Source organism: Neophocaena asiaeorientalis, unplaced genomic scaffold, assembly GCF_003031525.2.
Source record: "Neophocaena asiaeorientalis asiaeorientalis breed wild unplaced genomic scaffold, Neophocaena_asiaeorientalis_V1.1 scaffold315, whole genome shotgun sequence".
Classification (NCBI taxonomy): domain Eukaryota; kingdom Metazoa; phylum Chordata; class Mammalia; order Artiodactyla; family Phocoenidae; genus Neophocaena; species Neophocaena asiaeorientalis.
In genome coordinates, this window is record NW_020172011.1 from 1,028,656 (window position 1) to 1,089,240 (window position 60,585).

The 60,585-nt window shown below is 38.4% G+C and overlaps 2 protein-coding genes across 3 annotated transcripts; one reads left to right on the forward strand and one right to left on the reverse strand.

Moving 5' to 3' along the window:
* Nucleotides 1-32,615: 32,615 nt before the first annotated feature.
* Nucleotides 32,616-43,283, forward strand: FCER1A (Fc epsilon receptor Ia). Of its 2 annotated transcripts, XM_024751087.1 has the most exons (5): nt 32,616-32,716; nt 33,132-33,152; nt 39,357-39,611; nt 41,114-41,371; nt 42,846-43,283. In XM_024751087.1, exons 1-5 carry the CDS (start codon nt 32,662-32,664, stop codon nt 43,031-43,033), a joined length of 777 nt encoding a protein of 258 aa, XP_024606855.1. In that variant the 5' UTR covers nt 32,616-32,661; the 3' UTR covers nt 43,034-43,283. The 2 variants fall into 2 exon arrangements, with proteins under 2 accessions (XP_024606855.1, XP_024606862.1); XM_024751094.1 differs by lacking the exon at nt 33,132-33,152 and having other exon boundaries at nt 32,632-32,716.
* Nucleotides 43,284-47,989: 4,706 nt separating this feature from the next.
* Nucleotides 47,990-58,761, reverse strand: LOC112403391 (olfactory receptor 10J4-like). Its single transcript, XM_024750823.1, is given in 4 exon segments — nt 47,990-48,880; nt 48,883-49,009; nt 49,297-49,403; nt 58,663-58,761. Coding segments are annotated over 4 exon segments (1,224 nt in total).
* Nucleotides 58,762-60,585: the final 1,824 nt, after the last annotated feature.

Here is a 60,585-nt window from a genome sequence, read left to right on the forward strand (position 1 = left end):
ACAAAAACCAGAAATATACATCAATGGAACAGGATAGAAAGCCTAGAGATAAACCCACACACCTATGGTCAACTAATCTATGAGAAAGGAGGCAAGGATATACAATGGAGAAAAAACTGTCTCTTCAATAAGTGGTGCTGGGAAAACTGGATAACTACATGTAAAAGAATGAAATTAGAACACTCCCTAACACCATACACAAAAATAAACTCAAAATGATTTCAAGACCTAAATGTAAGACTGGACACTATAAAACTCTTAGAGGAAAACATAGGAAGAACACTCTTTGATATAAATCACAGCAAGATCTTCTTTGATCCACCTCCTAGAGTAATGGAAATAACAACAAAAATAAACAAATGGGACCTAATGAAATTTAAAAGGTTTTGCCAAGCAAAGGAAACTACAAACAAGACAAAAAGACAGCCCACAGAACGGGAGAAAATATTTGCAAATGAATCAATGGACAAAGGATTACTCTCCAAAATATATAAACAGCTCATGCAACTCAATATTAAAAAAACAAACAACCCAATCCAAAAATGGCCAGAAGAGCTAAATAGACATTTCTCCAAAGAAGATATACAGATGGCCAAGAAGCACATGAAAAGCTGCTCAACATCACTAATTATTAGAGAAATGCAAATCAAAACTACAATGAGGTATCAACTCACACCAATTTGAATGGGCATCATCAGAAAATCTACAAACAACAAATGCTGGAGAAGGTGTGGAGAAAAGCGAATCCTCTTGCACCTTTGGTGGGAATGTAAATTGATACAGCTATTATGGAGAATAGTATGCAGGTTCCTTTAAAAACTAAAAGTAGAACTACCATATAATCCAGCAATCCCACTACTGGGCATATACCCAGAGAAAAGTATAGTTCAAGAAGACACATGCACCCCAATGTTATCCTCTTGCACCTTTGGTGGGAATGTAAATTGATACAGCTATTATGGAGAATAGTATGCAGGTTCCTTTAAAAACTAAAAGTAGAACTACCATATAATCCAGCAATCCCACTACTGGGCATATACCCAGAGAAAAGTATAGTTCAAGAAGACACATGCACCCCAATGTTCATTGCAGCACTATTTACAATAGCCAGGTCATGGAAGCAACCTAAATGCCCATTGATAGATGAATGGATAAAGATGTGGTACATATATACAATGGAATATTACTCACCCATAGAAAGGAATGAAATTGGGTCATTTGTAGGGACGTGGCTGGATCTAGAGACTGTCATACAGAGTGAAGTAAGTCAGAAAGAGAAAAACAAGTACTGTTTATTAACGCATATATGTGGAACCTAGAAAAATGTTACAGATGAACTGGTTTGCAGGGCAGAAATTGAGACACGGATGTAGAGAACAAACGTATGGACACCAAATGGTGGAAAGTGGTTGTGTGGGGTGGTGGTCGTGTGATGAATTGGGAGATTGGGATTGACATATATACACTAATATATATAAAATGGATAACTAATAAAAACCTGCTGTATAAAAAAATAAAATTCAAAACAAAAAAAAGAAAAACACAATCAGGAAACAATTTCATGTATGAGGATTTATGCAAAAGAATGAATAGGGATGGGATAAGGTAGAAGGAAGGAAGGCTATGTCAAGTGTGGAAAAAGGTTCCTGGTGTTTTAGAACATTGGTGTTAGGGGAAAACTGAGGCTAAAGAAATAGGAAATCCATAGTTAAATTTGGAAATAATTTTCTCATGGATTACAGTTTCAGATTTTTTTTACCTAAAACAAATTTTCCAACTATGCCCTCAACTCTTGTACTTCTGTTTAAGGCACAGTTTTATCATCTTCTCAAACATCTTCCCTGCTAAATTGCCAAAGAAGACAATGCTCTCTCCTCCAACAAGACATAAGTTTTTGCTTTCTCTCTGTTCCACTTGTTTGCACCGTTCATGAACGCTTTTCACAAATCATTGAATAACTTCCAATCTGACTGCTCCTGTCTCCCACACACATACACATTATGTTTTAACAAGCCACATTCCTCTATTTTTTTTTCAGTACTTACCTCAAGTCTCCTCTTGTCCAGAAAGTCTCAGGACTAAATACAACTGATCAATCCAAGCTCTCTATAGTGTAGTTCAATTGCTTAGTGCTGCCCTGTAACTGGTCTCATGGATGGTGTGTATTTCTGTGTGTTTTCCACCTTGTGCTTAGATTTGGATTTTCACAGGTAGTTTGACTCTGAACACTCTTCTCTGATTCCTTCAGAATTATAAACAGGTATCTTCGGGGGAACCAGTTTGCACATCTCTCTCTATTCCCTACTGGGGAGTTACTGAAGATCAGAATGTTCTCATTAATAAAAAAAGTTTAATAATAACAACAACAATAATAGTCCCTCATGACACTTTTTAGTTTATAAAGAGTTTTTATCTATATTATTTAACAGCATAACTGTCCCATATATTAGGTAAGAATTATCTCCATTTTGCAGATGGGGAACTTAAAGACATCTAGGATTAGGTGATTTGTCCAAAATTATTAAGTTCTTGATCCACTTTTTAAATTTTAAAGCCAGTGTAATTTGTTCTGCACCACAACTGCCTGAGAAGCATCATGACTACAAAGCTGATGAGGAAGAATAAACTTTGTTTGTTTTGCTTTGCTTTTATTAAAAATAATTAATGCATTTTCCTCATTCTGGGAATGAGATTATATTAGGAAAAACTTGGAAAAACTGAAAAACATTGTGAAAACTGGAAAAATTTGGACCTGTCTAAATAAGTATATGAAATACTAGCATATTAGTGACAATGCATGTTCATTTTCCTTGGCTTGATATTTCCACTTCCAAGTATTTATTTTAAGGAAATAATCAGAGATATGTATCAGGGTATATATATAAGAAAATTTTACGATATTATTTATAATAATGAATACCAAAAATAATGTAAATGGATACAGGAATGATTAAATAAATTATAACATATCCATCTGTTGGCAACTATGCAGCCATTATATGTCTAAAAGGGCTGATATGGAAAAATACATTAGATAGATAGTACATAGATAGATAAATAGATCATAATTTGGTAAAAATAAAGAAAAGGAAAAAACGAATTAACAAAGAAAGGAAACACATTCAATGGCACACATGCCTTTGAAAAAGCCTGGAAGTAAATATACCAAAATGCTAAAAATATTTTTTTCTGGGTAATGAATTATCTTAAATTAATTTTCTTTTTATGCTTTCTATATATTCAAGATTTTCTTCTTAATTATTCTCTTCTAAACACAAAAACAAAACTGTTAAATTCTTTTCCAAAATGGAACTTTCTAACGAGGCTGCAGAGGATTGAGGAGAAAAGGTGAAAGTAGTGGGTTAATTTATCTTGGAGAAGAAAAAGTTGACAATATAATGTACAACTAACTTAAAGTCTCCAAACAGGCATTTAATAGAAATTTGAGTACCCAAGGGCCAGATTCAGAGGAAATTATCTTCAGTTTTTAAAGAAAGATGGTAGTTGGTAAAAAGAAAAACTTTCTGAAGAGTGGCTGGAAATAGAATGTGGCTAGGGCTTCCCTGGTGGCGCAGTGGTTGAGAGTCTGCCTGTCGATGCGGGGGACACGGGTTTGTGTCCCGGTCCAGAAAGATCCCACATGCCGCAGAGCAGCTAGATTCGTGAGCCATGGCCGCTGAGCCTGCACGTCCGGAGGCTGTGCTCCGCAACAGGAGAGGCCACAACAGTGAGAGGCCTGCGTACCACAAAAATGAATGTGGCTAGTGAGGCCTCACCTTGGGTGCATAAGATGAATTAGATTTAAAGCAGTATTTTAAAAAATGAATGCAACAATCCAAGATGAACAAAATATTAAAATTTTAAATAAAGACAGAACCATTTCTGACTAGTACTATAGTGGAATGCAAGTAGTTGAATGAGGGCAGATGTTGCAAAGCAGGAAAATATAAAATATTTTCAAAATATAGGGAAAATGTAGCACAAAATATGTGTTCCTTTTCCTCTGAGATGTGGTGACGGGCTAGTCTTTAACCACTTCTGTTTAACTGATATTCATGATGTATTACTGAACAAGACAAAATTCATAGCTTATGTAACTGGAAAAATCAATCCTAACTATATGAAGGAGAATTTAAAAAAAAGAAAAAGGCTAGGCTATAGAATAGAAAAGATTGAATGAAGCTTGTGCATTCCTGCAATTCCATCTCCTCCCCCATCACTCCCTCAGGAAAACGGGGACTCCGTAAGATGACAAAGAACTGATGAGTGATAACACTAGGATGGTAAGAGCATGATAACTGAAACAAAATGGCAGCCTCCTTCTGTGGAATTCACATCAATGAAAAAAAGCAACACTTTACACCACTTTCTGTTTCCTTGGATTCTGGATCTTTAGCCAAAAATATCTCTCCATGCTAAAAAAAGTAAAAGTGTTTCCTCCTACACGCATCATTTTCTGCTTAGACCTGACAACCACTCCTAGGCAAGGGGTTAATCTTATTCATTTCATTATCCAAGCTTTTGCTTCCAATTGGAAGCAAGGTGGAAAAATTCATGTTTGTGTTAGCTTTACGTCCTTTAAATATAACTGAATCATAGGACCTTAGAGTTAGGAGGTAATTTTAAAAGCACAGCACTCTCCAAAAATAGCCCCCAAACTCTGCTTCAGTGCTTCCAATGATTGGAAATTCATTACCTTACAAGTTAGCATCCCTTTGTTTTTTTTTAAAGAAACTAAGTTTACTTAAAAAAAAAAAACAAAAAAAAAAAAACTAGGCTTGAATACTTTCCATAATGGTACTGTAAGTCTATCTCACTCTTTTCATTTTTAATGGTGCATACTGTCTCATTACATAGATCCATATACAATCATCAATTCTATTTTTGAGTGGCCCTAGTTTTTAGAAAATGTTACTTCCTATTGACTCAATATCTCTCTCCCTGCAACTTGCCATATCCCCACATTATCCTACCTTCTATTTCCTTTTCAGCCTGATAATATTTAAAATATTTCGAGATCATTATAATGTCTCAGCTAAATTTCATGTCCTTGAATCCATTATCACAGCAAGATGAGCATGAATAAATATATTAACGAACATGAGAATCAATACAACCAAAAAATACTGCAAACCATAGAGGGAAAACAGTAATGTTTTGGAAAATACCATAGCATTCCATTTTCATTTTGTTCTGCCAACAGCCACTCGCTGTGTCTGACCTTAGCAATAAGAAAGAGGAGCCACTTTCCAGAGAGTGATCTTTAAAAGACATTGAAGGCTGACTCTATCCAGAGGAAGCAGGTGAAAACACCATGTATTCAAGAGGCATTTAAAAGGAAAGCTAAAACCCACAAAGCAAGAAAAACTCAGCTCTTCTAGTATCAGAGAGAACCTCAAATTATCGCTATATTCCTTAGGCTGGGGGCATTTGTTCCTTTGGCTTGGGAAGTGGCCCAGGAAAAACAATGCAGTCTGTTAAACTCCAAATTTCAGGAGCTTTGGATATTTATTTTTCCCAAGAGGAGCAAATCCCTGTACCCCAAGTCTCCTGGGACCATGTGTTTCAAAATCCCTCCAGGGTACTTAGAAGGTAAGGATGAGAGAACCCTAGAGCTTATCCCAAGGACTTTGTCAGGAACTTGGGTAGTAGATGAAAGAGATGCTTTCATTTGCTTACTCACTTCGGGGGATTTTGGAGGTTTCACAAACTAATACTTCATTGAGTTTTAGCCAAGTAAACCATAGATATACTGGATAAGTTTACAAAGAGAAGTCCTTAAATTTTGTTTTTTCAGGATTAGAGAGGAGCCAACCTCCTCAAAGTTATTCAAATAAGATCAGAGCAAGCAGAGTGTTTATAGGAGCCAGGGCTTCTCTTGTCCAGTTTCAGCCTACAGCCTATTTCCTTATGTCTCACTGAAATACGTCTCAGCCTAATTCTCCCATTTAGAGAGATCCATCTCCCGTGTTTGGAAAGGACAGAAGATACTTTCAGACCCATCCCTTGTGCTCCCTTTGGTTCATTCTCAGCTTATTCTGGAGAGAGTATGAAACAGCAGTAGCTTTCCACTCCAGTAAGCTGAGTTTCTGGCTCAGCAAGACCTCTCCATCAAGATGGTCTCTGTACCCTTGGGAGATGTTTGAGAAACCATTTTAGCTCTACCATGTAAAAGGGAATGGCCATAAGGATATTGAACTTTGACTAATAATTTTCTTTCTAAAATTATTCTATTTTCCCTCTGATTAAAAAAAGTAATACATGTTCATTATAGAAAAAAGAGGAAAGGAAAAATTAGACACAAATCATTTCTGATCTCCAACTTAGAAATATCAATACTATATACATTTTGATGACTGGTTTTCTGATCATTTTTCTATGCATTCATATGTTTGTATCTGTTTACACACATACACTTATGTTTATGGCAAAAATGGGATGGTTTTTATTTTTGTAGCCCTTTCTCCTTTTTAGCAACATGAGGGTATGTTAAACAAATTTCTTTATATCCAGTCTGTTTTTTCTCTTAGCAACATATTGTGAACCTTTCCCATATCAATAAAATTTTTCTACATTATTCTTCTTAAATAGGTGTCTTGCCTTCTATCATAGAAGTGCCCCATATTATAGTATTGTTTCAAGATTCACATGATCGTTGTGCTTTACAAGTGGTTGGTACATCTTTAAAGTGTTTTTAAAGTAGATCAGAGTTTCTCAACAGAAGCACTGTTGACATTTTGGGCCTAATAATTCTTTGTTGTGTATGTGGAAGGTGAGAGGGGAGTGAGGAGGGAGATTGCTGCGTGTGTTACAAGATGTTTAGCAGCACCCCTGGCCTCTAACTACTAGGTGCTAGTAGCATCATTTCCTCTCCCCCCACTACATTAGAGAAAACCAGAAATGTCTCTAAATATTGCTAAATATCCCCCAGGGGCAAAATCATTCTCATTTGAGCATCTTTGGTCTAGAGCATTCTGCCATTCTCCCCACCCTCACCCGCCCATCTTTTTTTTTATCATTTCATTGATATGTTTAAAAACCAGGTCAAAGTTTCATCTTCTGGATATCTACTTACTCATTGTACCATTAAATTTGTTCTTCTATATCCTGTGTTTCCTGCAGATTGGAAGTCAGTTCCAAAGACTTAATTAGATGCAAGTTCAAGTTATTAAACTATATTAAATATATATATATACTATAAACTATATTATACTATATTAAACCATATATATAACTATGTTAAACTATACAATACATATATATTAAAATTTTGCATTACTTCAAGTAGGATTATCAGGTTTAACACATACATATACAAGACACCTATCTAAATTTGAATACTAAATAACTAACAAATAACGTTTTAAGGATAAGGATATCCCAAATATTGTACGGGTCATACTTATATTAAAAATTATTGTTTATCTGAAAATCAAAATTTACTGAGCATCCCATATTTTATCTGTCAACCCTCATCAGGAGGCCCATATTGTTTGATTATACTCTCAGCAATGCTAAATTGATCAGTGTTTCAGGAGAAACAGCCTAATGCTCCATTCAAATTGATCCCATCAATCTTTATCATTTCATCTTTTAACGACTTTTGGCTAAATCAGTTTTTTATTAGGTGATGCAAACAATGCTTTTCTAATCGTCATTTCTTCTACAGAATTTTTTTTTTTTGGTATGAAAGTTTATCATCAATTAGGGCAAGAGTAAAATATATTGAATAGAATTGAGTATAACTGGAATTCAAACTGGGTTCTCAATTTCTGAGTCTAGTGTGCATTCCATTCCAACGAGTGAAAAAAGACTATTCACTTTTGATTGGTTGATGATATGTGACTACAAATAGTCATAATCCAGCAAACCTATATCTTATAATTAGCAGAGATGTAAGATGGTAGGAATACAGCAGGGGGTGGGAGTGGTGCCTGCAGTCATTCAGAAATGATTCTCTAAGCAGGAAAAAATAAAGTTCTAGAAATGAGGGGTAAATGATGGCATCCAGAGGAAAAGAGTGTGACTCACAATTAAAGAATCTGTGCCACTTTTTCATTTTCCTTTCATTCTGGCAACACATTCTGAGTAACACATTTCAAAATAATCCATAAAGCCAAGTACATAGTCATGGATGTGCCATAGAGAGTCAAATTGCTTGTAGTTTCTGAAAGTTGTTTGTTCACAAACACTGTAAAGGTAGGTCAAAGGAAGACCCTCTTTCTTCAGCTATGTGACATGTGACATGATCAGAATTAGGCAGCACCAGGAATTTCATCTCCTTCTTCATTTATTGACTTTATTATACTGAATTTCAAGTTAATTAAATTTATAGTTAAATATCCTGTGGTTAGAATACAGAAAGAGGATTAGAAGACCCTATCTTGCACATATTATACATATCTCAATACGTATAATATTGAGACATCAGTCATAAAAGAAAACGTACTCATTGTACCATTAAATTTGTTCTTCTATATGACTGGTAGGACATCAGTCATAAAAGAAAATATTCTATGATACTAATTACCATAGGAATTCATTGAAGAGTATGAAAAAGAGATGCAAAGATTGGTGATTCCCATGAAAGATAAACAATTGGAGATAAAGAGTCTTCAAGGATGTCTTTAGTACGCTTTTTTTAAACATCTTTATTGTAGTATAATTGCTTTACAATGTTGTGCAAGTTTCTGCTGTAAAACAAAGTAAACCAGTTATATGTATACATATATCCCCATACCCCATCCCTCTTGAGCCTCCTTCCCACCCTCCCTATCACACCCCACTAGATGGTAACAAAACACTGAGCTGATCTCCCTGTGCTAGGCAGCTGCTTCCCACTAGCTATCTATTTTATATTCCGTAGTGTATATATGTCAATCCTACTCTTTCACTTTGTCCCAGCTCACCCTTCCCCCTCCCTGTGTCTTCAAGTCCATTCTCTACCTCTGTGTCTTTATTCCTGTCCTGCCCCTAGGTTCATTAGAACCATTTTTTTTTTGATTCCTTATATATGTGTTAGCATACGGTATTTGTTTTTCTCTTTCTGACTTACTTCACTCTGTATGACAGACTCTACGTCTATCCACCTCACTACAAATAATTAAATTTCGTTTCTTTTTATGGCCGAGTAATATTCCATTGTATATATGTGCCACATCTTCTTTATCCATTCATCTGTCGATGGACACTTAGGTTGCGTCCATGTCCTGGCTATTGTAAATAGTGCTGGAGTGAATGTTGTGGTACATGTCTCTTTTTGAATTATGGTTTTCTCAGGGTATATGCCCAGTACTGAGATTGCTGGGTTGTATGGTAGTTCTATTTTTAGTTTTTAAAGGAACCACCATACTATTCTCCAGAGTAGCTGTATCAATTTACATTCCCACCAACAGTGCAAGAGGGTTCCCCTTTCTCCACACCCTCTCTAGTATTTATTGTTTGTAGATTTTTTGATGGTGGCCATTCTGACTGGTGTGAAGTGATACCTCATTGTGGTTTTGATTTGCGTTTCTCTAATGATTAGTGATGTTGAGCATCCTTTCATGTGTTTGTTGGCAATCTGTATATCTTCTTTGGAGAAATGTCTGTTTAGGTCTTCTGCCCATTTTTGGATTGGGTTGTTTGTTTTTTTGATATTGAGCTGCATGAGCTACTGGTATACTTTGGAGATTAATCCTTTGTCAGTTGCTTTATTTGCAAATATTTTCTCCCATTCTGAGGGTTGTCTTTTCATCTTGTTTATGGTTTCCTTTGTTGTGTAAAAGCTTTTAAGTTTCATTAGGTCCCACTGGTTTATTTTTGTTTTATTTCCATGTCTCTAGGAGGTGGGTCACAAAGAATCTTGCCGTGATAGATGTCAGAGTGTTCTGCCTATGTTTTCCTCTAAGAGTTTTAAAATGTCTCATCTTACATGTAGGTCTTTAATCCATTTGGAGTTTATTTTTGTGTATGGTGTTAGGAAGTCTTCTAATTTCATTCTTTTACATATCCAGGTTTCCCCACACCACTTATTGAACAAGCTGTCTTTTCTCCATTGTATATTATTGCCTCCTTTGTCAAAGATAAGGTGACCAGAGGTGCATGGGTTTGTCTCTGGGCTTTCTATCCTGTTCCATTGATCTATATTTCTGTTTTTGTGTCATTACCATACTATCTTGATTACTGTAGCTTTGTAGTACAGTCTGAAGTCAGGGAGCCTCATTCATCCAGCTCCATTTTTCTTTCTCCAGATTGCTTTGGTTACTCAGGGTCTTTTTTGTTTCCATACAAATTGTAAAATTTCTGGTTCTAGTCCTGTGAAAAATGCCATTGGTAGCTTGATAGGGATTGTACCGAATCTGTAGATTGCTTTGGGTAGTATAATCATTTCACAATGTTGATTCTTCCAATCCAAGAGCATGGTATATCTCTCTATCTGCTTGTATCATCTTTAATTTCTTTCATCAGTGTCTTACAGTTTTCTGCATACAGGTGTTTTGTCTCCTTAGGAAGGTTTATTCCTAGGTATTTTATTATTTTTGTTTCAGTGGTAAATGGGTGTTTCCTTAATTTCTCTTTCAGATTTTTCATTGTTAGTGTATAGGAATGCAAGAGATCTTTGTGCATTAATTTTGTATCCTGCCACTATACCAAATTCATTGATTAGCTCTAATAGTTTTCTGGTAGCATCTGTAGGATTCTCTATGTATAGTATCATGTCATCTGCAAACAGTGACAGTTTTACTTCTTTTTTTCTGTTTTGGATTCCTTTTATTTCATTTTCTTTTCTGATTTCTGTGGATAAAAATTCCAAAACTATGTTGAATAACAGTGGTGAGAGTGGGCAACCTTGTCTTGTTCCTGATCTCAGAGGAAATGGTTTCAGTTTTTCACCATTGAGAACAATGTTGGCTGTGGGTTTGTCATATATGGGCTTTATTATGTTGAAGTAGGTTCCCTCTATGCCCACTTTATGGAGAGTTTTTATCATAAGTCGTTGTTGACTTTTGTCAAAAGTTTTTTCTGCATCTATTGAGATGATCATATGGTTTTTATCCTTCAATTTGTTAATATGGTGTATCACATTGATTGATTTGAGTATATTGAAGAATCCTTGCATTCCTGGGATAAACCCGACTTTATCATGGTGTATGATCCTTTTAATGTGATGTTGGATTCTGTTTGCTAGTATTTTGTTGAGGATTTTTGCATCTATGTTCATCAGTGATATTGGTCTGTAGTTTTCTGTTTTTGTAACGTCTTTCTCTGGTTTTGGTATCAGGGTGATGGAGGCCTCGTAGATTGAGTTTGGGAGTGTTCCTCTCTCTGCTATATTTTGGAAGAATTTGAGAAGGATAGGTGTTAGCTCCTCTCTAAATGTTTGATGGAATTCACCTGTGAAACCACCTAGTCCTGGGCTTTTGTTTATTGGAAGATTTTTAATCACAGTTTCAATTTCAGTGTTGTGATTGGTCTGTTCATATTTTTTATTTCTTCCTGGTTCAGTGTTGAAAGTTTGTACTTTTCTAAGAATTTGTCCATTTCTTTCAGGTTGTCCATTTTTTGGCATATTGTTGTTTGTGGTAGTCTCTCATGATCCTTTGTATTTCTGCAGTGTCTGTTGTTATTTTCTTTTTCATTTCTAATTCTGTTTATTTGAGTCTTCTCCCTTCTTGATGAGTCTGGCTAAAGTTTTATCACTTTTGTTTATCTTAAAGAACCAGCTTTTAGTTTTATTGATCTTTGCTATTGTTTCCTTCATTTCTTTTTCATTTATTTCTGATCTGATCTTTGTGATTTCTTTCCTTCTGCTAACTTTGGGGGGGTTTTGTTCTTCCTTCTCTAATTGCTTTAGGTGTAAGGTTAGGTTGTTTATTCGAGATGTTTCTTGTTTCTTAAGGAAGGATTTTATTGCTATAAACTTCCCTCTTAGAACTGCTTTTGCTGTATCCCATAGGTTTTGGGTCATTGTGTTTTCATTGCCATCTGTTTCTAGGTATCTTTTGATTTCTTCTGTGATTTCTTCAGTGATCTCTTGGTTATTTAGTAGCATATTGTTTAGCCCCCATGTGTTTGTATTTTTTACAGATTTTTCCTGTAATTGATATCTAGTCTCATAACGTTGCACTCGTGAAAGATACTTGATATGATGTCAATTTTCTTAAATTTACCGAGGCTTGATTTGTGACCCAAGATACGATGTATCCTGGAGAACATTCCATGAGCACTCAAGAAGAAACTGTATTCTGTTGTTTTTGGATGGAATGTCCTATAAATATCAATTAAGTCTATCTGATCTAATGTGTCTTTTAAAGCTAGTGTTTCCTTATTTATTTTAATTTTGTATAATCTGTCCATTGTTGAAAGTGGGGTGCTAAAGTCCCCTACTATTATTGTGCTACTGTCAATTTGTCCTTTTATGGCTGTTAGCATTTACCTTATGTGTTGAGGTGCTCCTATGTTGGGTGAATAAATATTTATAATTGTTATATCTTCTTCTTGGATTGATCCCTTGATCATTATGTAGTGTCCTTCTTTGTCTCTTGTAGTAGTTTTTTATTTTAAAGTCTATTTTATCTGATATGAGTATTGTTACTCCAGCTTTCTTTTGATTTCCTTTTGCATGGAATATCTTTTTCCATCCCCTCACTTTCAGTCTGTATGTGTCCCTAGATCTGAAGCTGGTTTCTTGTAGACAGCATATACATGGGTACTGTTTTTGTATCCATTCAGCCAGTCTATGTCTTTTGGTTGGAACATTTAATCCATTTACATTTAAGGTAGTTATCGATATGTATGTTCCTATTACCATTTTCTTAATTGGTTTGGGTTTGTTATTGTAAATATTTTCCTTCTCTTGTGTTTCCTGCCTAGAGAAGTTCCTTTAGCATTTGATGTAAAGCTGGTTTGGTGGTGCCGAATTCTCTTAGCTTTTGCTTTTCTGTAAAGATTTTAATTTCTCCATCGAATCTGAATGAGATCCTTGCTGGGTAGTGTAGTGTTGGTTGTAGGTTTTTCCCTTTCATCACTTTAAATATGTCCTGCCACCCGCTTCTGGCTTGCAGAGTTTCTGCTGAAAGATCAGCTGTTAACCTTATGGGGTTTCCCTTGTATGTTATTTGTTGCTTTTCCCTTGCTGCTTTTAATATTTAATTTTTGATAGTTTGATTAATATGTGTCTTGCCATGTCACTCCTTGGATTTATCATGTATGGGACTTTCTGCACTTCCTCGACTTGATTGACTATTTCTTTTCCCATGTGAGGGAAGTTTTCAACTATAATCTCTTCAAATATTCTATCAGACACTTTTCTTCTCTTCTTCTGGGATCCCTATAATTCAAATGTTGGTGTGCTTAATGTCGCAGAAGCCTCTGAGACTGTCCTCAATTGCTTTCATTGTTTTTTCTTTATTTTGCTCTACAGCAGTTATTTCTACTATTTTATCTTCCAGGTCACTTATCTGTTCTTCTGCCTCAGTTATTCTGATATCGATTCCTTCTAGAGTATTTTTCAGTTCATTTTTTGTGTGGTTCATCGTTTTTTGTTTGCTCTTTAGTTCTTCTAGGTCTTTGTTAAATGTTTCTTGTATTTTCTCCATTCTATTTGAGATTTTGGATCATATTTACTATCATTACTCTGAATTCTTTTTCAGGTTGACTAACTATTCCCTCTTCATTTGTTTGGTCTGGTGGGTTTTTACCTTGTTCCTTTATCTGATGCATATTTCTCCATTTTTTCATTTTGTTTAACTTACTGTGTTTGGGTTCTCCTTTTTGCAAGCTGCTGGTTTGTAGTTCCCATTATTTTTGGTGTCTTCCCCCAATAGGCGAGGTTGGTTCAGTGGCTTGTGTAGGCTTCCTGGTAGAGAGGACTGGTGTGTGTGTTCTCGTAGGTGGCACCGTAACCTGTCCTTCTGGTGGGCAGGGCCGTGTCCAGTGGTGTGTTTTGGAGTGTCTGTGAACTTAGTATGACTTCAGGCAGCCTCTCTGCTAATGGGTGGGTTTGTGTTCCTATCTTGCTAGTTGTTTGTCTTGGGGCATCCAGCACTGGAGCTTGCTGGCTGTTGTGTGGAGCTGGGTCTTAGTGTTGAGAGGAATATCTCTGGGAGAGCTCTAGCTGATTGATATTACTTGGGGCCAGGAGGTTTCTGGTGGTCGGGTATCCTAGACTCAGCCCTCCCACCTCAAAGGCTCAGGCCCAACACCTGGCTGGACCACCAAGACCCTGCCAGCCACACAGCCCAGAAGAAAAGGAAGAGAGAAGAAAAAGGAAAACAAAAAAATGAACAGACAGTACCCTAGGACAAATGGTAAAAGCAAACCTATACAGACAAAATCACACAAAGAAACATACACATACACACTTACAAAAAGAGAAAAAGGAAATATATATATATATAAAAGGAAGAGAGCAAACAAACCAATAAACAAATCCCCCAATGATAATAAGCACTAAATACTATACTAAGATAAACATAAAACCAGAGACAAATTAGGTGCAGAAGGCAAACCCTAAGTCTACAGTTGCTCCCAAAGTCCACCGCCTCAATTTTGGGAACATTCATTGCCTGTTCAGGTATTCTTCAGATGCAGGGTTTATCAAGTAGATTGTGGGGATTTAATCTGCTGCTTCTGAGGCTGCTGGGAGAAATTTCCCTTTCTCTTCTTTGTTTGCACAGCTCCTGGGGTTCAGCTTTGGTTTTGGCCCTGCCTCTGCATGTAGGTCTCCCTCAGGCATCTGTTCCCCACCCAGACAGAAGGGGGTTAAAGCAGCTGCTGATTATGGCTCTCTTGCTCACTCAGGCTGAGGGGAGGGGTATGGTAGTCATAATTGGAATGCAGGGTGAGCCTGAGGTGGCAGAGGCTGGCATAATGTTGCAACAGCCTGAGGTGTGCTGGGTGTTCTCCCGGGGAAGTTGTCTCTGGATCTTGGGAGCCTGGCAGTGGTGTGCTGCACAAGCTCCCAGGGGTGTGTAGATAGTGACCAGCACTTCCACACAGGATTCTTGGTGGCAGCAGCAGTAGCCTTAGTGTTTCATGCCCATCTCTGCGATCCGAGCTAATAGCCATGGCTCACTGCTGTCTCTGAAGGTCGCTTAGGCAGTGCTCTGCCTTCTGTGGGCACACTGGGAAGAAATCCCCTCCCCTTGTGCACCCTGAAACAAAGGTCATTTACCTCTCTGGCAGGTCCAGACATTTTCCTGGATTCTGTCCTGGCTAGCTGTGGCATGCTTGCCCCCTTCAGGCTGTCTTCACACAGCCAACACCAGTCCTTTCCCTGGGGTCTTACCTCCAAAGCCTGAGTCTCAGCTCCCAACCCCGACCCGCCTGGGTGGTTGAGTAGACAAGCCTCTCAGACAGGTGAGTGCTGGTCAGTACCTATCCTTTGTGCAGGATTTGCTCTGCTTTGCCCTCTGCCACCCCTGTTGCTGTGCTCTCCTGTGTGGCTCCAAAGCTTCCACCCACCCCGTCTCCATCAGTGAAGGGGCTAGCTAGTGTGTGGAAACTTTTCCTCATTCACAGCTCCCTCCCAGAGGTACGGGTCCCATCCGTATTATTTTGTGTCTGTTTTTTCTTTTTTCTTTTGCCCTAACTAGGGAAGTGGGGATTTTCTTGCCTTTTGGGAAGCCTGAGGTCTTCTGCCAGCATTCAGTAGGTGTTCTGTAGGAGTTGTTCCACATTTAGATGTATTTTTGAATTATTTATGGGGAGGAAGGTGATCTCCACATCTTACTCCTCTGCGACCTTAAAGGTCCCCTTTAGTACTCTTCAAGAGATGATTTTTTTAAAGCAATTATCTCTAAGAAAGGAGAGGAAGATTTATCAGGTTGCAACATCACAATAGAAATAATCAATGAGTTAATTGCTCATTTATATCTCTAATATGTATTTATGGAAAATCTAAACATGCTCTGCATCATGCTAAGCACCAGGTAAAGAGCAATCAATCAAACACGTATAGTATGTGATAAGTAACAAGACAAGAAAATATAAAATTCTTATATACTGTGATGCATGCTTTGATAAGAATAGAGTAATATGGGCACAATAAGTAACATTCTGACATGAACTTTATTTTTTTTTATTTTAATTTTTTTTTTCCCACGCTGTGCTGCTTGTGGGACTTTAGTTCCCCAACCAGGGATTGAACCTGTGTCCTTGGCAGTAAAATCTCAGAGTCCTAACCACTAGACCACCAGGGAATTCCCATAACATGCATTTTAATATACTAAATTACTTATATCCACAAGCAAAAGCCACATGGAGATGACTGGTCTGGAATATTCACCATCAAAAATGAATGGGAAGATGGCGGAAGAGTAAGACACGGAGATCGCCTTCCTCCCCACGGATACACCAGAAATACATCTACACGTGGAACAACTCCTACAGAACACCTACTGAAGTCTGGCAGAAGACCTCAGACCTCCCAAAAGGCAAGAAACTCCCCACATACCTGGGTAGGGCAAAAGAAAAAAAGAAAAAACAGAGACAAAAGAATAAGGATGGCACCTGCACCAGTGGGAGGGAGCTGTGAAGGAGGAAAAGTTTCCACACACTAGGAAACCCCTTTGCGGGTGGAGACTGTGGGAGGCGGAGGGGGGAGCTTCAAGACCGCGGAGGAGTGCACAGCGACGGGTGCAGAGGGCAAAGCGGGGAGATTCCCGCACAGAAGATCAGTGCCGACCGGCACTCACCAGCCCGAGAGGCTCGTCTGCTCACCCGCCGGGGCGGGCAGGGCTGCGAGCTGAGGCTCGGGTTTCGGTTTCAGACGGAGCACAGGGAGAGGACTGGGGTTGGCGGCTTGAACATAGCCTGAAGGGGTTAGTGCACCACGGCTAGCCGGGAGGGAGTCCGGGAAAAGTCTGCACCTGCCGAAGAGACAAGAGACTTTTTCTTCCCTCTTTGTTTCCTGGTGCACGAGGAGAGGGGCTTAAGAGCGCTGCTTAAAGGAACTCCAGAGACGGGCGCCAGCCACGGCTAAAAGCGCGAACCCCAGAGACGGGCGCGAGCCGCATGTATGTGTATAGCTGGTTCACTTTGTTATGGAGCAGAGGCTGACACACCATTGTGAAGCAATTATACCCCAATAAAGATGTTAAAAAAAAAATGAATGAATTAGCATTTTGAGTTATCTTGTGAGTTTGAATAATATCTCAGAGACTGGTCAGCTTTAGTGAGCTGACCACTGAGATCTGGGGCTTGCATGGCTGAGACAGACCCTGGATGGTGGGGGCTACACCAACTACTACACCAACGTTTTTTATCATTACCAGATTCACTGGGCTGCTCTTGGTTCTTCTCCTGCTTGTTAACTCTGATGCATTCAACAGTGCTAATCACTCTCCATCTCGAAATTTTCTCCAGCCTTGATTTAGTGATACCACTACTATCTCGTGGTGTTTCTACTACAGAGAAGCTTACCAGGGATGGTCATTTAGCATGTGGTATGCATTTGTCAATCTGTTTTACAGAGGGGACGGTGAATGCCATTTAATCTAGTCAGTCAGTGAACTTGAGGTTGTTAAGAGAGATTCTACTGCACTGTTATTTCAGTATGTGATTAACCTAAATATCTAAATTAACCACCCACTCACTCAACCACATCACTGATTTAATTATCTGCCTTGTTACTACTTGGTATATTTTTGTTCATTTCTTTATTCATTTCATTATTGTCTTTCTCCCCACATTGGATTATTAGTCCTTAAGAGCATTTAGTCTCTCATCCTTTCTTCAGTCCTAAACCTTCAGTCAAAATAAACAAACAGACAAACAAACAAAACCCCATAATTTAGCTCTGTATTTGCCACTCACTGATTAATAGCTCAGATAGAAAATTTGCACAAGCCATGCTCTGGTGTTCAGGTTTCTCAATCTTTAAAATAAAGGAATTTAAATTGATTATTTCTAAAGTCCTTTCCTATTTTATTTTATGTTTAACTTTTTGTTTTATATTGGAGTATAATTGATTAACAATTTTGTGATAGTTTCAGGTGTATAGCAAAGTGATTCAGTTATACCTATACATGTATCTATTCTTTTCCAAATTCTTTTCCCATTTAAGTTGTTACATAGTCCTTACTTATTTTAAATTTTGATATTTTCCTCTACTTTCGGACTTAGGATAAAAACTGATAAGGAACTGAAAATATCTTCTCTTCCCCAAGTCACTTCTAACAAATGTCCCGTGGTTATCATCAATTTCACAACCTTTTCAGTATTCTGCTTTCAATTCCTTTCTTTCTTTGACTTCCACTTTCAAATCTACCACCACCTCCTGTTGCTTACTATATATCCTGAACTATCAACCTAGCAGACCAGATGGGAGAATGAAGGACTCATCAACCAGGCAGCAGGAGTCACTGTTCTCTGGGAACCACCACAGGTCCACACCATTCCAGGAACTTATCTTCTTGAATTCCTACGATCCTAATTGCAAAAAAATTGCTCAGATGTTAGACCTGAAGAAGACCTTAGAATTCATGTATTCCAACCTTTCCATTTCATAGACACAACTTTTAAAAAAAATATTTATTTATTTATTTATTTGGCTACCCTGGATCTTAGTTGCGGCTCATAGGACCTTTTAGTTGCAGCATGCATGTGGGCTCTAGTTCCCTGACCAGGGATCAAACTCGGGGCCCCCTGCATTGGGAGTGTGGAGTCTTAACCGCTGGACCACCAGGGAAGTCCCTACACAACTGTTTTGAAAGAAGTCTCAATTTGTGTGGTATAAACAGGAAATTGGTTTTTTTTGTTTGTTTGTTTTTTTCGATAACTCCTACTGTGGCCTCATTCCTGTTGGGCAGCAGACTCCCTTAATGACATCTTAAACCAATTTCATAAACTTTTTTTTTTGGCCACACCACACGGCATGTGAGATCTTAGTTCCCCAACCAGGGATCAAACCCATGCCCCATGTCGTGGAAGCGTGGAGCATTAACCATTGGACCACCAGAGAAGTACCTCATAAACTTTAATTACTTTGTGTTATTAAAACTGTCTCATTAGAGTTATTAAACACAATCCTGTTATTTCCAAAAAATTATATTTTATTTGAAATTCTCTCCAGTCTCCATCATCCCCTATCCTTCCACCTTCCTGCAAGCATAGAGTAGGTTTATGGCTCCAGTGGCTTGATATGTGTTGGGGGATGAAGTGTAGTCACCACATACCCCTTTCTCTTCCCAACATCAGCCACTTCCTTCCTGGGAGGTGAGAAGAGAGAATGGAGAATAAAAAGCAATATCCACAGTGTATTAGCTGTCAGCTCCTTGTTTTGTTGTCACTGCTATTCCTGAAGTGAATATCACCTTATAAGTGGAGGTACAGTTGTGGTAATTTACTCTTTTCTTTAGTTGCCAAGATTTCTTTAGCATTGTTGATTGTTCTTTCTCATTTCTCAGTTATCCAAAAGTAGGTGCTTTTGCAGGAGTACCTCTAGGCTTTTCAGAGGAACCTATGTTCCATTTTTTGAACAGTTCCAGCCTATCCATCTAAGGCTCATTTACTTCAGCTCTGATTGCAGGCAGCCCACTCCACAGTCTCTTCTTATTGGAGTGCCCATCACCCAAAAAGTGACTCTTTGGGGGAAGATAGGCAAGATGGCATGCCCCTACCACTTGCTGTTTTGCTCACCTAACCCATGGGATATTTGCTTAGCCTTGCCACACAGAATGCTGACAAAATACAAGGTAACTCCTAGCATGCAACCCCTCAGATCCATCACTCCTTTCTGGACTTTTCCTGTAAGCTCTAGCAGCATTAGATACTCTTCCAGAATAAGGCTTCATAAACCTTAAGGCAAAAGATGGCCATGAGTTCTCAAGTTATTGGAGGTGGAGGAAATGATCTGATAATCCCAAATGTTGTGGGAAAGGTGTTGGGGCACCCCACTGAATGCCTTCCTTTCCCATTTTTAAGAACCTAGCTATTCAAACCTCTGAGCTTCAAATCCTGGCTCTGTCATTCACTAGTTGTATGATCTCTCTACTTCATGGAAAACAAGAATGCTAAGGGTACCTACTTCATAGGTATTAAATACTTGTGAGTATTAAATGGCATAAAGCACTCTGATATAGAGTAACTGTTAACAATTATTATTGTTGCTGCTACACGTTTATTATCTTTATTGGACCACCAGGGAAGTCCCGACACAACTGTTTTGAAAGAAGTATAATTCTTCTTTCAACTGTTTTGAAAGAAGTACATTATAATTTTTCCTTTATTTTTTCTGCCTATGGAAATCAAGATTCTGATAAAGTCAAATGTGGTTAGAAGACCTCCCTTTTATGCATCTTTTACCCTACACAGTACTCAGTATATTGCTATGCATGTAGCAGCTGCTGAACAAGTCAAGAAACACACTACAGTTTCTGTGATACAATGGATGATTCCGAAATGCAAATATTCCACATACTATTGGTAAACCAATATATGTTAATATAATGTGGAAGTGAGTTCATACAAGATTTTTCTGAGCATGTTAATGTTCTTTTATTATGAAGGAATAGTAGATGAACACTGATCTTACTAGAACAATGGAACTCAGCAAGGAATAGGGTACCCTACACAATAACCTTTAACTTTAAGCTTTTCTTCTTGGCTTAGTTTTACCACATGTCTGTCTTGAGAGAGTTTTTAAATGGCTTTCTCTGGCTTGTGTGCATTTTCTCCTTGTGACCTTCTTCTATCAACCTACCTTTATCTCTGAAGAAGATCAAACCTTATGTCTATTATTGATTTTATTCATTTAATTAGAAATTTAACATATCTTTTTTTAATAGACTTTATGTTTTGGAACAGTGTTAGATTTATGGAAAAATTGACAACATAGTACAGAGAGTTCCCATACACCACACACCCAGTTCCCCCTATTAGTAGCACCTTACATGAGTATAACATTATCTTTTTAGCCATTTAATTTATTCAGTAGAAACCCTAATGTTTTTGTTAGTGCTCTGGTTATAGGTTTTGCATGATCTGCCACAATATTTTTTTTCCCAAAAGACTTGTTATTTTTAGTATGTTTTTTCAGAATGCAAGGACTTTTTAAAATCAATGCATCTGATGTTATAGCAAAAACACCTGTGTTATGTTCAAGAACTGTTGAGTTGAATGAGTGAAAATCATTTCTCCCTTTTTGCCTATTCAAGGACTTAACTCTTTTAACTATTTAACCTTGTCTTCCCTCATTCTCTGTCTCTGCTTACTACATTATTTCTATCTGCTAACAAATATGATCTAGCATCTCCTATAAAATACAAACCCTCTCTTGACCCACATCTTCCTATATTACCATCCCACCTCAAAACTCAGAACTAACTGTCTACACATGCTACCTCTACTTTCTCACTTCCTATTTACTTTTCTACCTACTTCAGCCTGACTTCCACACATACTAATCCACTGAAACTGCCATTGCTAAGGTCCCCAAAATGTCCATATTGCTAAGTCCAAAGAATAATTTTACTCTCTTATCTTACTTCACCTCTCAATAAGATTCAATATAATCAACCATTTCCACTAGAACCGTACTATCTTTTCAGCTTCAGTATTCCTCCTACATTACTGGCTGTTTCCTCTAGTCTCTTTTCTAGATCTTCCCCTTCTACCCATCCTCTAAATATTGGAATTCCTTATGGCTCTGTCATGAGACCTTCTCTGTTTTCTAGCTGCTCTTCCTCTCTCTTTAGCTGACCTCATCTTATTCCAGTGGCTTTAAACATATGCCAATGACTTACAAATTTATGTTTCTAGTCCAGACATTTCTTCTGGTCTCCCAACTCTTGTATCTGCCCATTTAGCATAAACACTTAGATATCACAAAGACACTTCAAACTACAACATCTCCAAATTAAAGACTTGATTTTCCTTCCTAAATCTGGAGCTTCCTCAGACCTTCCCATGTAGTAAATTGTATCACCACCTACCCAGTGATTAGAGCCAGAAACTTAGGAATCGTATTTCATGTTTTCCTCACCCTCTAATCTATCAGCAAGTCCTGATAATACTATCTCCAATATACATCTCATGCCAATCAACTTGTCTTTATTTCCACTGCTCCTTCTCTAGGCCAATCTGTCATTGCATTTTACTGTCTCCTAATCATCTCCCAATAGCCACTCAAAAAATATTTATCACACGTAGCTACAGTGTGAATATGTATGTATGTGTGTATATATACATATACATGAAAACCCATCTAACCATTTAAAGCAAGAAAATGCATAAGCATTTGTGTATGTGTGTGTGTATACATGTGTGTGTCTGTGTATTCCCTTGCTTAAAACAGTTTGGAGGCTTTTCACTACCCTTCAAGTAAAATCCTGACACTCTACCTTGTTTTACTAGGCCCTCGCCAACTGGCCCCTATATACGTATCTAATTTCATTTTATGCCATAGTCTCCCTTTGTTTCCTACTGTGCTTCAGTTCTACTTGTCTTCTCTTAATTCCTAGCATTCTCTAAAGTCTTTCTTGTTATGGGGACTTTGAATTTCTCACTGCTTGAAATAGTCTTACTCCAGCTTTTTCTCGGTCACTTCTATCTTATGCTTTAAGTCATTTTTGTTGAAAGGCCTTCCTTAACCATCCTATCTAAAATGTTACTCTTGTGATTCTGTATAGCAATATTATTTACTTTTTGTAAACTTTATTTGTTTACTTGTTTATTGTCTATCTTCTCCAACAGAAACTTTACTCCATGAGGGAAAAGAGCTTGTCTATCTAATTCTCTTTTGTATTATCAGCAAATAACAGAATGCTTAGCCATAAATATTTCTTGAACAAATAAAGAAGTGAATGTATACGATGGCTAATGTTCTTGTGCTAAAACAAAATTATTTTGTGTTGGGTTTAATGGTAGAATGATCAACTATCAGCTCTGTATCTATATTTAAGTCATTCCTATATTTGGCCATAATAATTCAAGTTCAGGGATTGCCTGTTTGGAAAAGTATATTGTACAAATGATATTAATAGACTTGAAGACTTAAGTTTGTTCACTCTGAGAAATCGGGGCATATAATTAACCAAAACTCTACCAGCAATCTATGTTCAAATGCTGACTTTTATGAGGTGGGCTTTGATAATTCCATGTAGTTCTCTTTTTCTCATAAATATAAGATTAGCACTCTGACATTACTGAAAATATATAGTAAATTGGTATAAATCCAAGTTAGAAATTGGAAATATTAAAATTATTTATTTCATATTTACCATTATACTTTCCTTCTAATTAACTGTTGTCCTATGGGTCTTATGAAGAGACGATTTTCTTTATGTGTATTTCTGCGATGTGACTATGGTATTAGCTGTGATAAAGAGGACTGTTTTGTGTTCTGCAGCTTATTCTGTTGTGGGCCTTATGTTGATTCACTCTTCTCTCCACTTTTCTCTAATTGAACCCTTTTCATGGGTACAGCATGACTTAATTTGACAGTCACTTGATGTAGTTTTAAATTGTAAAAAAAAAAATAGTGCAAACGTAGGTCCTGAAATCAAGTGACAATTTCTGGTTATGAAATGGTCATGTGGATGATCCATAACATAGTTATATTAATTTGTTTAGATTGTCACTAATGAAAAATGTACATATTTTCTTGTTTAAAAGAATTTCAAATCTCTGATTGCGAGATATACTGGCCTATAGGAATGGCCACTAGAAGGTACTAAATTTTCTGACATTGCACCTATTTCCAATATTTAGTCCAATGTTCACATCACATGTTAGACTATACATTTTAATTTTTGGTCAGACACTCAATATTCATATGTTTTCTTGAACTTCTATGATAATCTTGCTTGTTTTGAAGGAAAGGAAAAGTTCACTGGGAACTGTCTATGTTTAAGTCCCCTATTTCACCTTCTGGCCCTTTTCTCTTCTTCAAAATCTAGACCAGTGGTATTCAAATCCTACCAGACCCCATTTTATGGTCTATATTTTCTAACACTTTCTTTGCTATGCTGATAAGAAATTATGAACTCACCTAGCAGAGTTGGAGTTATGGTGAAGCTAATGAAAGTTAAACTTCATGACCCCTCTTTTGCATGGGCCCCTCCAAGATCCTGGAAGAGGTCAAATATTTTTATAAAATTTGCAAAAGTAAGATATTTTAGCCACGTTTGGATAAGACCACTGTTTTTTCCCCATCAGACTTCCCTCTGTCATGCTTCCTTTTTAACTGGCAGCATGAGAGTAGCTACAGAAAGCTTTTGGGATCTAGCCAAGATGAACTTGAGTTAAGGATTTGTTTAGTTCTGGTTTAGTGTAATAGATGTACACGGTTCACAGTCACTTCCAGGTACGGGAAGGTATTGCAAGTCACCCTGGTGTAGAAATGGCTTCCAAGAAAACGCCACCAAGAGCCAGCTCTCCTGACTTTAGGACACAAAGATGGAGGGGCAAAGGTCACACTGAAGCATGAATGCATCCCCCAGTACTCAGCACTGGAAATTTGTGGGCAGTGAAGGAAGACAAGGTTGAAATATCTGGAGTCAGTGTTCCTGGATTCTTCCCATGTATACACAATATTAAACTTTTGTTTGATTTTCTCCTGTTAATTTGTCTCATGTCAATTTAATTCTTAGATCAGCCTGAAGAATCTAGAAGGGTAGAGGAAAGCTTTTTCCTTCCCAACACTCTATAAAAAGTGATATTACAATATAACCGTCTAATGAAGAAGAGATCAGTGTATGTAGTAAAGATATATAGAAAAAGAAAATTATTTCTGGATTTTATAATGTTCATGTCATTTTCCAGCTTTTACATTTAGCAGTTTGTTGTAGTTTGCTTTCTTTTTCTAAATAAGTAGTCATTCTAATACTTAATATTTTATTCATAATTTTCTATTCAACTTTTTAAGGAAGACACCCCAAATTGTGGAAGTTTCAGGCACCTGAAACTGGATTCATCGCTCCTAACTACACACACATATAGATTTTAAAATCAGTATAGGGGCTTCCCTGGCAGTGCAGTGGTTGAGAGTCCACCTGCCGATGCAGGGGACACGGGTTTGTGCCCCGGTCCGGGAGAATCCCACATGCCGCAGAGTGGCTGGGCCCGTGAGCCATGGCTGCTGAGCCTGCGCGTCCGGAGCCTGTGCTCCACAATGGGAGAGGCCACAACAGTGAGAGGCCCACGTACCGCAAAAAAACAAACAAACAAAAAAAATCAATATAATTCCTAGTCTTAATATAAAAAAGAAATAAACTGAATTGACTTTATAGTAAGAAAATATATCCATGATGAATATGACAGCTATAAATGTAGCCTAACATGATAGTGAGGCATTGGTGATACTGATACCAAGGCTGTTACCACAGAGTCATACCCCTGCCCCTCCCTCCAAGAAACCAATTACTGTTATCTAAGTTTCAGGAGGAAGCTGTACAGAGCAAAACAAGAACTGGTTAGAACCAACTAGGCCCAAGATGGCAGAAGATTTGACTTCTAGTAGTCCTTAAACCTCATTATATGCTCATTGTAATACATTAGCATATGCTAAATGATACACCACAGGTGCCATGACAGTTGACAATTGCCATGACAACAACTGGAAAAGCCCATACAAGGACTGAACAGGAGTGTTGCATCAGTTTCAGGTCCAAACCATACCCCTGTGCTTGGATAACTCATGAATATTCCTCTCACTCTTTCCGATTTCCCTCCCTTTTACCTCGACCCTCCTATATATTTGGTGTCTTTGCCAGAACTGGGTTGAGAAGTTGATTTGCAAAAAGTTCCTGCATCTTCATTCTTTGGCCATTGAATAAAGTTTGTGCTGTTCCAGCCTCAGCATCAGTTTTCTTGTTGGCTGCACAAATCCAAGCAGAAAAAGAACCTCCCTGGCTGAGACAAGGGGTCTTGGCCCAGGCCAGGACCCTGCTGGGGTCTAGCTGACTAATTTGGTAACAACACAATGATCAGGAACAGTGTAGCTGTTGGTGATCTGATTTTGGCAAACAGTGAAAAATTCAAGGATGCTGTTCCAGGAAAAACAAATGTGAGCAGATAGGGTAGGGGTTCCCCATAGAAAGAGAATGGGGCATGGCTTTCTTGACATAAGAGAAGCCATTTTTGGCCTAAGTCATCTTGTGAACTAAGCTTGGCCACAATGCTTGCCCATGAACAGATCTCAGTAATCAGGAAGTGAGGGAATGAAGAAATAAAGGAAAAGCAGTCAAGAAACAATAGTACAGCTATAAAACAGAGCCCTAGCTCCTCCTCAAGGGATATACATGACACTCTGATACAGTCTTTGAGTTCTGCAGGAACTAAGGTCCCCACCAAGGTGGAGGATGGAATGATGATGTTGACCCTTGTGACTTCAATCAACTAAAGCTTGGACTTGACCTTGACCTCAATTCTATGCTGATTCTCCTCTGCTCGAGCCCCTTCACGAATATGCATGTACCTTAGCTTAAAACTTCCCAATTTTTGCTGTTCCGGGAGACACTGCTTTGGGAAATAAACCCCGTGTTCTCCTTTTTGCTGCAAGTAATAATAAATCCTTCTTTCTCCCAATCTGTTGGCTTGGTTGTATCTTTTGGCTCAACACCCACCAAGAGGCAAACCCAGTTTTCAAGTGACACAAAGAATAATCTTCCCTCAGTGTACACAATAGTTTCTTTCCTGTAAAATCCAGTATATATGAAAAAAATGTAAAAATACTTTGCATAATTTGTCAGTCAGATGCAAGGCTCAAATAATTATAAAATATCTGGCTGGACATTCAAAAACATTGCAAAGGCAGAACAAGTTCTTGATTATGCAAGCCTGTCCTGGGTATTACAGGACACTGGGCTGCCTTCTAAATGCTAAAAATGTATCCTGCACACCCATCACTGAGACAAGCAACAAGCAACTCCTCCCAGCTTCCGAAAGTTACTTACTAAAATGCAAATATCCTTGGCTGGGCTAAGACCTCTTGTCCTTATCTGCTAACAGCCTAAAAGGGATTCCTTTAAGAATCCCTTTAAGAGAAAGTTGTTTCCATTTTTAACTGTGTAATTCTGTAAGGAAGCTTAAAATAAATCTAGCCTGCACTGCACATGGCTTGAGGGCTGACTCGGCAAGACTGGGGTTTCTCTGTCTAGACTCACACCTGGAAATGATCTCAGGACCCCCACAGAGCAACTCCTCCCCTCCAGCCCCCCAGCCTGTGAGTGCAGTTAGGGTCTGCTTGAAGCACAATTGCTCCTGTGTGATCTGGGCTGCACCCTCTGAGGACGGTTTTTGCCTTCTGGACCGGTAACCTTTCCAAATCTTTTTCCTATGGACAGGAGTCTCTTTCTCTGCTGCGCTCAAGTCCAAAGGCTGCTAACAAAATGATCATAATAACAGTAATAAATATCATATACAGCATTTACTATCTGCCAGCCTCTCTTCTAAATCTTTCACTATATTAACTCATTTAATACTCTCAACAAGTGCTGTTATTATCTCCATTTTACCAGAGAGGATGTTGAGTCACAGAAAGACTGAGTCACTTGACGAGAGCCACAAAGCCAATACGTGATCCGAGCTGAGAATAAAACTCCAATGCCTGCTCAGAGCCTGGACGCCTAATCAGTCTTACACTTAATCCCTTTAAAATATACCTGGATAATAATTTTTTTTCTTTTAATTTTTAAAATTTAATATAATAGTCCGGCATTAAAAAAGCAAATTTTTTTTAAACGCCATCATTCTCCCTAGGAATCTTCCTCAGCAGGCTTATAATTCTCTTCTCTCTACTCTGAAGAAACGATCAGCTCACTTAACGTCTGTTATCTGTTGGAAGGCAGGAAGGCAAGCCAGAGGCCCTCTGGCTGGAACACAGTATTTATAAGGCAAAGGTCCGGGTCAATCTGCCTGAGTGCCCCTTATGGTTCAGACTGTTTCCTAACTGCAAGGCCCTGCAGAGATACCTCAATTGGAAGGTGAATAACTGGTTTCACATCTCAAAGACAGGCAGCTTGATACCCCAGCTGCCCACAATATACTCTATAAAACAGTAGGAATTAGGCTCAGTCAGTGGTCCAGCCTGGAGGAATTTTAGGAGACCTACTCAAGGATTTTCTCTGTATTTTATAGGTTTAGAGGATACCTCAGAATTGTATCACTAGTTAGGAAATCTTTTCCCAGTCTATTGCATTTTTATGTTCACTCAGTACATGACCATGAACCTGACCCAGACCCTTTGACCTCTAGGCTTCCACTGATGACCTTTAATTGGCTATCTCGTAGACCTGTCTATAACCAATCTGTAGAATATTGTCTAAAAGTAGTCTGTAAGATATTAGCTCTATCTATATCAATTTGTAATACCCAAATAGTATGATCACTTTTGAATTTGCGTTATAGCATATTTTGTTATTAAAAATCAGGTGTCAGGGGACTTCCCTAGTGGTCCAGTGGTTAAGAATCCACCTTCCAGTGCAGGGGACGCGGGTTCGATCCCTGGTTGGGGAACTGAGATCTCACATACCGCAGGGCAACTAAGGCCGCATGCCGCAACAGGAGAGAAGCCTGCGTGCCACATCGAAAGGTCCTGCGTGCCACAACTAAGACCCAAAGCAGCCAAAAATAAATAAATTAATACTTTTTTTGAAATAAAAAGATAAAATAAAATAAAATCAGGTGTCAGAAGTATATTTTACAACTAGTCTCCATTCAAATCCTTATTTCTGTGAAAAATTCCACCGATTCTCCCTTCCACGATAGACAGAAGTTAGTCTCTAAAAATGGAAGGGAAAGTATCAACCTTGGGATTATTTCCTGAAGTCTCATTTTTCTTTTTCTGGGGGAAGAATCTCTGTCCACACCTAAAGTTTTAGCTTGCATAACCCCTGTCTCCATCTCTTCCTGAGTGCATTTACTTTGGGAGTCCTAGGAGCTTCTATTTATTTCTTGATGATCTACCCAAAGCAGGTAACCATTCAAATCAAGACATTTTAAAAGTATTAAAGCTACTGACATTATTGTGAAAATTCACCAGGCAGTCAGCACCAGCTATTCAGAGCTCTTTCCTGAGCAGACTCCTATTCAAGGTGGCAGGAGCTGGTGTCCTCCTCACCCTAAGAATCCAGAGTAAAAAGGCAAGAATCTCTCTCTCTTCTCTCTTCTTTTTTAGGTACATCAATGAAATATACATAACTAGTATGTCCACAGTGCTCAGAGCATTGTGGCTGTGGATTGAAATGCCATTTCCAAAAATAAGAAAAAATCGTAGGACTGCATTTTCTACAATTTCTAGAGGTAGGATTAGATCAATGATTCTCCATTTGTGGGTGGGTTATGGATCCTTGGAATCCATGAAATTTTTGCATGGGGACTATGAACCCATGTCGACTTTAAGGACAATGTGTAGATTGGATGAATAAGGATACATATTATATAGAAGTGATCATGAGTGTAGACTCTTCAGCCAGATTCCCATTGTAACTTTTCGACTTAGCAGGTGCGTGTTCTTGGACAAGTCACTTAACCTCTCTGTGCTTTAGTTTCCTCATTCTTTAACCACATAACATTGGTAGGAGGAGCCAAGTAGATAAGGCATGTTGCATACTTAGCCTTGTACCCAGTCCTCAGAAAGAAATCAGTATTTATCGGGTACATACACACAGAGAGCTGTTTTGCTGTTTCATCATTTCATATCCAATTTTATATCGACCTTGCCTGATACTGGAAAACAGAGAGGAAAAAGCCAGTAGATTAGCTTTTCTTCTGCTTCCCAGTTTTGGAAGGCACAAAGGCTCAGACACACTATGGACTGATCCCTCCTTTGCCATCATGTCCCAAATCATCAAAGTTCCTGGCAAAAGCCTTTTACTCTGGACACGTCACAGTGGATAGGCCCTATAGTTCATGCATGGCCAACTGAGTTTCATTTCCCCACTGCTACAAAGTGAAGAATAGATTAAGGTTTCTGAGAACCAGTAACAGGTCAAAATTTGGGGATAGAGATGCTGTTTATGAGTGTTGAACACATGAGTACCCGGGTTCAAAGCTTGTAGTAAGAAGTGAGGTTAAGACACAATCTATTGATCCCAGTGAGCACATGTTCCTGACATTGACAGGCAGGATACAAGAATCAACAGCACATTCCACCCAGACAGTGGATATAAAATTTGGAGAACTTTTTCTTTTTTTTTTTTTAATAAGATAAAGGATGTGTGGAATTCAACTGGCACATCAACCAGTTATGGCAGAGTAGAGTAGTACTATGGTTTAATCTTAAGTGTTGTCCTTTCTGAATTCTCATTTTGTTCCTTTGGGTACCTGGGCTTGTATACTATGGGAATTAGGGTATAGTTTATTCTTTCTGAGGTTGATATTGTAGATTTTGTTGTTGTTGTTGTTGTAGAGGTTGATGAATGCATGGTTTGTTTTGTTTTTTGAGCTTTAGTGAACTACTTTATTTTTTTTAGTGAACTACTTTTGTTGAATCTGCTGATGTTTGCCATCACTGCTACCAAAATACTACCTTCATTTCACTACTGGACACTGAAGCAAAAAAGTCTTTAGGATGGTGGAGGAAATGAAAGTGTCTCAACTCCAAAGCTTATACTCTCCGAACTTGGAACCAGTATGTCTTGATGAATTTCATTCAAGCAGGGAATAACTGAAGGAGGAAGCTGTAAAATAGATTATTTGAGTCGCAGTAAAGTGATCGTCTCTGAAGGACAATTTTATTGTAGAATCGCTGTCCCAGGGAAAAAGAATATCTGATAACTCCCCTGGACAAACTCAACAAAGTGGTGAAATAGCTTCTGTCTTTGTCTCTTCCAGGATCTTGATATATTCAAATACATACTGCCTTCTGACAGTGCCTCAAAAATTGCATATTCCCCATTTCTTTCTCCTCCCCGTTCCACCCGCCCCCACCGGCAAACAACTTTTTCCATTCTCTTCTCTCTTATCATGCTCCCTTCTTCGTGACTACGGAGAGGAGTGAGATTGCTTACGTAAGTTATACTGGCGTTAAGATACTGGTTATCAAATCAAGCATCCTGTGTATTTGCTGATTGCCTTGACCCTGTTGAAATGCATGTTTCTCCTGAGTCTTTAATACATAATGATAATGAAGGAGGGCAAAGGTAGATTTACTGAGCAGCTTTTACATACCAGATGCTGTGTAATGCATTTTACACATTTATTATCTTATTAAACCTCATAATAAAGACATGACCTGGATACCATTATTGTCCCTATTTTACAGGTAAACCTTAATCACATAAACACTAGGAGTATTTGAATTCAGATCTTTAAATACTTATGCTTTCCAAAATAAATGGCTGCTTTCTTTAAAGATCTGTCAGTAAAACATCGCATGACCTGGGACCAGTCACAATCTTTCTTATATGAAACTTTCTATTTATGAATCCGTAGCCCCATATTCTCTAATTTCATAGAAGCTGGAAGCTTTGGTTAGATCTTTACATGCAGTGACTTTATGTTTAATTCATTAGACCTAATTCAAGAGTCTGTGAGGAAAAGCATAGCATGATAGAATGGGGCCTTGCTTACTTTGTACTGCCTTTGCCTACTTCAGAGTTCTGCCAAGGACCAAACAATAATACTGCATATGAAAAAGCTTTGTAAAGGGCAAACCATTGTAGATATTTATGGGGTTATTATCTCCAGTATCACTATCAATACCAAATCCTGGAAGAAGGTGACCAACTCTGACCTAGATTTAAAAAACAGAAGAATTAGGCAAAGGGGTCCTGGAGGGAGGAGAACAGATGCGGATTTAGGGGAGAAAGGGTGATCGTGCTGGAGATTAGAAAGATAAAAAGGGAAAAATGGTGGGAAAGAAAATAAAATAAATTATATGACCGAGATCCCTGTAAGTTAAGGCTTAATGTCTGCCTTCCTGTGTTGTGAGCCCCATCAGGACCCCATGGGAGAGAAGGAGTCTCTGAAAATATCTCTAATTTGTCTGGTTGGATAGTGGATCATCAGGGAAGCAGATGAAAATTTGTGACTTTGTGAACTAATGTATCAGCAGGAAATTAGGTAATAAGAGGACTGGTAGCTCTGCAGAACCACAACAGAATTTCAGCAATTGTTGGCCATACTTGTAGACATGCATAAACAATATATCATCACGATTAAGATCTTTACTCTGGGATTAGATTTTTTAAATATTTTGAGTCCCAAATTAGCCATTTACTAGGGAATACCCTAAGACAAGCTACTTCATCTCTCTAAGTTCCAATTTTCTTATCTATAAAATGTCAATAAAAATGGTACCTCCTTCATAGGTTTATTGTGAGAAATGAATGAAATACCAGATGTATTTATCATAGTGCCTGGCATATATTAGGTGTTGAATAATTAACTGTTGTTGTTTTATTCTGCTCTCCCTGGCACCCCACTTTTCTAAGTTGCAAATGACATAGCTATACATTGACAGTGCCCGTGTGCCTAGCTCTATGCCTCTTTACCACTAGATTCCAGATGTGTACACGGAAGTGGGATGGAGGGTGCAGTATGCGGGTAAATACAAAATTGCCCTATTAGGCACCACTCTGAATATTATCTCCAGAGAAGGAAGCAAACCTAGGTGCAGCTGATGAGTTAATGATATATGAAACAGAGAACATTTCCTTCTCCTTTTTAGTTTCAAGCTTACTCTAAGGCCCTAGGTCTCTCCAGGCCAGTTGGCACCTGGCAGCCACAGAGGAAATGCCTACTGCCATGGGAACCCCTGCCCTGCTGTGGATAGCTCTGCTGCTCTCCTGTAAGTAGAGATCAGTTACTGGCCCCTGAAGGGGCCAAAATGGATTAGGAGAGCAGCTGGAGTGGGAAAGTTGATCATTTTACTGGTGACTTTTTCTAGGCTATGTGTAAACTGTGGGGAATTTCCCAGGGATTCTGTAGGGAAGGCAAGCTGGATAGCAGAGGAAGTGGGGCTGAACACCATCTAAGGGGGAAGCTGGACTGAAAGTCTGGTCCTTGCTATCATGCTGGCATCTCCCAGAGAGCAAGGGAGGAAAGACAGAAGCTCCTTCCTTCCCTGAGTCAGATTCCTGGAAAGATGGTTGGCCCTTAAAACTTCGTGGATGTAAACCTCATCACCACTTCCAGATCCCAGTCTTTAGGTGTCCAGAAGGCTGGGGATAGACACTAATGTATCCTCTCTGGACTTTTTGCAGCTCCAGATGGCATATCAGCAGGTGAGACCTCTGTCCTTTTTCCTTCAACATTTCAATGTGTCTGGGACTTGCCCTCCCTTCACTCTTTCTCTTCATCCCATCATCTATTTTCTAATGATTATTAATCTGCTCTTCCCTGTCCAACCCACTTCCACCTTGCATAACCTTCCTTTATCCCCCCATTCAAAAGTTTCCCATATGCCACTTCATTCTCTCAAGTCACCCTTTCCTCTTTAATGCCAACAATCATGTCTGTTGAGCATCTAAGTGTCTCAGCCACTCCTCCAGCCACTATCATGTAAACTCGTTCTTTTTAAAAAAATTTTTATACAGCAGTTTCTTATTAGTTATTTATTTTATACATATTAGTGTATATATGTCAATCCCAATCTCTCAATTCATCCTGCAACACCCGATCCCTGCTTTCCCCCCTTTGTGTCCATACATTTGTTCTCTACATCTGTGTCTCTATTTCCGCCTTGCAAACCAGTTCATCTGTACCATTTTTCTAGATTCCATATATATGCGTTAATATACGATATTTGTTTTTCTCTTTCTGACTTACTCACTCTGTATGACAGTCTCTAGATCCATCCACATCTCTACAAATGGCCCAACTTCGCTCCTTTTTATGGCTGAGTAATATTCCATTGTATATATGTACCACATCTTCTTTATCCATTCATCTGTCGATGGGCATTTAGGTTGCTTCCATGACCTGGCTATTGTAAATAGTGCTTCAATGAACACTGGGGCGCATGTGTCTTTTTGAATTATGGTTTTCTCGGGGTATATGCCCAGCAGTGGGATTGCTGGGTCATATGGTAATTCTATTTTTAGTTATTTAAGGACCTCCATACTGTTCCCCATAGTGGCTGTATCAATTTACATTCCCACCAACAGTGCAAGAGGGTTCCCTTTTCTCCACACCCTCTCCAGCATTTGTTGTTTGTAGATTTTCTGATGATGCTCATTCTAACTGGTGTGAGTTGATAACTCACTGTAGTTTTGATTTGCATTTCTCTAATAATTAGTGATGTTGAGCAGCTTTTCATGTGCCTCTTGGCCATCTGTATGTCTTCTTTGGAGAAATGTCTATTTAGCTCTTCTGCCCATTTTTTTTGATTGGGTTGTATTTTTTATTACTGAGCTGCATGAGCTGTTTGTATATTTTGGAGATTAATCCTTTGTCTGTTGATTCATTTGCAAATATTTTCTCCCATTCTGAGGGTTGTCTTTTTGTCTTGTTTATAGTTTCCTTTGCTGTGCAAAAGCTTTTAAGTTTAATTAGGTCCCATTTATTCATTTTTGCTTTTATTTCTGTTACTCTAGGATGTGAATCAAAAAAGATCTTGCTATGATTTATGTCGAAGAGTGTCCTTCCTATGTTTTCCTCTAAGAGTTTTATAGTGTCTGGTCTTACATATAGGTCTTTAATCCATTTTGAATTTATTTTGTGTATGGTGTTAGAGAGTGTTCTAATTTCATTCTTTTACATGTAGCTGTCCAGTTCTCCCAGCACAAATTATTAAAGAGACTGTCTTTTCACCATTGTATATCCTTGCCTCTTTTGTCATAGATTAGTTGACCATAGGTGCGTGGGTTTGTCTCAGGGCTTTCTATCCTGTTCCATTGATCTATATTTCTGTTTTGTGCCAGTACCATATTGTCTCAATTACTGTAGCTTTGTAGTATAGTCTGAAGTCCGAGAGTCTGATTCCTCCAGCTCCGTTTTTATTTCTCAGGATTGCTTTGGCTATTCAGGGTCTTTTGTGTCTCCATACAAATTTTAAGATTTTTTTGTTTTAGTTCTGTAAAAAATGCCATTGGTAATTTGATAGGGATTGCATTGGATCTGTAGATCGCTTTGAGTAGTATAGTCATTTTCACAATATTTATTCTTCCAATCCAAGAACATAGTATATCTCTCCATCTGTTTCTATCATCTATGATTTCTTTCATCAGTGTCTTATAGTTTTATGCATACAGGTCTTTCTGAACTGATATTTCATTGTTAGTGGATAGGACTGCAAGAGACTTCTGCTCATTAATTTTGTACCCTGAAACTTTACCAAATTCATTGATTAGCTCTAGTTATTTTCTAGATCTTTAGGGTTATCTATGTAGGGTATTGTGTTATCCACAAACAATGACAGTTTTACTTCTTTTCCAATTTGGATTCCTTTTACTTCTTCTTCTTCTCTGATTGCCATGGCTAGGACTTCCAAAACTATGTTGAATAAGAGTAGCAAGAGTGGATATCCTTGTCTCATTCCTGATCTTAGAGGAAATGCTGTCACTTTTTTCAACATTGAGAATGATGTTTGCTGTGGGTTTGTTGTATATGGCCTTTATTATGTTGAGGTTGTTTCCCCCTATGCCCACTTTCTGGAGAGTTTTTATCATAAATCGGTGTTGAATTATGTCAAAAGCTTTTTCTGCATCTATTGAGGTGATCATGTTTTTTATTATTCAATTTGTTAATATGGTGTATCACATTGATTGATTTGCATATACTTTAGAATCCTTGCATCCCTGGGATAAGTCCCACTTGATCATGGTGTATGATCTTTTTTACTGTGTTGTTGGATTCTGTTTGCTAGTATTTTGTTGAGGATTTTTGCATCTATATTCATCAGTGATATTCGTCTGTAATTTTCTTTTTTTGTAGTATCTTTGTCTGGTTTTGGCATCAGGGTGATGGTGGCCTTGTTGAATGAGTTTGGGAGTGTTCCTTCCTCTGCAATTTTTTGGAAGAGTTTGAGGAAGATGGGTGTTAGCTTTTCTCTAAATGTTTGATTGAATTCACCTGTGAATCCATCTGGTCCTGAACTTTTGTTTGTTGGAAGATTTTCACAGTTTCAATTTCATTACTTGTGATTGGCCTGTTCATATTTTCTATTTCTTCCTGGTTCCATCTTGGAAGGTTTTACCTTTCTAATAATTTGTCCATTTCTTCTAGGCTGTCCATTGTTTTGGCATAGAGTTGCTTGTAGTAGTATCTTATGATGCTTTGTATTTCTGCAGTGTCTGTTGTAAGTTCGCCTTTTCATTTCTAATTTTATTGATTTGAGTCCTCGCCCTCTTTTACTTGATGAGTCTAGCTAAAGGTTTATCAATTTTGTTTGTCTTCTCAAAGAATCAGCTTTTAGTTTTATTGATCTTTGCTATTGTTTTCTTTCCATTCCATTTATTTCTGCTCTGACTTTATGATTTCTTTCCTTCTGCTAACTTTAGGGTTTTGTTTTTTCTTTCCTTAGATCCTTTAGGTGTAAGGTTAGATTGTTCATTTGAGATTTTTCTTGTTTCTTGAGGTAGGATTGTATTACTATAAACTTCCCTCTTAGAACTGCTTTGCTGCATCCCATAGGTTTTGGATCGTCATGTTTTCATTGTCATTTCTCTCTAGGTATTTTTTGATTTCCTCTTTGATTTATTCAGTGATCTCTTGGTAACATATTGTTTAGCCTCCATGTATTTGTGTTTTTTACATTTCTTCCCCTGTAATTCATTTCTAATCTCATAGCATGGTGGTTGGAAAAGATGCTTGATATGATTTCAATGTTCTTAAGTTTACCAAGGTTTGATTGTGACCCAAGAGGTGATCTATCCTGGAGAATGTGCTGTGTGCACTTGAGAAGAAACTGTAATCTGCTCTTTTAGGATGGAGTGTCCTATAAATGTCAATTAAATCTATCTGGCCTATTGTGTCATTTTAAGCTTGTGTTTCCTTATTAATTTTCTGTTTGGATAATCTGTTCATTGGTGTGAGGTGTTAAAGTCCTCCACTATTTGTGTTACTGTTGACTTCCTCTTTTATAGATGTTAGCATTTGTCTTATTTATTGAGGTGCTCCTATGTTGTGTGCATATATAATTGTTATATCTTCGGTTGATCCCTTGATCATTATGTAGTGTCCTTCCTTGTCTCTTGTTAATATTCTTTATTTTAAAGTCTATTTTATCTGATATAAGTATTGCTACTCCAGCTTTCTTATGACTTCCATTTGCTTGGATTATCTTTTTCCATCTCCTCACTTTCAGTCTGTATGTGTCCCTAGGTCTGAAGTGGGTCTCCTGTAGACAGCATATATATGGGTCTCATTTTTGTATCCATTTAGCAAGCCTATGTCTTTTGGTTGGAGCATTTAATCCATTCACGTTTAAGGTAATTATCGATATGTATGTTCCTATGACCACATTCTTATTTGTTTTGGGTTTGTTTTTGTAGGTCCTTTACTTCTCTTGTGTTTCCCACTTAGAGAATTTCCTTTAGCATTTGTTTTAGAGCTCGTTTGGTGATGATGAATTCTCTTAGCTTTTGCTTGTCTGTAAAGCTTTTGATTTCTCCATCGGATCTGAATGAGATCCTTGTTGGGTAGAGTAATCTTGGTTATAGATTCTTCTCTTTCATCACTTTAAATATATCATGGCACTCGCTTCTGGCTTGTAGAGATTCTGTTGAGAAATCAGCTGTTAACCTTATGGAAGTTCTCTTGTATGTTATTTGTCATTTTTCCCTTGTTGCTTTTAATAATTTTTCTTCTTCTTTAATTTTTGTCAATTTGATTACTCTATGTCTTGGTGTGTTTCTCCTTGTGTTCATCCTGCCCGGGACTCTCTGTGTTTCCTGGACTTGGGTGGCTATTTCCTTTCCCATGTTAGCGAAGTTTTCAACTATAATCTCTTCAAATATTTTCTTGGGTCCTTTTTCTCCCTGTTCTCCTTCTGGGACCCCTATAATGAGGATGTTGGTGCATTTAATGTTGTCCTGGAAGTCTCTTAGGCTGTCTTCACTTATTTTCATTCTTTTTTCTTTATTCTGTTCCACAGCAGTGAATTCCACCATTCTGTCTTCGGGTCACTTATCCATTCTTCTGCCTCAGTTATTCTGCTATTGATTCCTTCTAGTGTATTTTTCATTTCAGTTATTATATTGTTGATCTCTGTTTGGTTGTTCTTTAATTCTTCTAGGTCTTTGTTAAACATTTCTTGTATGTTCTCGATCTTTGCCTCCATTCTTTTTCTGAGGTCCTGGATCATCTTCACCATCATTATTCTGAATTCTTTTTCTGGAATGTTGCCTATCTCCACTTCATTTAGTTGTTTTTCTGGGGTTTTATATTGTTCCTTCATCTGGTAAATAGTCTTCTGTCTTTTCATTTTGTCTCTTTCTGTAAATGTGGTTTTTGTTCCACAGGCTGCAGGATTGTTGTTTTTCTTGCTTCTGCTCTGCTTGTGTTGGAGGGTCTCCTGCAGGGGGCTCGAGGTGGGGTGGATAGTGGCTGTGGCTCACCACAGGGACAAGGGCACTGGCAGCAGAAGTTCTGGGATGCACTCCTTGGCATGAGCCCTCCCAGTGTCCACCATTAACCCCACCAAAGAGCCTGTAGTTCTCATTCAATTCTTACACCATCATCACTGTTATTATTATTGCCATTTTATAATTGAGGATGCTGAAACTCAGATTAAGTCATTTTCTGGAGGTTACACAGCTAACAAAGGACTGGATTGTAACATAAGTCCCTTGAATACAAGTCTTTCAGCAGCGTCATCTCTTCCTCATCACCACCTGGCTGCTTCCAAAGTTTCTGTTCAAATTTGTACCATAACTCTTTGTTCCTGAAAGCCTTTTAAGACTGATCCTCTTGGCGCTTCTCACTACCATCCAGAATTGACATATATTTTTAATTCCAAATTCACTCACAGTTAAATAGTCATAAAAATTTAGAGCTGGGAGAGATCATGTATTTCATCTAGTCCAATACCTTAATTCATCCATTATTCACTCATTCATCAACTCAATAAATATTTAATGAACACTTACTTGTAATAGTCATTGTGCTGAGTTATGGTTGAACATCACAGACATAATCTCTGCCTGAAGAGACTGCAGTCCTCATTTACAGACATTGGAACTGAAATTTAGAGAATTAGAGGGAGTTATCCTACATTACATAGTAAATTTGCTTGTTTGTTTTTGAATATGCTGCATTTGTGTCTTATGTTTCTCCCTAGGTTGGGAACTCTGTGGAGCCACAACACCCTTTTCTCCTTCCTTTAATCCTAGGAATCAGGACAGTTTCTTATCACCAATGGTATAATTAAGGGTAGACTGACCATTGATTGTCTGACTATTGGTATGTCTGTACTTTGGAGTCTGTACAGTTTTCAATGATATTTTTCCCCCTTCTATATCTCTTTCCACAATCTGCTCTTCTGAAAGCCATCTGGAAATCTAAGGTATCCTTGAATCCCCCATGGAACAAAATATTTAGAGGAGAGAATGTGACTCTTACATGTAGAGGGAACAATTCTCGTGAAGATGACTCCACTTTGTGGACCCACAACAATAACTCTTTGGAAGCAAAAACTTCACGTTGGGACATCATAAATGCAAGCATCCAGGACAGTGGGGAATATAGATGCCAAAGCAAAGGATTTTTCATGAGTGAACCTGTGTACCTAGATGTCATCAGTGGTAAGTTCCAGGGTTATGGAAATATCAGTTCTCTCATGTGAGGAATGGCCTATCTGAAGATGGGGAGAAAGCAAGTTATTCCAAGGTTTAGGGCACCAAGGTGGGACTCAGGGTCTCTCACCAGACCTGTCCATCTCTCTTCTTCTACCTCTACTCCTTCTGTCAGCCATTCTGCTTTCTTTCAAGATTCTGGCAATCTCCCAGTGTTACTCCTCTATTCTATTTCACTTCTGACTATCTTTTCTACATAGGTGCAGATGCATGTTTTATGGTCAAATGGCATGTTGGATATGTGAACATTGCAAATAGCTGTATATGTTAAATAGGATCAAAAGATTGATTTAAAGATTTGCTCTGCAATTTCCATGTATCACAACCTGAATTTTAAGTTGAACTCTTCATTTTGAAAGACCTCTCTGTACATTCCTCATGTCCTCTGCTTTTACTTAAGAACAAATCTTATGTTTGCTTCATCTTTATTACTGTCAACAATTAGTGCAGCATGCTCAGGCACATGTGGGTTAGTCCGTAAATGTTTAATGAACAAAGCAATGATTTCATTTGCATGGCTAGCTCATTGTTATATTTTGCTTTATATTTTTAAATAAAAAATATTTTAAAGCATAAACATACTTTGTATTTTTCTGGAGTAAAAAGAGATGTTTCAACAGCTGTGTACAAATTCCAAATAGAAACTAAAGCAGTGTAAAACATCTTCTTTATTTCTTTGGAGTAGGCTCTAGAAAAGTCCTCAAGGATCGTTCCTAAATAAAATATGCTTGTGCAACCTAGCCACATTTCCATTGAAAAGTCTCCTTTGGTGAATGCTTTTCAATTCTTAAAATGACATTAGCCATGCAACCTGACTCTTATATTTTACTGACTCATTATTGACAAACGTTTGTTGAGAACCTACCAACTCCTAGGTATTGTATTAGGCACTGGAGATACGATGTAAGGAACAGGCATTCCCCAGACCTCTGAAGTGTAGAGCCCAATGAGGAAAATGACATCCAATCAGTACTTACACAAATAACTAATTAAAAGTGTGATACATGTTCTGAAGAAGTCAGGGGCTAACCGTGACTAATAGAACTGGGAAGCACCTATAAGGTTAGAGAGGACAAAACAGACACTCTCCTAGGCTAAGACCCCCCAGGCATAGTGGGTTTATTTCCCCCTTAGTGACTAAATGCAACAATGGAGCTGAGTGTGATAATGGGTTTCAGGCCTTCTATGGGTGGGCTCAATAGAAAGGTCAGCGATGTTGTGGTCCCAGAATTACTTTTCTGGAGAGAGGATTTATCAATAGAGGAGACAGGCTATAAGCATTATTTTTTGTTTCTTTTTTATTGACCTTATGAGCCAAGAAATGGGTTAATGATAAAGGTTTCTGACACACACTCTCTGCATGACCTCTTTTATCTACTTTTATTTTATTTTTATTTATTATTAATTTTATCTATCATTGTTAAATAAATGACATAAAAAACGCTCTTCAGACTGGCTGCTCCTTCAGGCCTCTGCTGAGATGGTGTTGGAGGGCGAGCCCCTCTTCCTCAGGTGCCACGGCTGGAGGAATCTGAATGTCTACAAGGTGACTTACTTCAAGAATGACAAAGCCCTTAAATACTGGTATGAGAACCACAACATCTCCATTACCAACGCCACAACAGGGGACAGTGGCACCTATTACTGCATGGGCATAATTCAGCAGATACTCTATACTTCTAATCACCTCAGCATTAAAATAAAAAAAGGTAAGTTGGTGAAGTAAAAGGAAGGAGTTCATAGCAGGGGAAAGGAGAAAGAGCATTTGAGCCTAAAGTGATAGCAGCTGTAGAATGGGGGCAGCTGTGATTCCTTGGAAAGTCTATTAGACTTGCAATGAGGGGACCAGGGGTAGAGTGTATCCCTCAGTCTGTCTTAGATTCCTTACTTGTTCAATGGCAACAGTGATACCTGCTCACATGGAATTTTTATAAATATTAAATGTAATATTTGTGAAATGGATTGTTAAATACTAGCCAAGCAAAGTCATCTGTTGCTCCTGGGGAGAAATTTATATTTAACAAATTGAAAGAGAGTTTCAAAGTTGAAGGAACAAAAGCTATAAAGAGCTTGAAGAGTCTATTCTAGCCTAGGAGGGATGGGAAAGGAAACCAACAAGTCAATAGGCTGTGTGCCTGTGAATTAGGAGATGAGAGAGAGGGCTTGATGAGGAAAGAATAGGCAGGTGGGCTACCTCTCTAGCCAATGAAAAAGGCTGCTCTCTCCAAACTTCATATAAAAAAGTGAGCCTTTGAAATATTTGCCTTGCAATGAAGAAATCAGACTTTCGCTTGGTGGACTTTGCTCATGCTAATATCTTAAAAAGCATGAGACCAGAAGCCAGAATTAAGCTCTAATGGTTGCTCTCTGTTAACTAATTTGAGACCTCTTATTTTATTGTTGCTGGGCTTCTAGTACCCTTATCTGTAAAATAAAGGATTTGGACTAGACTCCACTAGAATCACTTGGGAAATTAAAAAAAAAATTGATATCTGTATATCATCCCTTGAGATTCTGATTTAATTGGTTTGGAATGAGGCCTGGGCATCAGTATTTAAAATTTCTTTCAGGTAATGGTAATATGCAGCCAGGGTTGAGAGCCATCAGTCTAAGTGATCTGTAAGTAATTTCTGGCTGTAATATTCTAGGGTTCTATAATTCTAGAGTAATCACAAAAAAATCAGTACTTTGCAAATAGAGTAACAGAATCACAAAACAGTGGAATTGGAAGGCAACTTAAATATGATCGAGTCTAATATCTTCATTTCACCCAACAAACATGCAATAAATGATGACTGATTGATTGATTGATTGAGAAATAAGGCACTGGTGACCCCCTGCCCTCGTTCTGTCTCCTTTCCACCTCTGAATCATATGTGGATGTTGGTCTTGTCAGCTCCAAAGAAGTGGCCATCTTTCCTATGACCTTTCCCCTTGGGCATAATGGCTAGACAAACCATTAGACAGGGGCTGTGGGGGAAATACTTAGGACTCCCTAGGGCTCCAGGGAGCACCGACTGAGGAACCCAAACTCATGAGTGTTTTCTCTCTGCTCCTGGATGGCATATCATGCTAGAAAATGAAAGACCATGTTGGGTCCTTCTCTGAGGGAGGATGACACCCTTAAACTCATTTTTCAGTTCCTAATATGAGTTATGTTTCTTGTTGTTGATTCCACTCCAGCTTCCCGAAGCAAATATTTCTGGCTACAATTTCTTATCCCATTGTTGGTGAAGATTCTGTTTGTTGTGGACACAGCGTTGTTTATCTCGACCCAGCAGCAACTCACAGTTCTCTTGAAGATTAAGAGAACCAGGAAAGGCAACAAATTTATGGACCCACAGCCCAGACCAGAACCCCCAAAGAGCTGATGTTACTGCTCAAGAAACATCTGCAATAGCAATTTCTTTCTGGCATTAGCAATTGCTTCTTAATGGTTAAACACAGCTCACAAGGTACCAAGTGCTCAAGGCTTTACAGAACTGTTTCATTAAACCAATCAAAACTGGTCAAGTGGCATGTAATAGTAAGTGCTCAATAACCATCATTTAAATAAGTAAAAGAATGAATAGATTCATTTATTAGTATTAAAAGTGACGTACAACTTGAATAAAAGAAGTATGAAACCACATAACATGATGTTCCTAAGTATTTGAGCCTTGCTAATTTCTTTTCTGCTTCTAGAGGCAAGAACCATGAAGGCCTAGATTAGAAATGTTCTCTCTTCTAATGTTATCTCCATTGTAAGTCTGAGCTAGGAATGAGAAGACATGGTAGGATGCTGATGAAGTTGATCGTTTTTATGCTCTCTCTTCAACTTACTATCATATGAACTTCTAGTTCTTGGCAGAACCTGGGGCAGCCTTGAGCCATAGGTCTCTGGGGATGAAGCTCAGTCTAAGATTTCCCTGTGATTGTTTCACTCCCCTAATATTTCCCCAACTTAAATCTTGTATACCCTCTTATAGCACCTGAATTAAACATCTTAGTGAAATTCTAGCAAATAATAATCATAACTCTCACTCTGAAAACAGTCCAGGACTGAATAAGATCTCAGACAAAGACACAGTCTTTGCTTCCCCACCCACACCCCACCTCTGCTTATGGAGACAGTTATAGTGGGGGCCTGGGGAAAGCATTAGGGAGGAGAGGCAACATACTATCAGTGCTGACCAAGAGTTCACAACAGGCAACGGAGGATCAGAGCACCTTTAGTTTACCTGTGTTTTCGAACAATTAATAACGTAACATAAGGATGAAGTGAACTAGGGGGAAAATTTGTAAATATCCATGAGACTGACAAGGCCCATTTTCTCCGAAGGATGTATGGGGCCATAAAGCAGAGAATAATTATTAAAGCTTTTAAAAATATATATAGGTATTTGGTGTTGAGGTGAGGGAAATTTTCCCCTTGACCTCTCTTGAGTTTTTGTGGCTGAACTAATAATAAAATTTACACAAGACAAATTAGCAAGAGAAAAAGAAATACTTTTTAATTCATGTGCACAGAGGTCTCATAGAAATGGGACCTAAAATGTGGTCAAAGCAGGCAGCTTTTATACTTTTTAGACAAAAAAATGATACATTTGAGAGGAATTGACAGGACAACGAAGCTTAGGATTGGTGTGCTCAATCCGTGAAGAATCTAAACAGAGTTTGGGCTTGAGGTGGTAAATAAAATAAGTAACAAGTTTGTTTATATAGGCTTCTAAGCCCCGAATTCCCTCTCTCTGGCAGTAAGGGTGTCCTTCTACCTCCAGATGCAAGGAGTATACCTCTCATGTGCGAGATTTATTTCCTACTTTCAGGAAGACAGAAATATATATGGAGGGCTTCCCTGGTGGCACAGTGGTTGAGATTCCATCTGCCGATACAGGGGACGCGGGTTCGTGCCCTGGTCTGGGAGGATCCCACATGCCGCGGAGCGGCTGGGCCCATAAGCCATGGCCGCTGGGCCTGCGCATCTGGAGCCTGTGCTCCGCAATGGGAAAGGCCACAAAAGTGAGAGGCCCGCGTTCCGCAAAAAAAAAAAAAAAAAAGAAAAGAAATATATTTGGAAAAGAATATGAAAAAATATGAGGATATATCCTTTTTCATATTCTTTTCCATTATGGTTTATCACAGGATATTGAATATAGTTTCCTGTGCTATACAGCAGGACCTTGTTGTTTATCCATTCTATATATAATAGTTTGCAACTGCTAATCCCAAACCCCCAATCCATCCATCCCTGATTCTTAAGTAACTTTAATTCAAAATAATCAATATGTCATTGTGGCACATTTAGGGGCAGCCCACCCTGATCCCCAACACTGGTATGAACCTCCTTAACACTGTCTCTTTTTTTAAAATCATTTCAGAGAGTTAGGAAATGACCAGATTCTCAGGGAATGGCCTTGGCACTTGGCTTTGTGTAAAGAAGCCTGGTGAGTGGAGAAGAGATTTTTCCTGCAACCATAGGCCAGGAAAAGTCCCTACAGGAAGCTCCTTGGTGTCGTTCCTGGACACTTCCCTACCTTTAAGGAAAGACAGGAGGTCTGTTAGAAGTTATAACCTTGAGACCACAGTCTTACAGAACATTCATTAACAACATCTTGTCTCACAGTGTTTAACACACAGCTATGCATCAGGCTAAAGAGCAAGTTACTTCCTCCTTTATTTGGTCTGAGGCCAAGTGACCCGGAGTTAAGAATTGAGAGAGACTGAAGGCTTTATAAGCTTCAGATACATCTTCTGAGGGATTTTCTGAGTCTCTGAGTGACTTTTATCTCTATTTTCACTTTTTCACTTTACCTCCAATTCACTTTTACCTCCATTTTCATCCTCACTCCCAGCTTGCAAGGGCTATGGACAGAGCATAAACCTGGAAATTTGAGCTGTTGTTAACCAGCTGTGTGACTGGGGCAAGTTCTTGCCAGTCTCTGAGATTCCATTTCTTCTTTGTAACAAGGGGCATTTGGACTAGGTGGTCTCTAAGCTCCATTTGAGCCCATTTTGTCCTTCATTACGTGGGAACCCAGTTCTATGAGGTGACTCTCCAGCACAAAGGCTCAGAACGCATTCCCAAAAAAGCTCCAGTGTGAATTTCTCCTTCATCCTCTACACACTGGTCTCTCCCTTCATTGTGCTCTCCCATGTATCTAAATTTCAGGTTCATACCAGACTTATGTCTTCCATTTATTTCCACCTTTTTTCTTCCTGATATTCATACATCTGTTCCATAGGGAATGTGGAACACACAGTGAGGTCTTGAGTATTTTGTGGACCCCCAAAATATGGCATTTATAAAGGTGCTTTTTTATTTCAATATACATAAAGTCTATCTGTGCCAGGGAGGAAGTATGGAGGTTATACAAATGATTAGAATAGAAATAATTCACCCCAGCTCCACCCTTGGGGCTTCCTCTGTTACCTCCAATATCTTACCAGATTGGTCTAGGCCAGTCCATAGAGCAAATATCTTTCCCATGATTGCTGTTCCAAATTGTCTGCTACAAAATGTCACAAACTCCTAATAATTAGGATTGGTTTTTGAAAATCAAGTTGGTAGCTCCCTACTAGTGGCCAATGGAAGACAAATTTCCTTGGCTACCTCAAGAGTGGAAACTCGGACAAAAGATACACCTTGTATTTTGGGAAATTGAGTACTTGAAGAAAAGCTCTGCTATTTCTCTCTTCTCATTAAATGGGAAATGGGACAACAAGAGAATCTCCTTGAAGTCAGAGATGGGAGCTTTATGCTGAGAATGGCAGAGGTACTCGCCAGCCTGGGTGCCCAGAGAAACCCAGAGAGTATTATTGTCTCCCTGCCTTAAGTTGTCTACCCAGCCCTGGACAGTTAGTTACCAAGCCCAAGTCCCTATCGGGTGCCTTATCAGAAACTGACACTGGTCATCAGACCTTTACCTAACAGCTTTATCTAGACTAAGCAGAACACAATGTAAAAAAAAATTTTTTTAACTGTTTTTTGGCAATTCTTGGCTATCCTAACAGAAATAAACTGACTCTATCATTTCTAGAAATCTGTTCACAAAGGCAAAGATATCTTTTATCTCTGGTCAGATAGCACATGCCAGTGTTTCTTGGCAAAGCAAGACATGTTAACTTGACTTAGAAGATTTGTTAATTTCCACTGCCTTGTCCTAGCCTCAGCACCCAGCTAACTTCATGACACTCTTACAAGTGATATCTTGCCTCTGCAGTGTCACTCCATGGGATCAGCTGGATTCTAGAGACAGCAAGAACTGGGTTTGAAACTCAGGTTATACCTGTTCTTCAGTATAGAAGGCCAGAGTGAAGCGGAAGGATGAGGGAGAGAGGACCAGGGCATACACCTTCACCTTCTGTGATGCTCAAACATGAAATGCTGTTTTTTACCTCAGGTTTTAAGTTGGGAGTATCTAAGAAGAAATTTCTGAAGATTAACCTCTGACAGCTTAGAAACTTACTGGAAATTTTTTTCATTAAGTCAAGCTTTAGACTTCTGCTCATTAATAAATAATTTCAGAAGTTGTAGTTAAAGTGCTTACATTTATAACACTATTTCAAAGATTTAAGTCTACCCTGCAAAAGGAACTATGATTTTGCTTGGCTTCTTCCAGCCTCCATTCTCTTTCACTCCTGCACTGGAGATGTGAAAAGCATTGAATTGTTCAGCATGCTCTCCTTTCCAAATTGGAGTTTTCTCACCTAAGCATCTTTGGACTATGGACAACCCACCTCTGTGTTCTAGTAGCTGGTGATTTTTTGCCTTCCCACATTTGTACTCCTCATTTCCAGGAATGGTCAGTTAGGGCAGTTCTATCCACTTGGAGAGTGTTTTTTTTTTTTTGGCCTTCTGAAGAGTCCTCAGGCTGTGATGAGATACTAGTAAGCAGCAAAAACAGATGACAAGAAAGCCTTCAACGTCCACAGAAAAGGACATGCATGTGTCTCCACACTTATCTGTTAAAATTTTGCATAAATTACTCATACACCCTTAACAACAACAACAGAGGTTTTTCTGAGGTGGTTTCCAAACACTTTGTTCATTAGCTTTCTAGAAACTTGCTGGATTTTGTGCTTTACCAGAGTTGTATAACCCAATATATTCTCAGGGCATATGTAGATGTGTGCATGGGTGTATAACATAGGTATGAGTGACCTAGGCAGGTAAATCTTTCCTCTATATTCTTAAGTGTATGCCAAGTCATTTTCTATCTTCTCTAAAGGAGGTCACAGAGAACCATGACTAGCTCAAATGGAAGTCCCTAATTTTAGCACCCAATTCAATTTAGTCTATTCTTCTTGATCCCATACTTAAAGGTATTATTGATACAGCATTAAAATTAATACATATTTACAAAATGAAAGAAAAGGCCTTCAACGACCTCCTCACTAAGAGGAGAGGGGCTTTTGCCCCTGGTTCTGCACAGAGCATCTTTGACCTCCTTGTTCCTCAGGCTGTACACGATGGGGTTCAGCAGAGGAGTGATGACAGTGTAGGTCATTGAGATGAGTCTGTCCAGCCCCAGGAAACTCTGGGACTTAGGCTTCAGGTAAATGATGGAGGCACAGCCATAGTGGATGACGACCATTGTGAGGTGGGAGGCGCAGGTGTCAAAGGCCTTCTTCTGACCCTCAGCTGAAGCAATCTTGAGGATGGTGGAGATGATGAGGACATAGGAGATGAAGACCAGGCCCATGGGTAGAACAAGGACAAAAACACTGACAACAAAGTTGATAGTCTCGTTGACAGTGGTGTCTGTGCAGGCCAGCTTCAGCAGGGGTCTCATGTCACAGAAGAAGTGAGAGATGACAAAGGCATCACAGAAGGGCAGGCCAAAAACAGATGTTACCTGTACAATGGCCATACCCAGGCCAATTCCCAGGGACCCAGATGCCAACTGGATACAGGACTCTTTACCCATGATGACTGAATACTGTAGTGGGTTGCAGATGGCCACATAGCAATCATACCCCATGGCTGTGAGCAGGAAGCAGTTATTGATACTAAAGGTGAGACAGAAGAAGAGCTGAGTGGCACAGCCTTGGATAGAAATGGGATGATGAAGACTCAGGAGGCTAGAAAGCATACAGGGAATGATGGCCACAGTGTAGCAGGTCTCAGAGATGGACAGCATGCTCAGGAAAAAGTACATGGGAGTATAGAGGTGATGGTCCAGGTGAATAACAATCACAATAATGGCATTGCCAAAGAGAGTCAGCAGGTACAAAGTTGCAGGTACAAAGTTAGAAAGACGACAAAGAAACCAAGCCTGTGCTACCACCCAAAGCTGGGGCAACCTTCAAAAAGGAACTCAGTCACAGCAGTGGAGTTTGGCTTTAGCACTGAGGGAGGTCTAGGTCTAAAAGAGCTGGGCAAAGGAAAGAAATGTGTGATGATAATAATGAAAGACAGTAGACTGGACCAAGGCCTTCAGTAAAAGGTATGTCCATCCTCTGAACAATGCCCAAGACCTCAAGTGTCATCAGTGTTCAGCTGTTGGTCACTTGCTCAGAGCCATCACCTTCCCCCCACCCTCTTCTTTATTGCTATGGAAGTGTTACCCCAGGACCCTGGGGTTGATGGCAGAGATAGATCTGAGAAGGAAAATACAGACACATCAAAAGATAGATTTGTAGAAATAATTACCTAGCCATTGAAGAGGTGAGTCCAGGTCCAGGAAGAAGCCCAGCTCTATAGTTCCTCCTCCAACACTCTTGATTTAGCCCTCTAAACATCCAGTGAGGAACAGTGACCTAAGTGAAAGACAAAAGATACCTGAGGCTGATAACCTTTCAACACTGTCAAATGTCCCATGAAGGTCCTAGAGTGGCTTCTCCTCCCCAGAACCCTAGGTCCCAGGCTTCACTTCCCTAAGCCCTGCGCTAAAGTCTACTGTGATCATGAAAGACTCAAAAAGGGAGCACTTCTAGATATTCTAAGGCCATGCAGGTATTTAGCTTATTTCCTTGAATTCTAGCCAAAGGCAAGAGAGAGGCTGGAATAAGTATGAGGATATCCCTTCATGTCGCTTCAAGTAGGGAATGGTTTTCCTAGTGTGAGAGCAAAGATAAAGCTCATTTAATCAGTGAAGGGCCAGATGTTCTATTTTTCACTTTAATTTTACATAGTCCAAGTTGTGATGAGGATAGAATTGAGCTTATTCCACGTGAGCTCAGAATTGGAGACTATACTGGAACAGAGTTAACCTTGCCCTTAAACCCATATCTACTCCTGATTACCCACCATGTTTAACCATTACCTCCATTCAGGAAGCTGAGAACCATCCTAACTATCTCCCTTCCCTTTTCCATCCTGAAGACAGTGCCTCCCGAAATTCTGTCCACTCTGTCCCTTCTTCTCCATGCTTTCTACCAACACCCAACTTTCGACTACCATCATCATTCTCTATGATGACTGCAATGGTCTCCTAACTAATTCCCCTCATTTCAGTTGACCTTAGTCCAAGTCTTCCTTCCGAATGTTGTCATAACATTCTTTTTTTTCCCTCTTTTTTCCTTTAACATCTTTATTGGACTATAATTGCTTTACAATGTTGTATTAGTTTCTGCTGTATAACAAAGTGAATCAGCTATGTGCATACGTATATCCCCATATCCCCTCCCTCTTGTGTCTCCCTCCCACCCTCCTTGGTGGTTTCAAAGCACTGAGCTGATCTCCCTGTGCTATGCTGCTGCTTCCCACTAGCTATCTATTTTACATTTGGTAGTGTATATAAGTCAATGTTACTCTCCCACTTCGTCCCAGTTTCCCCTTCCCCTTCCCTGTGTCCTCAAGTCCATTCTCTACATCTGTGTCTTTATTCCTGTTTTGCCCCTAGGTTCATCAGTCAGAAAGAGAAAAACAAATACCGTATGCTAACATAACATTCTTTGAAAAAAAAAGTCTACTAATGGAGACTTCTTGCATAAATTCCTTCAGTAGCCCCTCTACATTTTAAGCATAATATTTAAACTCATTTATAAATTGAATATAGTAATACTCCACAGAGTTGCCATAAGTGTTACATGGGTTAATGTCTTTGAAGAGTTTGACATGCACTTGATACATAGGAAGCCCTTAATAAATAGTAGTTTTATTTGTACTTCTTCTTCTTCTTTTTTTTTCTTTTGGTCACGATGCACAGATCTTAGTTCCCCAACCAAGAATTGAACCTGGGCCCCTGGCAGTGAAAGTGCTGAGTCCTAACCACTGGACCACCAGGGAATTCCCTAGTACTTCTTTTTGTTTTCACATATGAACCAGTTTAAATATTTAAGAGATGCAGTAGGAGATAGACAGGCTTCAGCCTAGCATTCTAGGATGTGTAAAGAAGCCTGTGATTATCCTAGCCTTGATTTTATAAATTTTATCATTTCCCTTCCAATTGTTCATATGGACTTTTTCATACACTTTAAAAATCTTTCCTGAGGTAAACTGATCAGAACAATGCACTGCTACATGTACTATATCAACACAGGTATGAATCAGGTAGAATAAGACTTTCATTTTTGCTTCTAATCCCCTTCTTGAAGATGCCCAACATTTTACTTCTCCCTTAGATCACAGTAGCCCACCCAGATAATATATCTAAGACTAACCTTCAGTGACTTCTAGATTGCATTTTTGGATTATAAGTAATAGTTTGGAATCCACCACTATAAAATCACAGTTTTCATTATACTTGCACACTTGATTTGAAAGTCATCCAGGTTATTCTTTTTTTTAAAAAAAAAAAATGGAGTTAGCATAGTATCCTCAGTCCCTTCTAGTCCTGTGACTGATTTTTTTTTTAATTAATTAATTTATTTTTGGCTGTGTTGGGCCTTTGTCACTGCATGCAGTCTCTCTCTAGTGTTAAGTGGGGGCCACTCTTTGTTGTGGTGCATGGGTTTGTCATTGCAGTGGCTTCTCTTGTTGTGGAGCATGGGCAGTAGGCATGTGGGTTTCAGCAGCTGTGGCACACGGGCCCTAGAGTGCAGTCTCAGTAGTTGTGGTGCACGTGCTTAGTTGCTCCACAGCATGTGGGATCTTCCCGGACCAGGGCTCAAACCCGTGTTCCCTGCAATGGTAGGCAGATCCTCAACCACTGTGCCACCAGGGAAGCCCCCATCCATGTTATTCTTATAACTTAATTCCACTTTCTTGGCCAGAAGATCTTACTCATGCTGGTAGACTACAATATTTCTGTTTCCCTCCTCCTCCAGACCATTAATCAGCACTAACTGTTGACACCCTAAAAAACCATACCCCAGCACCATAATGTGGGAGACTCTAACAGATAGGACAATCAGTAAAGGGGTGCAGAGTGGAATGGGGAAATGAAAAACATTGGCAGGCATAGGATTACTCATCTAGGGTGTAGGAAGAAAACATGAGAGACCAAAAAATAGGGAGAGTACAGATGGACAGAAACCTCAAAATTCAGATAATGTCTTTGACTTTGGAATTTTTACTACCTTTTATTTCTTTCAAATAAATGACACCCCCCAAAAAAAAAGTGAAACAAAGCCTTCCCCTGACTTAATCATGGATGAATATACTATTTATATTTTTCCTCCAGTGAAGAGAGCTTATTTATCTCATCATTCTCTGGTTTTCTTGTTTGTTTGTTTCCTGTGAATAGTAAAGTTTTGCTTCAAATCCAAACAAAACCATTTTTTCAATAGTTCAATGTGTTGAATAGTCACAAAGTGTAAGTACTGTGCTAATACTAGGACAACAAAGATGACCAAGGAATAGTCCTTGTCCTCATGGAGCTTAGATATTGGAACAGCCTTCTGTAAAGGACCCAATTACAGGCCTTTGAAGTCTTATGTCCCTCTTTTCTATGTTAGTTTACAGATCCGCATTTCCAAAATCATAGAATTCACAATATTCTCTAGGAGAGATCATGTTCCTCCTTGTATAGACATCACTGGCTGTGTGATAACTGAATATATACTATAATAAACATTCTGGCATATCAAGAAGTGAAACTCACCAAGTGACCTATTTCTTGGGTATTCTAGAGAGCTGTATTCATTCCTGAGGGTCATAGTCCCCACTCTGGGAATTTGACTGCCTGCAAATTAGATATGGATTTTTACGAATAGTTATAGAATGTTTCCTAGATCATTATCAGTGCCTTTCCTGATAATTATTTAAAACCTATCAGTTATTTAAATTTAGACCACATTGTAAAAATTTGCTATTTTAGCAAATAGTCTACTTTTTTTTTTTTTTTTTTAATCTGAAGGTCACTCATGTCTTACTGAGCAGAGCTATGGTTTAATAGGAACTTCCCCTTCACTGGCGAATCTTTAGATACCTCTTGGATGCAATATATAAAAGAACTGGACAGGAAGGAAACAATGCCTATCCCAGTCTTCCAGTGTCTGAGATTAGAAGTGAAGGACAAAGTCACATTAATTTCCTCTAGATTCTCACAGCCCCTCCTCCTGGAAGAAGCTCCTCATTGAGTCACAAAGCAGTAACTCCAGCTTGAGGTTTCTTTATGAGGTGCAAATTGTCTGTTCCAGACTCCTGGGTCTCCTTCCCAAAACAGCACTGACTGCTCCCAAGTGATCAATATCAGAAGACACAATCCAAACAGCAGAATACTTGGAGACCTTATTACTCAGTCAGCTCACTTCCTAATCCTGAGATTAATGTTTTGGAGGGAAGAGTTGCCCTGACCATTACCAGGGCTCCTTCCACCCTGCTACCCTTCCTATTCTTATAAAGTTGAAGGAAAGAACTAGCTCTCCTCCATCCCTAGAATGATGTTATAAAGACTGTAAGATGTAGATACAGCTTCTAAGTAAGAGAAGAGTTGAGGGGCAAAGATTCCAGAAAGAAAGAAAGAAAAGATATGTGGAAATGTTAGCCTGACACCCAATTCTTTGTAGTTTCCTTGAGCAACTGTAACTTGTTGTCTGTATTCTTTGGTCAAAAGACTGAAAAAATGGCAGTCTCCATATGCTTAAGGGCTATACCCTAGGCAAAATGGAAATAAGTTAACCCTCACAAAGACTGAATCCAGCTCAATTTTACTTAATACCTATTTGTGTTAATTTGCTCTTGCTTCTCTAGAGGAAGGTAATATAATGTACAGCCTCAATTTATTTTTACAATTTACAATTTTTTTTTCATTTATAACAGAGGTAGGCAAACTACAGCCTACTGGCCCATGAGCCTACCAGTGGTTTTTGCACAGCCTGCAAGCTGTATAATGGTTTTTACATCTATAAATGATATAGAGTGTCCAGGATGTGATAAAAATACAATAAACATACCGGGAGAAAAGACCAAAAGGCTAAAGATCAAGAAGAAAAAAAAAAAAAAGCACTCAACAGAAACAGATCCATAAAAAAAATCACCGTATTAAAATTATCTGATACAACTTTAAGATAAATAGATTGTAGCAAACGCACCTAAGGTGACCCTCAATGAGTCACACCCATGTATAATACAATCCTCTCCTCTGGACTGTGAGCAGAACTGTGACTTGCCTCTACTCAAGAGAATAAAGCAAAGGTGATGGATGTCACACCCATGCTTATAATACATCTATAAAAATTCACCTCAGCAAACAGGAACAAGAGATAGTTCCTTGCTGGCTCTGAAGAAATAAGCTACTAAGTTTTGAGAGGGCTTACAAGAAGGCCATTTGGCAAGGAATGTGGACAGCCTCTAGGAACAGAGCAATCTCAGTTGGCAGCTGGTAAGAAAACACAACCTCTGTCCTATAACCACAAGGAACTAATTCTGCCAACAACCGTGTAAGCTTGGAAGAGTACCTGAGGTATATGAAACCCAGTTAAAAGGTCTAACATATGTGTAATTGGAGTTGCCCATGGATAGGAGAGGTAGAATATATCGGACACAATATATGAAGAAATCATAGCCATATGTTTTCCAAACCTGAGGAAAACATCAGATACAGATTCGAGAATCACTCTGAAATACACACAGGATATATACACATACACCTACACACAAAAGGCACGTAAGCATATCATGTAAAATAACTAAAAAAAAAAGATAAAAAGTCTTTACAGTAGCTAGAGGAAAAAAGATACATTATTTTCAAGGAATAACAATAAGACTATTAAATGACTTCTTGGTAGCAATAATGGAAAACACAAATCAGTGGAATGGCATCTTCAGGGTTCTGAAAGAAAACAACTACCAAACTAGATTTCTATATTCAGGGAAAATCTCCCTCACTAAAAAAGCAAAACAAAGACATTTTTAGAAATGGAAAAAAAATGAGAGAATTCACCATCAGACCTGCATTAAGGAAATATCAAAAGGAGTCCTTCAGGTAGAAGGAAAATCTATCCTAGATGGAAACAAAAATGAAAAAAACAAAAAAAAAACCAAAATGAATTTTAAATAACAGAACAGAAAAGATAAATGCATGGGCAAGTATAAATTAGTATTATACTTAATATTATACAACAATAAATTAATGTATTATGAATTTTAAAATATTTATAGAGTTAAAATATATAACAATAACATGAAAATGGTAATAAATTAAATTAAGGCTTCATATAGTCTTTGCATTGTCCTTGAAATGTAATTCTAAAATAACCATTAAAATGATGTAAAGGGGGGCTTCCCTGGTGGTACAGTGGTTGAGAGTCCGCCTGCCGATGCAGGGGACACGGGTTTGTGCCCCGGTCCGGGAAGATCCCACATGCCGCGGAGCAGCTAGGCCCGTGAGCCACGGCTGCTGAGCCTGTGCGTCCGGAGCCTGTGCTCCGCAATGGGAGAGGCCACAACAGTGAGAGGCCCACATACCGCAAAAAAAAAAAAAAAAAAAAAAATGATATAAAGGTAACAAACAAAAAAGGCAAGAAATAATAAAAAGGCTTGATTACTCCAAAATAAACAAAAAGATGAGAGGAAAGGTAGTCACAAAAAAAACTGGGAAAAAAGAATATGAATCCTAACATGGTATATTTAAACCCAAATATATCAGTAATTTCATTAAATTTAAAATGTAAATTTCATTAAATGTAAAGTAATAATCCAATTAGTAGACATAGATTGTCAGATGGATAGGAAAACAAAGTTTTGTTAAGAAGAGGCATACCTTAATTATCAGGATACAGAACGATTGAAAACAAAAGAATTAAAAAAAATATGATATAAACAATAACTAAAAGAAAATAATTGTTTTATGTTAATATCAGCCAAAGAAGATTTCAATTTTTAAAAAATTTTTGAGGTCTTTTGTGGCCTGATATACAGTCTAGTCTGGAGAGTGTTCTACATACTCTTGAAAAGAAGATGTACTCTGATCTTTTTGTAGGGAGTTTTACATAAATGTCAGTTAGGTCAAGCTGGTTAATAATGACTGTTGTTCAAGTATTCTATATCTTTACAGGTCCTCTGTCTAGTTGTTCTATAAAGCACTGAAATTGAATTATTGAGTTCTCCAGCTATAATTGTTGAATTACCTATCTCTTTTCATTCTGTCATTTTTGCTTCATGGATTTTGGGGCTCTGTTGTCAGGTATACATTTATAATTTCATATCTTCCTAACATATTGACCTTTTATCATAATTAAATATATTTCTCTGTCTCTTGCAATATTCCTTATCTGAAAGTCTATGTTGTTTGAAATTAACATAGCCACTTTAGCTCTCTTATGGCTACTGTTTGCGTGATAGGTCCAGTTACAAGCTTTTACTTTCAAGTATTTGTGTCTTTGATTCTAAAGTGTATCTCCTATAGACAGCACATAGTTGGATCTTGCTTTTTTAAATACAATATGACAATTTTCCCCTTTAATCAGAGGATTTAATGCATTCACTTTTAATGTAATTAATAATATGACTGAATTAATGTCTTCCATTTTGCTATTTGTTTTCTATGTTTCATGTCTTTTTCATTCTTGTTTCCTTTTACTGCCTTTTCTGTTAAAATATTTTTATTGTACCATATTAATTCCTCTGTTGATGTTATAGTTAAATTTTTTAGCGACTGTTCTATGCATATTTAAATTATCACAATCTAGTTCAGGTTAATACTGATTTGATTTCAAAGACATATAGCAATTTAACTTCAGTATGACTCCATTTCCTCCTCTCTCTCCTTTGTGCTATTATCGTCATATGCATTACGTTTTTATTTTTTATAAATCCAAAAATACAGTATTATAATTATATAACTGTTTTAAACAATGCTATGTTTTTTAAAAAGAAACTAAAATAGAAATGCATATATATAAACAGACACACACATACATACAGTCCTTTATAATTACCTACATATGTTACATAGGTAGCATTTCCAGTTTTCTTCATTCTTCCCTGTGGATATGAGTTATTGTCAATTGTCATGTCCTTTCAGCTTGAAGAACTTCCTCTTGTATTTCTTGTATAGTAAGTCTGTTAGTAACAAATAATGTCAATCTTTGTTTACCTGAGTTCATCTTTATTTTGCCTTCATTTTTGAAGGATATTGTTGCTAGATAGAATTTTTTGTTAAAAATGTATATGATGAATCAGTTTTCTCTTGTTGTTTTCAAGATTTTATCTTTGTATTTGGCTTTCAGCAGTTTGAAGTGTCTATATATAATTCTCTTTGCATTTACCTTAAGATTTCTTGAGCTTACTGAGCCTGTTAACGTTTTTAATAAAATTTGAGATTTTAGTCATTATACATTCAAATTTGTTCTGCCCTTTTATTCCTCTTTTTCTGAGAATCCTACTACACCTGTGTTGAAAAGTTTACTTTCTTTTTTTTTAACAGGTCTCTGAGGTTCTTCATCTTTCTTCATCCCTCTGTTTTTCTGTTCTTCAGATTGGATAATTTCTATTGATTGATTTTCAAGTCCACTGATCCTGCTTCTGCCATCTCAAATCTGCCGTTTATATCATCATTTCAGTTATTATAGTCTTCATCTCTAGAATTTGCAGTTGCTTCTTTTTTATGGCTTCTACTTCCTTTTTGAGATTTACTACTTGTGGACTCACTACCATATTTTTCTTTTAATTCTTTGAACATAATTTCCTTTAGTTCTTTGAAAGTATTGTAAAATAAGTTTTCATCACTCTGTAGCCTTCCTTAAAGGAACCTGAATCTATTTGCCAGGATGACTGAATATAAGGGATATATTTTGGGGAGAATACTGGCCACTATCTCTGAACTGACATTATCCTCTCGATAGCAAACACAGTTTAGCATGGAAAGTCATGAAGGTCAAGTAAAAAATGGAATTCAGGCCTGAATTCATTTCACAGTAGGGCCATTGATTCCCAAACACAATCTGGTTTATTTCCCCATTTTCAAATATATTATTAAATAGACATGCTTGGCAACATATTGCACATCTGCTACTTCAACCCATTTTCTGAGTAAGCCATGATGCTGTCAATTTTGAGCGGGCCTAGAACAAGAGAAGTTTCCTAAGTTGGTCCAAGGTATAGTGCAAGCAACTCTATCACTAAAGCCTTATGACCCCAAGGATACAATGTACTCAAAGAGAGTCAATTTTTTATAGAGATTGAGATGTATGTGTTTCCAATATTTATTTGTGGCAGTACCACAGGGTCTGTCCTCAAGGGGACATGGCTACCCCTTCATTCAAGGGTTCTAGTTAGAGAACTAGGTGAGAGGCTGTGATGATTCTCCATGATGGTGAACTAAGTCAAGATTCTGTCAGACTCCAACAGGAGGATCACAGTTCAGATTCCTCAGACTTCTATAAAAAGCCATACTTTGTTTCTCTAGATTAGCATTCTTCTGAGAAATGACTCCCGAATAACTTCTGAGTCCTGGTAAAGGAAGGCCACTGGACCATGGGACCTAGGATGCCTATCATGAATTTGTCTTGTGTGTCTCAGCAAGCTAAAGCATCTCCACATCTGCCTCCCAAGTTCTAGCTCCTATGTTTCCACTAGAAAACCTCAGCAGCCTCCTAATTGACCTTTCCACTTCCAAACTTACTCTTCTTTAATTTATTTTCCATATTTCAACCAGACATTTGGAAATGCACATCTGATGGTGCTATTCACCTCCTTAAAAGTGTTGCCTGGCTCCACATCAGCCTCACAATAAGCTTGAAGTTGTACAAAACCCTGCACAATCTCCTCCCCATTACCTTCTAACTTCATCTCTCCCTCAGATTCTCTGTGCACAATTTGTCTTTCTTTCAGTTCTTGGAATGAATTATTATCATGAATCTATCAAGTCCTTCACTCATGTTTTTCTCTCTGCCTTAAATTCTTTTCCCTAACTTCACCTTGCTGACCCATACTCATCTTAAAGATTCTAGCTCAAACATCAATCCTCTGAAAAATACTGCAAGACTCCCCAGACTAGCAAAACTTGCCCTCCTTTATTATATGCTCTCATAAGACTGTGCATTTTTCCTTATAGCATTTAGTTTTGTTTATAATAATGTTTTTATTTCTGAGACTATTTGTTTGAAACCTGCCTAGTGTGCAGGCTAAGCACTGCACAGGGATACCTAATCAAGACGGAGAGTGAAGGATAAAATGCAGCCCACAGTCCACTTGACAAGTCATATATCCTGGTATGGAGCTCCATCCATCCATTGAAGGGATGCTCTTTTACAAATTACAAAAATATACTGTCTACTCACCAAGTGGTGTGCACATGGGCTGCATCTACCCAAAAGAGGCTTTTTTTTTTTCTAATTTGCACAAAGATACCCAATGGATTAGCTACAGCTCTATATGCCTCCCTCCTTGATAAGCTCCATGAGAGCAAACACCATGACTGTTTTTGTTCTGCTTGTACCTCCAATATTCAGCATACTACATGGAACACAAGTAGATGTTCATTAATATTTGCTGCTTCATTAAAAGAAGGAATAATCCTCAGGCACAGAATAATTGACATGTATTTTATTTTGCGTGTTCCTTCTGAGTTCAATGGTTTTTTAACAAAACATATTTCAGTTTCTACAATGCAAGCTGCTCTTGTGAGTCAGTAACCAAAGGCAAAATTTTGTTCTACTAATTGCCCAAGTTCCCGATCAGCCCCCTGGGATAGAGCCTCAAACTCTTTTTCTGCTGTCCCTTGTGCCCTGGAATGATTCTCAAGGGGGAAGTCCCTAGAGTCCTAGATCAGATGGATCTGGTCCTCTTTTGGGAATAAACAGAGTTCCTGGATTTGGGGTTTCAAGAGGCTTCAACTCTGCAGGAAGATCCTCTCAGGCCAGAGGATGCAATGCTCTGGACCTTAAGTTGGTCCCCACACCCTGAGCTTCCTTCTGACACTCAGGAAATGCTGGACTTCTAAGGCTTGGGATTTTCAATTTCTCCCTCATAGGCCTCTTGGAGAGAGTCCTATCTTTGTTCTTTTGTTTTGTTTTAAGTTCAGATGCACAGCAATTAAGAGAACTTCTCTCATCTCCTTTGCCAACTTTGCAAGAAGTGGTTGATGGTAGAAAAAAAAGGAGAGAAGAACTGTTTTAAATTTTTCTAAGTTTCTTCCTTGTCTCATCCCAGTTTTCTGATGATTTTCTTGAACATTAGAGTTTCATACTTTTCCTGTGTTTTGCATGATGACTTTTTGAGACCAGGTGCCTATAAAGTGAACAAGAATGTCCTCATAAGTTTCATTTTAATTAATGGAAGAATCTGTTTAAAATCATGGAGGAGAGATAGTAAATTAAAAAACCTTTACAATCCCAGAGTTTTCATCTACCAGTGATGTCCCTGTTATCTTTTCAGTGAATAAGGCTGAGGGTCAGGCATTTTTCATACAGCTGTTTTCTTCTTCCCCTCTAAGCAGAACCTCATTCCTGAATATTCATTCAGTAGAGTTTTGACTCAATGAAGGCATGTAGAATTTGGAGTCACACATACTGTGTTTCACAGCTGGTCTTGTCAATTACTAGATATGTGAGTCTGACAAGTAGTTTATCCTTCCCAGCTTCAAATTATCCATCTATAAAATGGGAGTATGTA

Bases quoted from the DNA above. Each gene is read 5' to 3' on its own strand.
- FCER1A (XM_024751087.1), top strand. From the start codon at position 32,662: ATGCCTACTGCCATGGGAACCCCTGCCCTGCTGTGGATAGCTCTGCTG. The intron at 33,153-39,356 runs GTGAGACCTCTG...CTCTTCTGAAAG, and splicing joins TCCAGATGGCATATCAGCAG to CCATCTGGAAATCTAAGGTA. The intron at 41,372-42,845 runs GTAAGTTGGTGA...ATTCCACTCCAG, and splicing joins CAGCATTAAAATAAAAAAAG to CTTCCCGAAGCAAATATTTC.